Consider the following 72,089-nt stretch of genomic DNA (forward strand, 5'->3'; position numbering starts at 1 on the left):
TAGCAATTGGAAAGAGCAACATGATGGAAAAGGCATTACAAAAGAGGTGTAAGGATGGGCACGATAGAAAGGTGGTGTAAAGGAAGGGAAGAAGATCACTCACCTGTATCAGAAAATTCTGGGTTCACAGGGAAAAGCTCCACCAAGAACAGATCTCCAGAAAGAGATCCTTCCTCAGTGACAGTCAGCCCTTAAATGAGGCCTAAGAGAGGTGGAGCCTGGCTGCAACCCTTCTGGTTGCACAGGTGAATTGCCTTCACCTGTGCTTCTGGGGCTGACTGGGTCTTTCTCCAGGTGTTCAATCAGTGGTTCAGGCCATGACTCAACAGTTCCCATACAAGTGAAGTATCTTATTCTTACTTTGTTCCTATTAGAAAATTAAGACTATTTTTTTCTGACTAAAAGTTATTGATGAATATTATGGTATCTGTGAAAAAAACACTGACTTCCAGTATTGACTTTGATACTTGTCCAGATTGGAGCACCCAAGAAATAGCAAACTATTCGCTTATTACACTGATGTAGTTTATTTATATCAGCATTGTACTTCTTTGCAGACTGGTGACAATTGTAATATTACAGCTGAGAATATGATATCTGAATTTGGGCAGATGCTACAGAGTCCAAAAAGGCCTCACAATGAAGGCCACTGTCATCCTCTGTTGAATCTAGCAACAACCAGTCATACAGACTAAACGTTGAACAATGTTTTCCAGCTTACTCTTCCATCTCATATTAGAACTTTCAATTGCTTTTAGTTGCTTTCATTAGAAGCTTGTTTTTTTCTTTTCCGTCATTTTGTTTTGATGCAGATGATTTATCTGTTTGATCCAGTTCTGATATGTTTTATCAGTTTAATCATTCTTTTTCTTGAGGATTATAACCTTACTTTTAATCTGCTGTGACAAGGCTGTGACAATATTGACTAGCTCATTAGATGAACACAATAGGAACAAAAAGAGAATAAAATAGAAATTGGGATAGAGTGATGACGGCTTCTCAAGAGTCACTGACCCATTCTTACAATTTGACTCAGAATTTTTATGTTCTATAGTCTGCAATTCCACTGTGCAGGAACAAAAAGCTCATACCCATTGCCTGCTGCAGCTGATATTTGTCTGACATGGTGCTGAATGTATTGATCTACAGGTAACAGATTTCATAAGCAACCTCTGAAGTCTTTCATATAGCACTGTTGAATTTCTTTCAAACCAAAAATCTAGTGCAAGCAAATTTTAGTAAAGATTTCCATCATCAAAACAGACAGTCTGGATTGAAATACTTAATAAAGCCAGGAAACAATACTCCGTACAGAATCACAAAGTTGCAGAGTTTGGAAGGGACCTCAAGAGATCATAAAGTCCAACCTCCTGCTAAAGCAGGTTCCCTACAGTAGGTCACACAGGTAGGCAAGTGTCATGGTTTTGTGATTTTCGGTTATTGGTATTCCACATCATAACATCATGTAGTGGATATACCTGGTTCTCAGAAGAGGACTACTACAGTCCCCACGGTACTTTGCTCCTCTGTTACCATTTCCAGCCGGAGGGAAAAGATAGAAGCTCGCAGTATAAAAACTTGCAGATCACGAGACCTCGTCCCTTTTTCCGCCGTCTCTCGTCTTGGCAGCACCTCGCTCTCCAGCCGTCTTATCGTCGGTAGTAGAGTAAGGCCTACCTTGATTTTGGGACATTCTCTCTCTGTATCGGATTTATCAGCTTAAATTGTAATTATATTGTATTATAGTGTGTTGTATTGCATTCCAATATTTTATTTAGTAAATTAGTTTGTTTCTCCTCAGATTGTTGCCACTGTTCTTTGCTCTCAGGGCCATCTCCTTACCCTTTTTCCCTTTTCCCTTTTCCCGGGGCGTGGACCCGTGGATCCCCCTTCCCCTTTGTCACGGAACCGGGCCGAACGCCCGTAAACCGTTGACAGCAAGCACGTCACATATTAAAAGATCTACAAAAAAAAAAAGATCTAAAAAAACACAGAATTTTATTGATTGAAAAATATGTAGGAATTTGAATTTCCATAGCTTACATTTCTATGCTTTTCTTAATTATTTACACTCACTAGGTATTTTTGTTGTTGGGTTTTTTTTTTGTTTTTTTTTTGGTTTTTTTTTTTGGGGGGGGGGGGGTGTTTGTTTTTTGTTTTGTTTTGTTTTGTTTTTGGTGAGGATTTCACTCCTCTATACAGGTGCCAAAGTAACAATACAAGAGTGTCTGGAAATCCAACAGAGATTTCAGACGCACACTTTTTGCATGTTCTTTTCATTATCCAAAGTTTAACACTTCTGAAAACTTACCAGACAATATTTTTTATACAAAGAACTTTAAAATAAAATTTTAGATATTAAAAATGTGCAAAATTGAGGGAACATAGCTATAGCAATTCAGGCATTTTGTACAGTTTTGGAAACCTTAGGATATCTGAGGTATCTGCATGGGTCTGACAGATAAATAAAACATGAAAGAAATTTCTAAACTTCTGGGCAGGCAAGTGAAGGCCGGATAGGATAACACGGTGGCCTAAAATACCACTAGGCTTTTTTTCCACATCAGAGTGATATATGTCATTTTTGTGATACTTACTTTCCTAACTGAAAACTTTTCTGGGATGGAAAAAGATTTAAGATTTAAAATACAGTGTGAATGTATAAGTTGTCAGGTTGCATTTCTACATGACCTAGGGAGAGATATTCATATTATCAAGAGTTAATTAAAAAATAAGCTGCAAATCTTAGAACATCTCTCAGACTATTTACATCAAGTTAAGTATCCAAGATAATAAATTCAGCTCTTGATTTTATGTAGACTCAAGTATGTATACAGCCTTAAGTATCTTTGTGAGATGGTGCACAGGCTGTACGTGCAGGATGTATTGCCAGGACAAAGTTCAAGATCTTAGTATCACTGTCTTAAAGTGTCAGATTTATATTTTTAAATAATTTGAGATGCTCAGAAGAAGAAATTTACTTTGCTCAAATGCAAGTGCCCTGAGTCTGAGTCAAATATTTTTAACCTATATCTGAAAACAGTTGTTGCAATGAATGTCTCAAAATGATGAGCAATCTGTAACTGTCATGGCTAGGTTTACAATGTTATGCAGTAAACTAAAAGAAGCGGAGATACTTTATTTCCCCACTGCAGCTGTTTAGTTCTACATGGTGGGAATTGATCTGTTGCTGCGATCTTACACATGCTACACGTGCTAGAATGGCAGCAAGCTGCTTCCTCCTCTAGCAGTATTAGCGTGTCCAGGCAGCACTGTAGTCCTGGGACCAGTGCAAATCCACATGATATAAATGAAACTGTACAGTTTAATCAATGATGGATGCCATATTCAGAATGTAAAGGGTAATTTAAGGAGCTTTACACATCTGGATAGCAATTTTCTTAACACATAGTGTAGTGTTTGCTAAAATAATTTCAGACAGCAAGTGCCTCTTGTGTAACAGAATTACTGCCCTGAGACTACAGTAGCTTATTTTAACACCTTCCTTTAAATATACTACAAGTTCCATTTACCTTTCCACCATCCAACCCTTCCACCTATAGATTTTCATGATATTATTTGCTTTATCCTACACAGAAAATAAGATATCTTTTCAATGACACAAGCTGTAGGAATGTCCAGCCTCTTCTCTAACTTATCCCATGAGTGTTTCTTTTCTCAAGGAATTAAGCTTTTTTCACACATGAGAGAATATGTAAAGGGCCGTCACAATGTAGTTCAGTGCCAGTGGTTTACGGGCAGGTTTGGCCCAGTTCTGTGACTAATGAGGCAGGGGACCCATGGACCCACACCCCGGGAAAGAGAAAAGGGAAAAAGGGTAGGGAGATGAGCCTAAGAACAAAACAGCAGCAATGATCTGAGGAGAAACAAACTAATTTACTAAATAAGATATCGGAATGCAAAATAACACAATATAATACAGTATGATACAATTTAAGCTAATCCAATAAAATGAGAGAGAGTGTCCAAAAACGAAAAGAGGCCTTACTCTAATGCCAACAGTGAGACAGCTAGGGAGCAAGACACTGCCAGGACGAGCAGGAGCAAAAAGGGGAGGTCTTGTGATCTGCAAACAGTTTTTATCTTTCCCTCTGAGCAGAAAATGGTAACAGAACAGCAAAGTCCTCTGGGAAGTGTAGTTCTTCTTCTCTTCGGAGAACCAGGTACCCAGAACTATCCACGATCCACGGAATTGGAGCATTACCTGTTTAACTCCCATTGCACTACATGATGTTATGATGCGGAATACTGGTAACCAAAAATCATAAAACCATGACATTCCGTTTATGAGACAGTGGTTCTCACCATTCAGAAAAACCTGGCAAAGTATTTCAAAGCTCCTAAGTGGTGTGGAAAACTAAGAACAATGACTTTGAAAGAAATTTAGTCAAAGAATCATACAATTATAAAATCGTTAGAGTTGGAAGGGATCTATAGGCCATACAGTCCAACTTCCCTACAGTGAGCAGGAACACCGCAGCTAGATCAGGTTGCACAGGGCCTGATCCGGCCTCACCTTGAAAGTCTTCAGAGACGAGGCATCCACCACATCACTGGGCAACCTGTTCCAGTGCCTCACCACCCTCACTGTAAACAATTTTTTCCTTATATCCAACTTAAATCTACTCTTTTGGAGCTTGAAACCATTTCCCCTTGCTCTGTCACAACAGACCCTGCTAAGAGTCTGTCCCTTTCTTTCCTGTAGGTGCTTCCCTTTAAATACTGAAAAGCTGCTATCAGGTCACCATACAGCCTTCTCTTCTCCAGGCTGAAGAGCCCCAGCTCTCTCAGCCTGTTCTTGTAGGAGAGGTGTTCCATTCAATGGATCATTTCTGTGGCCCTACTCTGGATGCATTCCTACAGGTCTATGTTTCTCCTGTACTGAGGACTCCACATCTGGATGCAGTACTCCGGGTGATGCCTCACAAGCACAGAGTAGAGGGCAAGATCACCTTCCTCAACCTGCTGGCCATGCTTCTTTGGATGCAGCTCAAGATACAGATGGCTTTCTGAGCTGCGAGGGCACACTGCTGGCTCATGTCCAGCTTCCCATCCATCAGTACCCTCAGGTCTTTTTTGGCAGGGCTGTGCTCAGTCCTTTCATCCCCCAACTTGTATTGGTAATGGCAGTTGCCTCAACCCAGATGCAAAATCTTGCACTTGGACTTGTTGAACTTCATGAGGTTCACCTGGGCCCACTGCTCAATCCTGCCTAAGTCCTGCTGGATGGCATCCTGTCCCTCTGGTGTGCTGACCACATCCCACAGCTTGGTGTCATCCACAGACTTGCTGAGGGTGCACTCGACCCCACTGTCAATGTCACTGATAAGATATTAAAGAATATCTTCCCCAATACCAACCCCTGGGGTACGCCACTCATCACCAATCTCCATCCAGACACTGTGCCACTGACCATCACTCTCTGGACTCCATCCTGCAGCCAGTTCTTCATCCATCGAACAGTCCACCCATCAAATTCATTTATTTGGAGAGAAGGATGTTGTGGGGTACCATGTCAAAGGCCTTACTGAAGTTGAGATAGATTACATCAGTGGCTCTTCCCTTGTCCATTGATGCAGTGACACCATCATAGAAGGTCACTAGGTTGGTCAAGCAGGATTTGCCCTTGGTGAAGCCATGGTGGTTCTCCTCTATCACCTTTCTGCCTTCTGTGAGCCTTATCGTAGCTTCCAGGAGGATCTGCTTCACGATCTTCTCCGGTACAGAGGTGAGACTGACAGGTTGGTAGTTCCTGGGGTCATCCTTTTTACCCTTTTTAAAAATGGGTATGTTGTTACCTTTTTTCCAGTCACCAGGGGCTTCCCCTAATTGCCACAACTCTTGTGGTCAGGATGTATATATGTTTAAGACAGAAAAATACTGTTTTATATACGTGAATATATATGTGGGTACATAAACATATATGAATTTATATAACATATGCATGTTATATACATATAATGATCTTTTTGTGTAGTTAATACAAGAGTATAAATATGTACAAGCACCTTGCTTATTATTTCACAGTTATGTTTTAATTATATGATTAGACAATAGTGGTCATGTTTTCCTTTTATAATTACTTATAGGATAGTAAGTAAATATTTTTTCCTTGTTAACTTTCTAAACATTTTCTGAACTCAGTTAGCAATCTCTTTAGAAAAAAAAATCAGCTTCCTAAGCTACTAAAGATCTCCTCAAATTCATTAAGCAAAGACAGAAAAATCCAAGGGACCAATACGATCAGAGAAATGAGATCACTATTTTGATTTTCTTTTCAGACTAATCCTTCAGCACAGAGCATGTAACAAAACACCTTGTAATGTTGTCATGTTCCCACACTGGTAAACCTATAAGAGTAAGAATGTATTTCCCTGTAGTGTATTTTTATTTCAGAATTAGTAATTCTGCTGGAGGGAAGCTTCTTACAGACAAGCCTAGGATGAATGGTGACAGGGTGCTATTTAGTAGCTTAAGACAGAAATTCCTTCTTCTGGTTTGCTGCTCTAACATCATCCCTCCACCAGAAACGTTACAACTCTGCTCAGTTCTTTCCCCTATTCCTCCTTCTCTTATTGCCTCAGCTTATTCAATACTTGTGGGCCAGCCATAACCTTGTCAGGGGAAAAAAAAAGTTTAAAAGTTTAGCAGAGAGATACATAAATAAGATTAAGTGTTTTTATTCACAAAATAATTTTGTAGCCAGTAGTTACAGTGATATAAAAGGACCCTCTTCCCTATTCTTATTGTAACTGCTCCTGTTCAATGATCAAATTCTAATGGCTTAATGCCGTAATAGTGTGAGTAATGAACAGTCATTACAAGAATGGATTGCACTATAGAATGGCTCTCCTATTCGTAGGAATTGCATGCTTGCCCCTGATCCTTAGATGAATATATCTTCAGTGTAGCTCTATGGAATTTCAGCAGGTAGCAGCTATTATAACAAGAGAAAGAGTAACGCAGATGCTCTTCCACAAGCTTTTCTGACTTGCTTTGGTATGACTTCGATAACGATAACGAGACTGACATCAGACAGAGTAAAAATGCTTAGACCCACAGAATCAGAGGATCATATAATCATTAAGGTTGGAAAATACCACTGAGATAATCTGGTCCAACCATCAACCCATCACCACCACATCCACTAAACCATGACCCTCAGTGCCACATCTACAAGATTCTTGAAAACTTCCGGAGATGGTGACTCAGCCACCTCCATGGGAAGCCTGTTCCCACGCCACACCACTCTTTCTGAGAGAATTTTTTTCCTAATATCCAACTTGAACCTCCCCTGGTGATTCTTAAGGCCACTGTGTCTCATCGTATCACTAGGCACCTGTGAGAAGAGGCCCACTTCACTACAAACTCCTTTCAGGCTGTTGTAGATAGCAATAAGGTCTCCCCTGAGCCTCCTCTTCAGACTAAATAATCCTAGTTCCCTCAGCTGCTCCTCTTAAGACTTGTGCTCCAGACCCTTCACAGCTTTGCTGCCCTTCTCTGGATAAGCTCCAGGGCCTCAATGTCTTTCTTGTAGTGGGGGCCAAAAACTGAGCACAGTACTCAAGTCGCGGCCCCACCAGAACTGAGTACGGGGGGATGGTCAGCTCCCTGTTCCTGCTAGCAGCACTATTTCAGATACAAACCAGGATGCCATTGGCTTTCTTGGCCACTTGGGCACACTGCTGGTTCATGTTTAGCTGTCAACAGCCTGCAAGCTTTAGATTAGCACCCAGTCAAGTGCACAGAATCCTGTTTTTCCTCTGAATGCTTCCAGTGTAAAAAAAATGGTGTCATGGTCTCCAAATGATCACAAGTTTAGTATTAGAAATGAGAACCTTATACCTCTGGAAATGTATTTTATCACAATTAGGCAACTAAGAACAACAACCATTAATATTCCTTTCCTAAAAAGCTCATCTGCAGCAGTCACGCCTTCCCAGTGTGTCCAGGTCAGGAGCTCAATGAATTCCACCAGAGCACTCAGAATGAAAACCAAACATACATTCCTGGCTGCTGGAGGCTGTGGAGACACACTCAGACATGGTGAGAGAGGATACAAGCAAACTGAAGCAGCAGGAAGAAAGAACACATCCTTTGGCTGAAGTTATTGCAGAGGTTTTTTTAGAGTTTACAGTAGATCAAGGTAATAGACCAGTAATCATGCTGCTTCACTGAAAAGAATGGAAAATCACATGTTCAGGGGTCTTACCCATGCCTTCCAGTGCCATCTACATATCTGACTTTCCCTTCCACTGCCTCTGCTGAAGAGGATCTTTGTCAGTGTGAGTGCTCAGCTGAAGTGCACTGCCCAGCTGGCAGAATGGCTCTAGCTAGGAACATTATGGAAGCAACACATAAAAAATGCGCAACTCCCTTTGTGGTTCAGGTTTCTGTGGGTATAGAGCTGCTCTCTTCCCAGGACCTCTTTTGCCTTTGAGGAAATTCTATACATTCTTCCCATTCTCTTGATTTTGTCCATGGTAAGATAAAACCAATGATATCCTGGAGGTGCCTATTTCCCTCCTTCACTGGAAAATGACAGTAACTTAAGAATCAGATGTATAACTGACATATGTGTTAGGTGAGATGAACACCATAATTAACACCACCAAAATATTGAAGATCACAATCTAACAGTAAGGAGATAATGGCCTTTGCTACATGCATCAGCAGTATCAAAACCATTTTACTTTGTAAGTGTTAACGGCTGATGAAAAATTTGTGTGATTTATGTTCAGCAGCCTGCTCCTCACTTCAGATCTTACTTTACAGATCTCTTCATTTGATCTCAGTGAAGCTTTTAATTGTACCAAGCACAATTAAAAGCCTTTCAGTGAATGTTCACGTTCATTCTCCTCCTTTCAAATGCTCTGTCTACCTATCTCATTTTTTTTGTAGAGTTGTGGAACTCTGTAACTCTCTGCTCTGGAACTGATCAAACATGGGAGACTTCTCTGTAGTTATCAGAGCAGTGTTTTTCCCAACTCCTTTTTAATTAATGCTTCCAAGGTCTGAATCTCCAGTCACAGCTCTTTTTATTCTGTCACCTTTCTTGTATCAACCTCTATGCCTGGTAAACCACCATAATATAGCTTAAATTTAATCATATTTACATCTTTTTTTTAACTGCTATAATTATTTTCACTGGTCTTCCACCAAAAACGTAAGTGATACTACTATAGTAGTTTTGACTTCATTCACCAAATTCCTTATTGAGATTCCTTAGTCTTTCCTCATTACATAACAGAGGAAAAAGAAAAGCAAAAAAAAAAAACCCCAAAATAACAGAATGAAAAAAATAGAAACAGAAGACTAGCATTTTCTTTGTTTCAACAACAAAGAAATGAGTCATTAAAAATACAAAAGGAGATTATCAAGATAATATGTTCTATCTTAAATAAGATTAATATATTTTATATATATTTGTGTTCACATTTTGAAAGCACTATCTGGATGTCCACAAATCTCATCTGATACACTGCATATGCTGTTTATCTGATCTAGAAAATATAATATTGTGAGAGACAAGATTTGCACATAGTGAGAAAATACACCAAAACCAGAACTCAAATTGTCAGTATGTTTTCTGACTCCTTATGGAGTACTGTTTGATATCTTTTTCTGTTTTTTGATCCTCAGAAAACTTTCTGTAGAATCATAGAATCATTTGAATTGGAAGGGACTCTTAACAGCCATCTAGTCCAATTCCTCTGCAATGAAGAGAGACTTCGACACCTAGATCAGGTTGCTGAGAGCCCTGTCCAGCCTCACCTTGAACGTGTCCAGGGATGGGGCATTCACCAAGTCTTTGGGCAACCTGTTCCAGTGCTTCACTACCTTTACTGTAAAACACTTTTTCTTATATCCAATCTTCAATTCTCTTTGTCCTATCATGACAATAGATACTGAAAGGCCGCTATCAATTCTTCCCAGAGCCTTCTCTTCTTCAAGCTGAACAGCCCTGGCTCCCTCAGCCATGACCCAGGGGCAAGAGGTTGCACTTGTTGAATCTCATGAGGTTCTCCTTGGCCCACTTCTCAAGCCTGTCTAGGTCTCTCTGGATGACATCCCATCCCTCAGGCATTTCAAATGCACCACAGAGCTTGGTGTCATCTACAAACTTGCTGAGGGTGCACTTGATTCCACTGTCAATGTCATTGATGAAAATATTAAACAGCACCTGCCCCTGTACTGATCCCTGAGGGACACCACTCATCAAAGATCTCCATCCAGACATTGAACCCTTGACCAGCACTCTCTAGGTACAATCTTTCAACCAGTTCTTCATCCATTAAACAGTCCACCCATCAAATCCATATCATTCTAATTTGAAGATAAGTATGTTGTGGGGGACTGTGTCAAAGGCCTTACAGAAGTCCAAATAGATTATATCAGTGTCTCTTCTTTTATTCACTGATGCAGTTATGCCATCACAGAAAGACACTATCTGGGTCAGTCAGGACTTGCCCTTTTTAAAGCCATGCTGGATGCCTCGTATCATCTCCCTGTCTTCTATATGCCTTAGCATAGCTTCCAGGAAGATCTGCTCCTGGAACAGAAGTGAGGCTGACAGGTCAGTGTCTGAACCCTTCTTTTGTTTTTGGCTCAAAGCTTGCTTTGAGGTATCTTTTGTGATAAGACTCTAACTGACTTACCAAGGAGGCGAGTGGTAGGTGTCGCTCTGTGGCAATCAACATCTTGTGAACATTTGAAAGCATTTCCTTCAGAGCTGTTTGCCATAGGAAGAGAGTACTCAGCAGTGTTTACTGGCAGAAGATCTGGCCTGTGACCAAATAACTCCAGCTTGGTATGGGAGACTGGAGAATGATACCATCGTTCCCTGTGAAAAGCAGGATGCAGGTGGGCACATCCTAGCTCCCTCTTATCTGCTGGCAAGGCCTGGAAGATGGGAGCAAAGGAGTTTCTGCTGAGATCCCAAAGCCAGAAGCTTCCGCTCCAAAGAGAGCTGACTCAACCGCTCTGGACTTATTTATAAGTTCGTACTGCTGTTGGAAGTTGTCATGAACCAAAGCAGTCATCAACTGAACAACAATGCCTGATGACCCATCACTACTGAAGATCAACGTCTGCACTACAAACAACGCTGGACCCCTGGTGGTGAGCATCTCTCTTGCTTTCTACAAAGACTCCTTGCTTTCATCTCTTTTCTATCGCCCACCTTCCCTTCCCCATCTCCCTAAGCAACTAGGATTTGTAATAAACTGGTCAGGCTAACATTTGACCCGTTGTGTCTTAATCTCACCATCGGGTATACATATGTTGAAAGAACCTTCTCTCCCTCCTATAAATTGGAGTGAGACAGTCAGTAGTTCTGTGGGTCATCCTTTTTACCCTTCTTAAAAGTGGATGCTACATTGCATTTTTTCCAGTCACCGAAGACCTCGCCTGACTGCCATGGTGTCTGAGCCTTACAAGGAACTTGTTGACTCAGACAACTAGCCTTGATGACTGTCTGAGAGTGAAAGAACGGAGCCTTAATGACTCAAGTTGGAAAATCTAAGATCTATTGGACCTCACTCTGTGGAGGTAGAATGATTGACTGTTCATCTTCACTTCCTCTCATGGCTCCTCAGGGCTGACAAACATCAGAAAAGGGAGGAGGGAGTGAACAACAACCAAAGACCCTAGTCAAAAACTCCCAAATCTTTTAGACACAGGTGGAGTGTTGCCCTGAGGGCAATCCTGGACCAACTAGGCTATATAATGGTGGACACGCATGTTTACATTTGTTGACCCACAGATCAAAACCCCATACTCAAGACAATGCTGGATTTAGGAGTGGTGAAATATATCTACCCCTAAATCTCTCAGACTCTTATTCTTCTTCTCTTTCCCCTCAATCTTCTTTTACTTGCTTTTCTGCAGTAGCCTTTACCTAAATGTGCTGTAAAGTAATTGATATGGAAATAACACATATGCAAAGTACCCTTATCTTTGATGGTTACTAATTGTTGTTAGATAATTGCTTAATTTTGCCTCAAAGTAGTTGACTAGTTGATGTTAGAAAGCTCAATAAACTGTCTTGTAGTGTTCCTCTGAGTCATGGTCTGATTCCATTGCTCTGGCAAGCCCTGGAGAGCAGGGAGTGTCACATTCAGTGGAATTTCAAAGATTCACCTTCCTCAAAACAAATGGAGTGGGACAGGACACATGGCTTTTCAAATATTCTATCTAATTCTATACAGTATACAAAATTCTATACTTCTTACAAGAAATTTCTTTATTATTAGTTACCTGCACGCACATAAAGGAGCAATCCTTGAGCCACTGGACAAAATCTGTTCTAATACATGAAATGATTCCAGTCCTGCCTGTTGGTTTAAAGCCATCTGGCATCCAGAAGCATATTACTCCCACCTTACTCTCATTTAGAATGTCTCTATCCCAGCTGCCTGGCAAAGTGGAATGGTTGCTAATTCTCATATCATACCTATGGCTCTGCTTACAATTTAAGAGGAAGATCAAGGGTATACCAATGTTTAGATATGGGCCCTCGTGCTATTCAATTTAATAATATGCTATATCTTTAGGATTCAGAAATTACTGCTTGAAAAACATTGCTTTAGACAAGTGTGTTTCTAACAGCCCAAGACAGGGAAACCCTCCACTTGAAAAAGCACGTGTATGACCTGCATGATTCCATGGTTTTGGAATCAACATCCACTGTTCTCCTAAGTTTGAAAATTCAAACATCAGAAACTGTCTGACAGCCAGGGACAGTGCACCAGTGAGCTGCGTGCTTCCTCTCTGGAGGAAAGGAAGTGAAAGTCATCAAGTGTGTATGAAACATAAGACTAAGTCAAGAATTACTGTAGATACTTGTTTTATTCTGATTTTTCAGGCCTTCTCTCTCTCTTTTTTTAAATTAAATTCTATGATTCTGTGAAATTAGTTAATCTACTCTTGCAATCCTTTAAATGACTGAAAAGCCATATGTACCTTCGTGCTAGTCTAACAGGCTGGAATAGAACTCTATTTTAGGATGTAAGGAAACAAATTCAAGTTGTGCAATGAGAGGCTTTGATTAGATATCAGGAAGTATTTATTCATTGAAAGAGTGGTTTGGTATTGGAGCAGACTGCCCAAGCTGTTGGCGGAGTCAACACCCATGAAGATATTTAAAAGATGTGGCACTTAGGGACGTGGCTTAGTGGTTGACTTGGTGGTACTATGGTGATAGTTTGATTTGATAAAGAGTCTTTTCCAATCTAAATGATCGTATGATTTTTCCTTCCTCTGAGAAGCAAAAAAAACCTGCTTCCTAACAATCCAAGTATTTAAAAAAATATTTTTACATTCTGAATGTTTCTATAAAACACATTTGACAATCAATTTAAAGGATGTGAAAGCCACACGGGATGCTTCTGTAGGGTACATCATGAGCTTTGAAATATGCAGGTTCCTAGAATCAACAGGTTTCATACAATACAGATCTGTTGTGAGACAAATAGAGCAGCCTTTGGAGAAGGCCTTATAACCTCATCGCTGCTGCTGATGGCATTGAATATCCCACAGCAGTCCGTGTAAAATTTAGGACTACCCTTGTATGAGTAACCCCATTCTCTCTGCTACTTTGCGGCATGAAGTACCAAGTTATGACAGTGTTTCCTAAAGCTTTTAGTAATAACAATATGAATCTACAGTGCAGATATCCACTAAGCTAGTTTTTCCATACTGACGCAGCTTCTTAAAAAAAAAAAAAAAGTGATACATACAAGAGAGATTTTCTTCTGATTTTCTTTCTTCAGTGGAGCGCTAGTAACAAGCCAGCAGAGTTATATCAGTCTGTAAGCTAAGAGTGCAGCTCAGTCCAAGACACAGGTACTCCTCAACTATGATCAAATATGTTAGAAGACTTGAAACACTTCTCCTGTGTTTATCTATAATTTAAAGAAGTATACTTTTATCCTAATTCATGCATTTCTGATTTATCCATAATTCATGTTAGAATCTGCATTCCTCCCCATAAAAATAATTTTGGGAAGTAATAGCCTGAGGGAAGCAAAGTAAAGAATCGTAACAAGGCAAGAATTTTTCTGCTTTTTTTGTGTTTGTACTAGTGGGAACGAACTCAAGAGACATGTCTTTTCTTTGTGTATTAAAGAAAATTCGTTACACAACCTGTATTTTCTCCTGTGTTTTTGAGTGGTACCTCTGTGATTTGAGTGAAAGTATCTATGATATGTTTGCTGCTGTATGTAGGAACAACATTTACAATATCAAGAGAATTTATCAGAATTTCTCTTACTGATAATATAATACATAAATAATAAATATTAATCTACAATATCAAAGTAGTTTCAAGACATTTATAGATTTAAGGTAGTGCAGCTCAGAAGAAAGATACCTATCAGTACTGCCAAGGTAATAATAATAATAAAAAAATTTACCATAGCCCTAGGAAACTAAAAAACAGAAGTTGTGGTAATCTGCAGGCTATCACCATGGTGGATGACATTTTTCAAGAAATCCCCTACACTTTCTGCAATCTTTAGTCAAGAAATAGGGCATAATTGTTCTCAATCTTCTTTCTGTCTCCATCCCTCATAAAAATAAATGGTGACTCTCTGAAAATCTATGACGGTGATGTCTTGTCAACTTTCCTAAATTTAGAAATACCCTACAGAAAAAAAGTTGTTTTAATATTTCATGTACTTCCAGAAGTGAAAGATACAGTGTTCTTTTAAGCAAATCCTCATCTTTTATTTGGCTCACAACAAAAAGAGTTACTTAGTCAGTTATTTGACGTAATAGTAGTTGTTAATTTAGATTCATTTACATTTGGAAATTCCTAATACATTTGAATTTAAAATCTTAACTTCCCCAGGAAGATGTAATTTACTATTTACATTGAAAGTAAAATCCATTGAAAAAAAAAGCAGCAGCAACAACAAAAACAATTAGCAAAGGAAAGGAACCTCTTTGCAAAACATTTGCTGTCTCTGCATTCATAACACTAAAGCTAAATCAATTATTGTGTCCTCCCAGAAAATGCATTTGTAAAATTATCATTGGACTTTGCATTGTTTCAGTAACTGCTCTTTCAGTATGTGCTCATACAGCATACGTTTTCAGTAGAGTGCACAGGTCAGCTTGTCTACTGAACACAGTAGTGCTGAAAGGGCATTTTCTTGTAGCAGATTCAAACTGATGTTTAATCTGGATTTCTGCAAAGCATTATGAAGTATAAATACAAAGCAGTCACCTTTCCTGAATCATATTCAGTACAGATATGTAGGCTCTTCTAGCACAGCCAAAGATACTTGGGTTATTCCACAAGAACACGCTGTAGGCAGCCTAAATTGGTCTTGGTTCCCTGGCTGTGCCGATCAGGGGCCAACCAGTGCCCTGCAGCTTGCTGCTGGTCCTCATGCACAGAACTGTTTTACATTGGAAACCCAGCAACAGGACAGGAGATCTGGAGACTGATGGTGCATGCTTGGCTTTTACTCTGAGATGGAGGTGGGCTGCACCTGAAAATATTCCTAAGTCCCTAAGTTTAGATACAGCCTAAATATGTGTCAACAGTTTACGGGCGTTCAGCCCAGTTCCATGATGAAGGGGAAGGGGGACCAACAGACCCATGACCCGGGAAAAGGGAAAAGGGGAAAAGGGGAAGGAGATGGCCCTGAGAGCAAAGAACAGCGGCAACAATTGAGGAGAAACAAACTAATTTACTAAATAAGATATCAGAATGCCAAACAACACACTATAATACAATATAATTACAATTTAAGCTGATAAATCCAATAGAGAGAGAGAGAATGTCCCAAAATCAAGGTAGGCCTTACTCTACTATTGATGATAAGACGGCTGGAGAGTGAGGTTTTGCCAAGATGAGAGACAGTGGAAAAAAGGGACGAGGTCTCGTGATCTGCAAGCTTTTATCTTTTCCCTCTGTCCGGAAAATGGTAACAGAGGAGAAAAGTACCCTGGGAAATGTAGTAGTCCTTCTCTTCTGAGAACCAGGTACATTCACTACATGATGTTATGATGTGGAATACCGATAACCAAAAATCACAAAACCATGACAATATGTGTTGTCTCTAACGGTTTGCAACTCACAGGAAATCGAAGCCTAATGGGAAATATCTCATTGGGAAGATTTATGGGATATGCTGCTCTAAAAAGGGAACCTAGCTTTAGCAATGCTATAAAAAGATTATTCCAGAATTTGAACTTACAGCTTCCGACATATGGTTCAGATTCTCATTTACATGAATGCTTTTACACTCCTTTTCACTAGTGTAAGAAGTGACTTAAAATAGGAATTACCTCATACTAAGATTTTGCAAAGGGACATAAGTGTAAATAAGAATAAGGTTTTATTCTACGTTCAGACTAATGGGTAATTAATACGCTATTCTCAGCGTCAGCATTTGGTTATCGCCAGTGTATCTTACCAAGTTCCTTGAAAATAAATTCATTTATGCCCAGATTTGATGGTCCATCACTCTCACCTGCTGCTATCTTAATCCTGAATTCCACAAAATGGAATTGCACAAACTAATTTTCCTCTGCCTCACTCATCAGAAGGCTCTGCCATTTCTACATAAGACTTGATTATCACCGCAGTCTTGCTCACTTTTAGCTTAGTGACATCACCATTGTAGGAGAATGAGGATGTTTATTCTGAGAGTATTGAATCAAGACAAACCCAAGGGGTAAGCACCACAATCTTCCACATGCCATATGACAATTTTACAGGATATATTCTGAGTCTTAAAGACCATCTTCCTCACTGATGATGATCAATATTTTTCCCCTCTTGCTCATTTGACAGTGGAATTAGAGACTGTAGCATCAGTGAGGGGATGAATTCAACTCCAGAAGAAATCCAAAGACTCTGGTACACCAAGGAAGCTTGATTTGTAGCCAAGAAAGTCATGCTAATATGTAGTATGTGTAAGTTTCAGACTCCCATCTGGTTAAATACTACTTTTAAGAGACCTGGATGTTAATATATCTTTCATCTGAGTTACGCATCAAGTCTAGTATTTCTGACTCAGCTAGGTCTTATCTTTCAGATAGACATCTAATTTTTATTTAAACTCTTTTCAAACATCTACATATCTTGTCATGTTGCTTAGTAGGGACTCCCTGTAAGAAAAAAAAAACATGTTTTATTTCTAGTCTCAACTGATCTATTTTCCAAGTTCAGGCTTTAGATCTCTAATATCTCTGGTAGATTAAAATTCTCTCCAGTGTTGGAAGTATCTGCTCTGTAAGAATGTTTCTAGACTGTGATCAGGTCATTTCTTAACCTTCATCAAAAGCTAAATTGATTCAGTTGGTTTAGTATCTCTCTGTAAGGGTGTTTTTTTCTTCCAAAACTTCTGTCATTCCTGCCGCTATCTTTCAAGCCCTTCCCAGTATGTCAATATTGCTTTTAAACCAGTTCATAAAATTGAACACAGTACAGGTCTCACTAATATCACAGTGAATCAAAAATAGTTCCACACTTCCATTTCTCATTCCTCTATTTATCACACACATTTTCTTTCTTAGGCACTGCTTCACACTATATGCCTAGTAAAATCTAGTGCCCCGTATCAATTTCTGCTGCCTGAGATGCTTTGTACTAGAATCCATGTTGGATATAGCTACTTTTCACTACTGCAGAATACTTCAAAATCTTCTGCAGTCACCATAGGACATAACATTTTAAAAACCATGAGCCTTTGTTATCTATAACTTCCTTCACAAATAAGGAATGTTTACCATATGACTACAGCAGTAATAATTTAAAATGATAAATAGATTGAGTACATTTAAAACTTGTGTAGAAAGTTGATGAAATATTTATTTTGTTTTAAAAGATAAATAAGGATTTCTTTAATTATGAATACATTATATGACTTTTTTGCATGATATTTAGCCATATTAATCACAGGGCTGTTGAACACCCAGTTAACTGATCTGTGCATGACTTAATGGTCAGATTTATACCGCAGCAAAATTTAATTAAATGTGATTAATGACCACTGCCATGTTATCACACAGATAGAATCTCATACACACAGCTCTTTAGAACTTAAGAATTTTTTCTTTAATTTCTCACTGTATCGCATGGCTTTCTTGTAACTATTCATTGACAAGGCAAAACATGTCTTAATATCATGAAAAATTATGAATTGATGCCACTGGTGCTACCATTGCATTTGTAATCAGAAAATGATTCTCATTTTCCTTATTTCATTTGATGCTCAGGAAGAAGCAGTGGGTGTTGTATGCTGGTACAATTCAGCTACTTAAGTTTTCAAGCTAGAGTGCTGTTTGTCCTAGTAATTCGTCTGGCAAAATGCCGGATGGGGCACTGATGGCCTCTCCTCTGTGAGCAAGCAGACTGCTGCCTTCACAAGGCTGTTGCTAAGGAGTTGACACTTCAGGTAGGTACTGTTGTGCAGGGATACTCAGCTTCAAGTGAGATAGCTCAAGAACTAGAAATCAATGCAGGTGCTGCACAAATCTGGAAGGTGTAGTTTGCCACAGTGCTGCAGTGAGACTGCATCTACAATAACTTACTTAAAGCTAGAATAGGACTACTGATGGTAGTAGGCATTGTAGGCATACACCAGCAACTAATTTTAGGTTTTTTTCATCTGGGGAAAAAAAAAAAAAGATTCAGGCTTAGGTAGGAGCTGGAAGCTTCTAGCTTTGACATCTGAATAAATTGTAATGGAAGAGACATGCAAGAAGGATCAAGTTGCAGCATACTGCACTGTGATGACAGGATCCAAAAGTTACTTAAAAAATAGATATTTACAGTACCTTCTTGCTCATCAAGTCAATAGTACCCATGGTAAAAAAAAAACTATAAGCAAAAATATGTTTGCTTTTCCATCACTGACATCTTCTATTTGAAGAAAATTAAAGTTTCAGTTTTTTTCTGTTGATAGCTCCAATACCAGGGGAAAGTATTTTTTCCCCATATCGGTTCGTGGTTTATTAGGTTATTTCACTTGTCTCTTATTTTTTCAGTCTCTTACTCAAGGGATAATTTTTAGACTTCTCTATACTTCTTGTGAGAGACAGATTGATTTGTTTGTGTTCACAAGCAAAGGCATAATCAAACTGTGCTTCTGGATAAAGAAACATCAGCAATGCAAAAGACAATATTTTGACAGATTATTTAAAAGCCACTAAACATTAGGGCAACAAAAAGCATTGTTTAAGATTCTCAACCATGTGAGGTAACAATATATGTCTGAAAGGCAATAAAAATGTTTAGTGCAATATTTGTTTTCTTAGTACCCACAGCAAATTATAAGACACTGAGTTAACATCAGGGAGTGACAAGGAGCAGAAAGATTTCTCCTGTTGACATCGGCTGGAGGGGGGTACGTGCTCCTAGTCACCTCTAAGTGGGCAGCTCCACCACCAGTTTGATTGCATCTGTCCTTCATATGCACATAAATGCCATTTTGCTGCTTTCAAGGACAAAGCCACAAACTGTTGCCATGTATTTTTATCATGGATACTCCACACCTGCCTGAGGAGGAAAAGAATCTTAAAGGCAAATATCTGCTCCACATGATAGCCAGGAAAATCACTGTATTTTACAAATAAGATGGGACAGAGATTTAATGCAAATGCATTTGATGTTAGACCTGAACCCATGCATTCCCTTCTGTAACTTCATTGAGAACAGTGGCCTTATACAAAGAAAGCATGAAGAGGTATTTGGCATACAGAAAAGGATTGAAATGGTACTGCAAAACTATGGAGCTACTAATATTATATTCCTACCATATCACACTGCCATCTAGCATTACCTTTGAAAGATTTTTCTTTCGTGATATTTGCTATGGAAAGAACAGATCTGTAATTGTACTGATCATATATGAAGCTGATTGAAAAAAGGGCAATTTATTGTAGGCTATTTCAGATTGCTGCCCTTAGAATTTATTTTGTCAAGGGCACTTAAAGCTTCTTATGAGCTCAATTTTTAGCTTTCATATAAATCAAAATAAATCAGAGATATCCTGGAGACAGTACTAGATTTTCATGCCAAATCCTCATCACTTTGGATTACACAGCAACTCTATAAAAGGTGGCAAGGCTTCTCCAGGCCACAGGTGTTGCAGAATTCATCTAATTAAAAGTCCATTTGTCAGCAACTGTGAATGAAGACTGTTCAAGAGCTTATGTCTAAACTATATTGTGAAAATCTCTTTCCATTCAAGATGTCTCCTATGAACGGTATGTTTGAGTAGATATGAAAATATTCCAACAAGTGTTGCAATACTTATATACTACATATATTTATACATGTGTATTTGAAGTAACAATACACTTTGTGGGTACAATAATTATTTTTCTAGAACATTAAAACATTCAGTCCAGCTCCAGCAGATGCATCTTATTTAACTTCCAAAACTCAGAAGTAAAAATGTCAGTTTTGGAAATACTGTGTTATGAATTCAACCTGGAGATCCACCTTAGGAATAACAACCCCATCACACTCCATAAAGCTGCACTGAAACACGTGAGAAATGCTTGTGTCTAATAGCCCAGGCTCAGATGGAATTTGCTATGAATCACATTTTATGCTTTTACAAGAACAGGTGACCTACAGGGTAGGCACACCACACTGGAAAGAACCAGCTGTTTGTATTCCCCATTATCTGACAGCAAATGAGCCCTTTCCCCTTTCCCCACTGGTTAAGGTACTTGGGATTCACATTCTTCTCAGTTTGCTTATCATGCTCTCATCCCCTCTGCAGTAGGCACCCACTTGCTTTCCTTTGTTTATACATGCTTTGTAATCTGGATTCAGAGTTTGTTGTTTTGCTCAACTAGAGCTATCTTGGCATGCTGTTTGACAGTGTCCATCGCTCTTTGTTCTGTCAAGCAAACAAGATTTACAGGTGCTAAGCTAGCATCTCCTGCCATATACCAGCAAGATAAATTTCTTGAACCAGTTCTTCTTTCCAGATCTTATTTTGCAAAGGAATCTAATCCTTTCCCCCCTGCCCAATCTCTGTTCTCCCTTTTCCTTTTTACCATCTAATTGTCCTTGCAAACATTTTTAACACAACCCTTATTATTTCATACTAGCATTCTTCCTGTTATCTCAAGAATGCACATACTCTATTCTTTCGGCCTAACCGCAAGCAGAAACATAACTTGTATCATAAGCTCTGAGACACATCCCCTTACTCTCACAACATTCTGTTGTTATGCAAAAACAACATCTCCCCCCCCCCCACAAGCACAATAGCGTATCCATTACAATAGGGGCCAAAATGTTACTCTTAACACAGAAAATATATATATAAGCTGGTCTGTAGCATCACAGGCCCTCTACATCAGCCAGTGAGCCCCACAAGAAAGCAGTAGGTGACCTCTGGCTTCACATTACACACAGCAATATGATCCAGGGCCCCCTAATCAGATCTGTGACTAAACATGTAGCTATGATACAATAGTCCTATCCTTTTTATTAACATCCAAGTCCCAGGAAAGGAATGGCAGTGCTACACACGCAGGGGCTGCAGACATCCTCCATGAGACAAGGGTGGAGCTGCCCCATGCCAGCCACAGCCACACAACCAGTTCCAGTTGGCTCCGAAGGCCCCACCACAGGACACAGCTAGGCCCAACAGCCAAGGTGGCAGCACTTCTGGGAAATTTAAGAAAGAGGATAAAGTGCCAGAAAGGTAGAGAAGTAGAGGATAAAAGAGCAAATAAAGTAAAGAAAAAACGGAGGGGGAGGAGGTGCTTCAGGTGCTGGAGCAGAGATTTCCCTGCAATCCATGGAGAAGATTGTGATGGAGCAGGCTGTCCCTGTGCAGCACATAGAGAGGACTGCAAGGACCATGGTGGAGCAAATATCAACTCTCCAGCCAGTGGAGAAACCCAAACCAGGGCAGCTGAATATTTCATGAAGGAACTACATTGATGGGCAGTCCACACTGGAGCTGAAAGATACAATAGGGAAGACACAGCTGATAAGAACCACTGTATCCTGACCACATTGCCCCCAAGTTGCCCTGCATTGCTCAGGAGTCAGGACTGAAGTAGTGCAGTTGAGCCTAAAGAGGGCAGGGAGGAGGTGCTGTTTGGAATTTTTTTTTTTTAAATACACAAATCCGTTTTAGTTAGTAATAAATTAATTTTCCCCAGGTATGGTATGTTTTATCCATTACAGTAATTGGCAAGTTATCTCCCTGTCTCTACCCATGAACTTTTATGTATTTTCAGCACCAGGTAGCTGGCAAAGGCTAACCCATTACAGGGGAAAGTAAATTTTTTAGTGGTAATATAATTGCTAGAAAAAATCATAACACTGTCAGCAATTGCTGTAGTCTTGTTTTTGAATTTGCACATCACTAAATATGTACCCATCATTCGCACTCTGATCAAATCATAGAGTTACACAGCTTCCCTTCGATCCTATCACCTGTGCTGCTGTAAGTTCTTCCAATATACTTAAACTTACTGTATGATAGCCAAAATTTTGTCTAAAGTCAGGAGGTTTTTCCTCCTAGATTGTATGCCAAACAGATCTGTGATTCTTGGCCCGATATTGCTCTGGGACCTGCAAGTGAACAAAGTCTGTTGTGTCAAGTCTGTTGTGTGGGCTGTACAGGACAACTCAGGAGGCAGATATAAAAGTTTTCTCCAGCTGCCTCTCCTCCTCAGATTCCAGTGGCAGAAAGACATTCGTTAAGAATTTAAGCTGAACGATTTTACTTATTTTCACTGTTCTAGAAGTGTTCTCTGTTTTTTTCCCCCCTCATGTTATAACCCTTTTACAACTTCCTCAGCCTTTCTGATGCTTCCAACACCTGGATTTGTTGGATTTCTTCTGTTTTCATCTAGCTTCCATTGTACCTTTTGTATCTTGCTGGATTTAATACTTGAACATGCTTTGATGTTCACTGTCCTCTAGGGCGCAGTGGAGACAAAAGTCATCATGTATCCCTTTTCTGTTACGTATTGTTTATATAGTCAGGCTTTTATGCTTTGCTGCATTACAAAATGCTTTTAATGGTTTACTCCTAGCAGCATTACAGTGCTGAAAATGCTTGTGCTCTGCTTCTTGCTATGCTTTTTATGGTGATTATTTCTAGGTTCAAGGCATGTAGTGTCAGTTATATCTTACTTTGCATGCTTCTACTTCTCTGCCTGCAACACTCAGCTCATACAATAACTCCATATTTTGCATATCTACCTTTTCTGCACATATTTTTATTGATAGAGCACCTTTCAGATTTCATGCAGCATTTTTGGACAATCAATGGTTCTGAATTTAATGTGCATGACATTGTAGATAATTCCTTTCTTATCATTACATAAAGGTCCACTTTTCGGGCTTCCTAAAATATTACTTTTTTTGTTTGAAGAATACACAACACAGCAATCAAAAGTAAGCTGAAATAGAAGACCAAGAATGAATACTATTCACATATATACATATGTATGATAAGAAAAGTGCACTTGTAAAGCATTTTTAAATTTAGCATTATGTCAGTAATGAAAGATAGCATTATTTTGCTAATAAACAATCAGTAGATAACAGTATTATTGATCTAATTACACATGACAATATAATTACCAGTGAAAACAAACCAACAGTAACTTGAGTGGAGCAAAGTTCATGAATGAAAAATACGGTAATACAGTAAGTAGAGCTTCTGGGAAATGTTGATATTTCTTTATATGTTTGCTTGAATATTTCAGGAGCTATTTAGATTATCCTCATGGGACAGAAATGGAATAGAGATGAGATGAGTAGTAAGTAGTCTGGAAACTCAAGCTCCAGCATCAAAGGGAATTCACTTTGAACCAAAGGTCAGTGATAGCTTGAGGCCTTTGAGGTGTTCTGCAGTATGGGTGCACACCTGCTCTTTTTTGTGAAATGCACATTTCACTGTTTTCTGTAGTTACAATTTTATTTTTATTTCAAGTATGCAGTTCTGCAAGACGTTAAATTTGAGGCAACAAGTTAGCACTGTAGTTGGTCATTGCATTACACACTACTTAATGGGGTAATGAGTACAGTCATGGTACAAAATGGTTCTTGCACACTCCTTTCACTTCACATCATAGAACCATGAAGCTTACATAATTTATAGTCTTGTCACATTAAACACTTGCTCTATTGAAACTGTTTTCTAGCAACACATGCTTTGGAAAGGGTATGTATCATAAGCACAGCCGAGGAAAATGTTTCCTCAACCGTAAGACACTGATAAATACATTAAAAACAGTATTAAGATAGCTATAGCTGGGCTGCACTAAAAGAGGAATGGCCAGCAGGGAGAGGGAGGGGATTGTCCCACTCTGCTCGGCTCTTGTGAGGCCTCCTCTGGAGTACTGCGTCCAGGCCTGGGGCCCCCAGTACAAGGAAGACACAGAGCTCTTGGAACAGGTCCAGAGGAGGACCACCAAGATGATCAGAGGGCTGGAGCACCTCTCTTATGAAGAAAGGTTGAGGGAAGAGGCTCAGAAGATCTGTTACAGGAGCACAGAAAATATCAGGATGAGAAAAAGCCAGAGTAGAATTAGAACCTGTCAATTAATTTAGCTGCCTCTCACTATGGGCTAGCTTAGATTGTCACACCATGCTTAGATTTTCATCTCATAACGGGTCTGTTCTCAGTAATGCACAACTATGACTTCATTTTTTCTGAAAAACTGATTAAAAAAAAAAAACCTGCATCATCGGAAAGAACTAAGTAAGAGCACTTAAGATGTGTGAAAAAAAATCTTCTCTTAGTTCCTCCTTGCATGGAGGGAAAAAAAAGTAAAGAACTTCTCTCCTCTTCCCTGTTCTCCTTTTCTTTTTGCCACTTTATGTTAGACTTAAAGAGCATCATTTGTAGAAACTGAGGCAACAGAAGAGTTTGATATACTCTCTTTAAAATTGTGTAGTTGTACACATCTTTATAAATAGAGGAAGAGTATTCACTTCAAGAGACATGTATTTTAAATACAAGTCTCTTCATTTTAAAGGTAATCTCCCCAGAATGAGCTCTAACTATTTAACTGTTGTTAATTTCTATCTCTCCTGTTCAAATTGTACCACTAAGCAGCAGCACAGAAGAATAGATTCATGACAAAAAGGACTGAGAAATGTCCAGTGAGAAGAATTACCTCTATCCTTATTACTGGGGCAACTAGCCTGGAGATGGGGATTCTTCATTCCTATGTTTGTTCCAGGAATTATTTCCGTTTCTTATTTGATGATTAATATACAGAAACTTGAATAAAAATAGCTAGGTGATTTTCAATCTTTATTTCACAGGTGATATAAAATTTGCATTTTTCACAGCAGGCTCAGGACAATATTTGTTAGCCATTGCCCCTACTACCTGTGTAGTTATAAGAGTTGCTTGTGCAGCATTTTAAGGAGTCTTGATGTTCTCTATCATGGTTACTTGCACTTTGGGACTTAAGGGAAAGTATTGTTTTCCTGACTTAAAAACACAAGTTTAAGCAGAAAGTCAGTTTGGATGTTTGGCTGGGATAGTTACAGTAATCCAGTAATACTACAAGCAACTTCTGTGGCATATGTATTAGTTGGAAACTGAACAAAATTTTTTTCAGAATTAGATCCTTTTTTCTACCCTGGACTATTCCTAAACTGTAATCAGACATATGGCACTTTTTTATTGCATAATTATATCCAACTAAAATCATTCACAGTCCTGAGACAAAGACAGTGGCAGAATATGGTACCTCAATTCTCTATGAGATTTATCAGCTCCTTATTCATCCAAATCCCTTTGTAAATATATGTATGCCAAACAAAGGACAGGGCACAGAGAGCAGTGTTTCCAGTGGGAAGCCTCCAACAGTGCTGCAGTCATTTGTAGAATGTTTAGACAGGGAAGAGTATGGTAATCTGAGGACTGCTCATTGCTGATGACCTTTAAATGGATCAGACTTGACTGACACTTAACAACCACAAATGATAAATCCATGGATCAGTCAAACCTCACTACATGCTGCAGAGCCCTCCTTCCACTTATTGCTGCAATCACCTCTTCATGCATGCATAACAGTATTCTGGCACTGTAAAAAGAAAGTGTTGTTATGCTTCATATTCTTGTGCACATTATGATCTGGGACTCCTGGCTACCTCAGCAAGAAGACAGTTGTTCTCTCTCAATCATGATTTTGTACCTTTCCTTCTGTGGAGAAATACAAGTCTCACCATGATATTAAACACGATAAAACCACCTGTATGATCATAAGTTTATTTGCATAGCCTCCATGGATTCATGTCAATCATATGGAGACCCAGAAAGATTTATAGGTCATTGCACTTCACTCTTGCGCACTGAATTCAATCTAAACTTTTTTTTTCCTCCTGGAAAAGCAAATCTTTCATTTCAAGACAACAAGAGAAGGAGAATTCACTATTTAACCTGGCATTTTGTATGAGAAGCCTTACACCTTCATTATTCAAAGCCTGTTTCTCAATTTCAATTATCCACTTACTTATTTGTTTTTCTGTCGTCTGCTGGTAGAATTCAGTTGTTATGCTTTTCCCTCACAGGACAGTGTGATTGCAGAACCTGGCTTTTTCCTATATATAAAGATAATACACAGTGTAATCTGGTTATCTTCCGCAGTTCTTCTCAGACATAGACAAAATTAATTTTTAAAGTATCATGATTCAAAACCTTTTAGTCATTTCTAAACGATTGCTGTAAATTCCTCCCCCCTTTAAGTCTTGTAAATTTTAGCTTTTTTTTTTCCTTTTTCTTTTTAAAGCATGGACACCAGTCTGACAACATGTATGGGTTTATTGTTAACTGCAATGGTATCACATGTGGCAGTAGAGCTACATTTTATTTTCAGACCTAACTACTCTTTTTTTATTTAAAAGAATTTTAACTATACTTGTATTCTTGAAAAAGTTTTGCACTGAGAACATATGCAGAACTATTTGGTCACAGCCGCTATATTCCGTGAACTGTTGTACCTAGATGTGTTGCTACTAAACAATTCTATCACTCTGTGCATCAACTCTTCCACTCTCCCGCCATACCAGTTATAGTTACTCCAGTTTTTTTATTCCACACCTTTATCAGAAGTAATTTCATTTCCCCCCCTCCGCTATTTCAGATGACTGCTGGAATTATTGTGCAGCAGAGGGTCTTCTATCAATTCTAATAGAGCTTAAACATAAGCAGACTAATTTGAGGGAAAGTCTGTTAACAATCTCTCCCCTCCCCCCCCACCTGTCAGGTAAATATCAGCTCCAACAATATTGTCTTGATACTGCATGTCTCAGTTTTTTTTAAATCATGAGTTTATGCAGTACTAACGTGAACTGAAATATGAAGTGGAATACCGCCAGATCACATCAACTACATAGATGGTTTGACCAAAGTGGACCTATATTGCTACAAGTGAACAGAACAGCTATCAGTTTAACTGCAATTCAAAGGAAGAATTAGAGTGTGAGATCGTGTGGAGGTAATTATTCCTGGGCAAGCTTAAATGTTGTTGTCAAGTTCCATTAAACCGTGCAAAATAGATTTTCTGTGTCTGTCTATTATGAAAATAACATTCATGAGAAAGCGGTGAGCATACAGTAATAAACAGTAATAAATGTAGGCTCCCGGGATGTCTTGCAGTTACAAAGCATGGACCATGTCAATATAGTATTTGTGTTCCTTCTCAGAAGTGATCTTGGAAAGTCAAGAAAGTCATCCAAAATAAAGAAAAGCAAGAATGTAAAATGGAAATATTTATATACAAGTTGCTAGATTTTTCTGCAGAGAAAAGACATAGTGTGCCAGTAGTCTATATATAAATGATGTACCAAGTAAATCTACACCTCAATGACAGCTGAGCCAAAATTCTTTCAAGTTCATTTCATATGTTCCTTTTGGCATTACCATGGTTAACTCTAAGCACAGAGCTTATTAACTGTTTTACAGTCCAGGCTGCCAGACAAAATATAAACTCTCAGGAGATGTTTATATATTAAATCATTTAAAATTGCTCCCTGACAGTCACCATCACAGTACCATTTAGCGTTAAGAAATCACTTCAGACTAATAGCGTACAATCAAGGCATACTTAATGTTAAAAGAACTTATATCTTTTTCTGCAATATGTAGTTGAGATTTTAATGTTCTAGATGTTGCCTAGAGCTCTGAAGAGTGATTTCGCATACTGAGAATTTTAAATGGAATAGAAAGAGTGAGAAGAGGATAGAGTCTCTGTTTTGCTAGAAAAGTAGCTAGGAGCAAACTCAGTTCACTAGTTCTACTGACTAAATGCTCTCCATAAAAGTAGCTGTCAGCGGTTTACGGGCGTTCGGCCTGGTTCCGTGACGAATGGGATGGGGGACTGACGGACCCACGCCACAGGAAAGGGAAAAAGGGAAAAAAGGTAAGGAGATGGCCCTGAGAGCAAAGAACAGCAGCAACAATTGAGGAGAAACAAACTAATTTACTAAATAAGATATCGGAATGCAAAACAACACACTATAATACAATATAAATAAGATATCGGAATGCAAAACAACACACTATAATACAATATAATTACAATTTAAGCTGATAAATCCAATACAGAGAGAGAGAATATCCAAAATCAAGGTAGGCCTTACTCTACTACTGACGATAAGACGGCTGGAGAACGAGGTGCTGCCAGGACGAGAGACGGGTGGAAAGAGGGACGAGGTCTCGTGATCTGCAAGTTTTTATCTTTTCCCTCTGTCCAGAAATGGTAACAGAGGAGCAAAGTACCTTGGGGAACGTAGTAGTCCTTTTCTTCTGAGAACCAGGTACATTCACTACATGATGTTATGATGTGGAATACCAATAACTGAACATCATAAAACCATGACAGTAGGAAAGGATTTGGACACTGTGTCCCTTAACAACAGTAGGCAGTGTACAGTGATGAACTGGTCAAAGAGCATCTTAGTTTCCTGCTGGACCAAGGAGCTAATCTACAAACACTTGTCAATTATTTGTAGTGAACTGTGACCACTGCATTTCCAAGTAAAAAAAAAAAAAAAAATACTCATCTTCCACTCCTTTGAAGTATTGATAACAGCAGACAACATGCCTCAAGTTGTGCTCAAAAAGGAAAAGCACTTATATACCACAGCTTGCAATTCAGTGACTTTTCACATTTATCTCCTAGATATAGGAATGAAGTCAGAATAATATTCTTTTCTCAAATTTGCAAGATATTCACCTAAAATGCAACGCCTTGAAACATCTGGTCTATAAGTTAAAAGAAAACAATGTCAGATTCAGATCTCTTGATAGAAGTTTTCATCCCTTTTCTTTAAGAAATCAACTGAAACTTCCACTGCATTGGCAGTTCCAAGAAAATAAAGTGATAGGACAAGTGTTGGTTTGAAGAAAACACTGGAGATCATCTATTTCAGTTTCTCATTTAAGGAGTGGAACCATTTGCTGGGCCAAAGAGAGAGATGCTGGGCTGAGCAAGGGGTTGAACCTGTGACCCAACAGCACAAATGTGAATCACTGATATGACCAGGAGCAGAATATGCATGAATACTAATGCCCGTGAGAAACAAACAAAAAACAAGGGATACAAAATACCAGCACCTTCCATCATTCTTTACTCTATGAACTCCCTAGCAGACTATGAAGATCACATCTTCTTTGACATTAACTTAGTGCTCAAAAAAACCTCCAGAAGGACCAAGAAGCAACAAAGATCCTATGTAAAATGGATCCCAGCTTATCTCAAATCACAGAATCACCAAGGTTAGAAGACTTCCAAGATCATCTAGTCCAATCATCCACCAATATTTTCCACTAAACCATATCCCTTAGTACTGCATCTAAACATTCCTTGAGCACCTCTAGGGACAGTGACTCAACCACCTCCCTGGACAGCCCATTCCAGCATGTCACCACTCTGTGGATACACACATTTAGCCTCTATTAGTTTTGGTGCTTACTAGCACTGAAGAAATCTTAGAGTCAGAACAAACAAAACAACTCCTCTACTATTATCTAGCATACATTTTTACAGAAGGAATTATTTTGATATGATAGAGGAAAACCATGTTTTGATATTCAGCAGCTATATGCTAGAAAATAACTACGTTATTTTCCCTCGGAGATAGACATTTGATTACTGCACTACTTAACAGATTTACCATAAAAAAGGTTTAATTACGATTTCAAATTCTACAGTTACTAAATATAAATGTGCTCCAATCATGACACATTAGTTTTGGAGCCCCAGAGCATTAGACCCTGTGCTAACAATTAATACACTGAATAGAAAAGGTCCTGTTAAATAGTTCAGTCTAGTACATTAATACCAATGCCAGTAATAATTTTAAGACTCTGTCAAATAGAAATTTAAGCTATCCCCTGTATTATATCACTTATTTAAGAGATTATTGGACTAAATCTTCTCTTAGTTGTGCACATTTCATTCTTCTACAAACCCAAAGGACTCGAAGCAGGGAAAGATTCTAGCTTTATTCAGGTGCACAGAGAAAGCTTACTGTATAAATAATGTCACAGAATGAGCAAATCTAATAAGCCCTATCACACTATACTGTGAATTTAATTTGAGACTCTGTATTAGACATGTTTGTTTTTTTAATCTGTGACAGAAACTACTTATAAAATTTATAGGGAGAATTCAAAATCCATAGGTCCTAAAAAGAAAATCACAGCTCAGGCCAACCTGAATTTGAAATAAGAGCTATGAATAACATTTAATATTAAAATCATACCTAAACATCAAACTAAATTCTACTGCTGTTTTTATTTCTCATTAGGAAGAGTTAGTTGTACATAGATGAGCATTAAGTTCAGAAAATTACTGTTAAAAACAATTGTCAATACCCACGTTGTTATTTAGTTTAATAAGCTAGTGATTTCTGCAGCCGCTTCTGTTTATAAAATACACACTATAAGTCAACCTGCATACTGGAATGAAGGCATTCTAGTATCAGAATTCACAGTGGTAAAATATTGTCAGAATATTTGCTATAAGTGTCTCTGTAACATGATAGAAAGCACAAGACAGCAGAGCAGCAAGATTCCAGGCCACAGCAAGCAAGGATCCACTCACATGCAATAACAGTGTGTACAGAAAATAAGAGAAAGAAGCTGCTTACCTTCAGAAGGCCTAGAAGGTCCTCACGTAGGCAGGATACCAAATGAGATACCATCACCTCCTCTGCCAGCCCTTAATTGAGGTCTGGGACAGAGTGGATCCTGGCTTCACCCTTTCCAGTCAGTCAGGTGCATTGCATGCACCTGAATTCCCCTGGGTTGGCCCTACCTTCCTGCTGAGGGCTTAATCACTGGTTCAAGCTGTGACTTAGCATTTCTACTACAGTCTCTATAAATATAACAGCACAGGTAACAGTTTTTAGAAATAGGCTGTGTCTATAGATAGTGAAAAGATCTAATATGATGAGCTGTTTAAGAAAGCTCATTCATAACAGTATATAGAAACAAGGCAGAGTTTAAGTGTATTTTCCTCCTTTTTACATAATGTTTATGAGTGTAATTAATTTAAATAACTTATATTCTTGGTTTTCCAAAACATTGAACCAAAAAAAAAGCACCAGCAAAGTGATGAGGTTTGTACCACATTCTGCAAGGAATTCTGTAATGCTTTCCCAATCTTCCTAATATTTTCTGTTTGCCTTCTGTGTAAGAAATGATTATTGATTCTTTGCAAGACCTAAGCATTTGAAGGTCAGACAGCAAAATGTGCAGAGATGATGACAGGTAGATAGGAGCAAGGCATTTCCAACCATGCATCCATCCAGAATTCAGCAAAAGAAGCAAAATAAGTCAGAATATAAAGCTTTATGATTGAGAGGATTACAATCACAATTTCTACCCTTATGTGCAAAAAGATTCTGATAGCTCGTGGTTATACACCACAGCCAGGTGCAGAATTGCATCAGATCAGTAATTTAATAAAGCACTAAAAATTCAGTGATAGAGTAGTTACCTTCTGACTGTTACTCTCAATTACAGCTCAAACTATCAATTTAAATGACAGCTACTAATGTGTCATTTAAAACTAACAATTTAGCCAGTGTTTCTCAATTATTCTGGAGATTAATGTTCCCCAAAGGTTCTACTAATAAGGAGAAAAAAAATATCTTTGGGTACATTACCAGTACTGCTGAAAGCATAATCATATTGAAGAGGTCCATGAACAAAAATTTGGTGGATTTTATTATGCGGGAAGATGGTTAATATTTCTTATCTTAATGTACTTGTACACTTAAATCACCTACAGGGAAAGAAGGTACCCAAGATAACCATAAAAAAGCAATAAATCTCCTTGTGTCCAGAAGGAAATGTGTGCAAAGAGGCTCTGTATAAATTTAATTTTAGATTTAGTTTTTAATTTTAATTTTAGACTTTTTTTAGATTTTAATTTTAATTTTAGATTTTAATTTAAAATGTTGATCATCCTATCATTTCTTTGTAAGCTACAGCTTCTAAGACTGGATAGAAACAAAACAAACTAAAAGAAGTGACAAAAGAAAAATTTTACAAAGTTGAGCTTTTTTTTTTAGATCACTTCTGTAATATACATATAGTTAAAAATATTTCCAGAATATGCATTTTTGAAGTGATTAACTTAAAGTTATAATCATCTTTCATTTCACTATAGAACAGATTGGAAAGCAAGAGCTTAAATTGATAAAGCAAAATTCTTTTAGTTTAGACCAAAGTTTTTCAGCTGATAAGTTTAACTACATATTGACAATTACATGCACAAGTATAGCAAAAGGAATTTAAGAGATCTCAGTAAACTTTTTATCTATCCATTTTTAGAAAACAAAGAGTTCTTTAAGTTTTGGAAACAATGGATTATCTGGTAATCCAAAAACAACTGTTGTGGACAGCTATAGATTAGGAAAATATTACTTGCTTTTTTTTTTTTTTTTTCCTTTTCATAATAGATTTGTACCAATTTATCATGAGTTAAATTAAGGTACTTTATTTTTTCTCTCTGAGCCTTGAAGTGACACTAAGGTAGCTCTTGTCATGTACTGGCTTAGTTCTACAATGCCTTATTTCTTTCTGCTGAGACTCACACTTTCAAAAGCAGATAATTAACAGCAGCAGGATTTGACATTATGGTTCAAGCCAATTCTCATCAGTCATATTGCCTGTAAAGACACAGATTCACTTCTCTTCATACTCTGAACAAACAAAATTTTTGAAGATAAGAAGCATTTATCTCATGTTTTAATGTATTTAGGATTCACCCATGAAATATGAGGTCTAGGACACAATTTCTCTAGCAGTTGAACTAGGGTCTTCCTATATCTTGTAATCTTCATAGAAATATCAAACAGGACATAATTTACTATTAAACCTATGTCTTCTAACAGCTGTTTTTCTTGACCTTGCTAAAATTGATTTTCTTTGGTATATGTTAACAGGTGAGGATGCAGTAAGTAAAAGAAAGGACTGTTTATTGTCTACCAAGAGTTTCCTAAGGCACAGAGAGATACTGGAGAGAGTCCAGGGAAGGACCATGAGGATGATTAAGGAACTGAGGAACCTCACACACCAGGAAATGCTGAGAGACTTGCTCAAGGTGAATGTTACGACTCTATACAAATACCTGATGGAAAGATGCAAAGAAGGTGGAACCAGGATCTTTTCAGTGGTTCCCACTGGCAGCACAGGAGGCAGTGGACATAGGCTGGAGCACAGTAGGTGACATCTGAACATCAGTAAAAACTTCTTTATGGTGTAGGTAATTGAACAGTAGCACAGGTTGCCCAGAGAGACTGTGGAGTCTCTTCCGTGGAGATCTCTAAAAGCTGCCTGGGTGTGGTTCTGGACAACCTGTGCTGGGTGTTCCTACTGTAGGAATTGAATGTTGCTTCTGCATATAGAACTAACAAGATTCTTACTTTATTTTGTGGTCTCTTTATTGATACTAATAATTCTTTCTGGGGTTCTCTTTATTTCATTGAAAGGGGGGTCTCTGATTGTTTTCATCAACTATCCTTTAGATATTGATGCATGCTTAGTAAGTAGATGAAGTAATTAATAAGTACTAAGACCCCAGCTTCTGTATTTTAGACTAAAAGCATATTGTAAGGTTATTCTGTTTTGCTAAGAGGCCCTCAGCAAAAGAATAGCAGGTTTATCAAATATCAAAGAAGCCAGGGCCTCCACACAAGGCCAAATTGTCTCACTCTAGGATTGGGGGAGGGATACAACAGGCAGGCCTCAGGATGCTTCCCTCTATCCTCCTTCCACGCTTATCTTTATCCAAGAATCAACAGGTGTCCAGAAATAATGACTGGGTGCTGAGTAAGCAAGAGTTAGAAGTTAATTAATTAGCAATATACATGCTTAGCTAGCAACAATTTATGTTCAACCAGTATCTTTATGTTTAGTTGAGCGTCGGGAAGATTGTGAACCTGAAGTACTCAGCCAATGAGGAACCAGGGGAGGAAAAGATAAGCGTCGGGTAATAGGGCATAAAAGATGTAACACTGCTTTCTGTGGCGCGCCTGCTTGCAGGACGCCCGCCATTGCAATTGCGAATAAAATCTGCTTTTATCAGAGATACCGTCCTGATCAATTATTTGGATATTTCCAACACTACTTGAGCAGGAGTATTGGACCAAGTGACTTCCAGAAGATGCTACTAACCTCAGCCATGCTGTGATTTCTGTGATTCTATGTCAAAACTTTTTTTAACTTACAAAAGACATAAAAAATGAATGAAAAGAAACAATAGAAAGATTACAGTAATTCCTAAACTCCAGTAGCATACTTATGAGTGAAGTATAAATATTCTCTTTGAGAGAAAAAAAGAGTAGAATTCATATATTGTCCCTTACATATTCCACCTAATTGGACTGAGACTATAGGAATGCATGCTCTGCTAAGGCACTGGAAGGAGAAGAGTAACATATCTATAGGGACTAATGCCAAGGCTTTTAAAAACAAACCTATAAGTCCTGTAAGTAATGCTTATGTCTTGATCTAAAAATAGAATGGCATTTAAATGACTTTTTTTGTTCTGGTTAATGTCTGTCTTCAGTGAAGATATCTTTCACCTGCTCGCATGGGAGAAAATATGCTGAAACAGCTTATGGCTTTGAAGGGTATTCTTTGTCTGTTCTGCCAATCAGGATAAAAACTTCAGTGAGAGAAAGGGGTAAGAAGAGTAAGTTGAAGAGTAAATTGAGAGTTCCTCTCTATTTATCTTTCCTGCTTTTCATTCTTTTATTTTCTTTTTTTTAAAGGTGTTTTCTTTTTTTTAAAGGCGTTTTCTTTTTTTAAAGGCATTTTCTTTCTAGTGAGTACAAATTCACAAGGGACAGAGAGATCATTTTGACATTGCTCACCATAAAATTCAATATTTGCCACAAGGAGCAGATATATTTTATGATAGGCAGAAACACAACTTCTACTGTTGGTTCATTTGCATTTGTTCTTCTTCACCTGACAAAATGAAAGTCATATTTGTAGAGTGATTGCAGTTGCATAAGAATAGAAAGATACCAAATGCTGGTACGAAAATTTTCATGGTTCTGGGATTACTTTGATGATATAGTTTGCACAGGAAATTTGAACAGTTCCATTCTTGTGTCAAAAGAACCGTAGGCCTGAAAACTCAGGATTGGTAGCAAGTTAAAAAATTATATGCTTTATTAGAACACTTCCAAATAGTTGCATATAAGAGGATACTAGAGCGTTACCAACTAAGTCAAGAGGATTGGATCACTTCTGTTCTGTATCATTCTTGCATAGTAAGTGGCATCATGTAGGGATGACATTCTTTGAAGAACGGTATCAGAACATAAAGATTACATTACCACATTCTGTGGTCCTGGAAGTCATTAATTCCAGTAGATGACAGTGATCTTGGGTAGACTTCTTAAGTTTAGACAAATAACTTCCAGGTGTTCAGATGAATCCCACAGCAAATGTCCAATAGCATATGAAGAATATACCATTTAGCATGTAATGCTTCATTTGGTTTTTTGGTTGTGTTTTTTTTTTTTTTATTTTTTTAAAGCCCTGTATATTTGTCCAAATATTTCAACAGTAAGCATTTGCATGCCATTTGCATTTACTTAAGAAATTCCAAAGTGCTTTACTGAGAGCTCTGAGCTATAATTCTAATAACATTCACCATAAAAAATTAACTTTTAAATTACTTCATTGTGGGTTTATATTATTAATAAGGAAAGTATAAAGAGCTTACCTTCAATAAAAAATAACTGTATCATTAAAATTTCTGCATATAGATATGTATGTAATTGAGAATCCATGAAAATAGAAGCCACTAACATTTGTTGCTTTGATATTCTGTCACATAAAAATAACTATATATGGAATATACAAAAACGAATACAGAACGTCTTGGTCATTACTAATCAAACTGCTCATGAGAATGGCAAGTTCTATCTGCAGGGATCTCTGATTTTTTTTTTTTTTCTGAATGATGCCAACTATGCTGGAAAAACATTGATGTTTCCCAGCATTTTCTTCAGTATCTGACCAACATCCAGAACTCAATTTGCTTAGTTAATTCTGTGTTGCATGCAATTGACAAGGAAGACAGCCTTCCATTACACAAAATGAGATGAAGATACTCCTTTTATGGAGTTTTGGCAGAGCTATCTTACTTTACAGGAAGATAATTTTATCCAATGAAATGGAGCTTAACTGGAAACTATTAAATGAAGCAGAAAGTTAACCAAGGTTCCTGTCTGAGATTATTGGGAAGTTTGTTAGACACGAGTCATTAATGTAAACTACCTGAGAAACATTACAGGGACACTGCAGGGTTGACCCTTCTCCATCTCCAAATGCTATTTTAAGTTTTTATAACAGTCCTCGATAAAATAGAACATTTATTTTCAAGTTTGAGCTGTCAAAATATGAACTGCTTAAGCTTGATCATGTTCCTTTAAAGCTGCTTTCTGTCACTTTTTAAAATCTATATTTAGTGCATATGTGTGATTTAATAAAAATATTTATAACTTAGCTGATTCCTATTTAAGTGGTATCAGTGGTGGGATAGACTAAATAGTACTGAAGCAGGAATAATTTGGGGCTAGGAGGAAATTACATATAGTAGGAAAAACTGTCTAAAATTGAAATAAATTCCATAACTTTCCACTGAATAGTGCACAAAATTAAAATAAGAATTGTTTTTATAGATTTCAGCTTCTCAGAGAAGAGATTTGGGAGACATTTTTCAAACCTCATACACATCTGCCTTGGAGAACAACTTTAAAGTTATTCTGTGACTGTCTTCCTTTATAGAGCAAGAACCAAATTCAAAAAGTACATCAGACTTTATAGAAGCAGACAGTTTAGCAGCTGGTCAAATTTTAAATACAGATTTCATTCGCGAATATAAAACGTGTATCAGAGACATCTCTGTTCCAAAACCCAAGAAAGGCATAAACAACCTCCGTAAGCATTTGCTAATATAGAATAATGTAATCTGTACCTTTCCCATAAGAACATACTTAACACCAAAAAAAAGGAGTCTGTACTTTTCTTATGGGAACCTTTATGAAATGCTGTGTGCCTTCAGTGGGATTTTTTTCCCCACCATTCAAATTCTAAGTGATAATTACACACTTGGGACAATGAAGAAATGTTGCTGGATCTTCCAAGTAGGGTTCTGTGTGCTCCATTTAATAGATTACATATCTAAAGTCCCTTCGACATAAACTTGTATTATGTCCTTAAGTATTTACATCTCTGATTCAACTGAAAAGTAGAGCATTCAAAAACTCAGTCAGACAGCAGGCAAGACAGCCAAAAAGGCACTAGTTAGTGCTGGCAAGTGATTATAGCTTCAGATATCCTTGTTTCAGAAGCAAAACAAAGAAACTGTGAACTTTCACCTAGGTGTAGTTCAACAATAAAAACAACAGAAAAACAAACAAACAGAAAGTAAACGTATATTCATACTCCTTTTATAGTTTGCTGAAATCTGCCTGCTGATTCATTCAGATTTGTCAGACCTGGAAATCAGAACCCACATACTCCCTCTTTTCCCACAGAAAACCTCACAACTCAGATCCAGCTCCCTGTTACCACAAATGAAACAGAACTGTAAATTCAAGCATCTGCGTGATTCAGGCAATGACAAGATCAATGTTGTTCCCTTCAAGACATGTCCTATCCATCTGAAAAATAAATTGCTAATTCTGGATGTCTGTTTTGTTGTCTACAGGAAAAGCCAGCTTAGAAATAATTGTATCTCTGCATAAATCATCTCCATCCTCGGCATACACATTTTTGCATAAGAAAATGTCCTAATGAAAATCTTCAGTGAAGTGATCTATTTATATAGATATCATCAGCATAGATTTGGGCAAAAGCAGTTTCTGTGGTAACCTATACTCTACAAAGTCTCCTCTACATTAGTGGAGACATTTTCCATAGCCTAGCTTACCATTACATACAGAAGTGGTAACTACTGAAAAGGGCAACCTTATTGACATATTTACCTTCTCCATAATCGAATCACAAGCTTTAACAGGCCAAATAGAGTCAGTTCCAGCATCCTACCTTCTTGTCTCACAACCTCCCATTCTTATCACACACCAAACCCATAGCCAGCAACACAGTACCACAAAGGAACAGAAATGTCCATGCCCTACAGTGCAGTAGGTCAGAAGGAAAGAGGCTGTGCTGTGAGGAGGATGAATCGGCAATGTTTGCAGAGTTTGAGGGGAAATGGAAGGCCTGGACCCTTACGAAGGGATTAAAGGAGACAGATAATATACTGTTGTAATAGGCGGTTGCGAGGATACGAGATGTAATGAGAAAGGCCCCCTCCTCAAAGGAACATGGACTAGTTCACCAAAGAATGTACCCGTGACGCAGGGAAAATGGCAAACTAAGATGATCCGATAAGCTACCTTTTGATATGTCAATAGATGGAAAATACTGCTTCATGCTTCACTGCTACATGCCTCAGCAAAAATATCCAATCAGCATTAAGGGAGTAAGCTTTAGATGGCAATAGTGGATAACAAGTATTATAAAAGGAGTGCTACACCTTTGAATTAAAAAAGCTTTTCTTGCTGCTATTGTGTGTGTGTGTGTGTGAGTGTGTTTTCAAGTGGTGCTGAAACCCGGGAACGTGTGTGTGTGTTTTCAAGTGGTGCCGAAACCCGGGAACGAGTGAGTGTGTTTTCAATATACTGGTTGTAGAGCCAAGATACAAAATGCTTAGCTCAAGATCCACTTTTTCTTTTAATCAGATTGTAACCCATGAGTGTAGTTTTACATGTTTCTTTGGAAATGTTTCTCACAATTTTACCTTTCTTTCTTCCTTATATGTTTGCTTACCTAATTTACATTTCATAGACACAATAGTTCAACAGAGCCAAACAAAATCATCAGAGATGAGTCAATCACCTGACTGGAGGAAAGAACTAAAACAAACAAACAGCAAAAAAAAAATAAAATACAGCAAAAAAGACAAATTTTTTGGAGCAGGTTGCACCAAAAGTAATTACTTCTATTTGTTTCTACAAACTACAACAGCTGCAATGAGTACAATAATACTATTTGATAGAACAAATTCTCAGCTACAAAACACTATTTTTCAACACAGCCACCACCATTAGCTATGCATTTTTGCCAGAGATGAGTGCTCATAAAAATCTGCATTGCAATCCAGAATGTGGCTTATCTTTCACATCGCCGTCGCCAGTGCATCTCTCAATCCTTACTGTGCTCACATCCACTGTTTGGACACCATAAACATTCAGTAAGCATCAGTGAATGTCAGTGGGTGCGAATTTCTGCACAGAGGAATTCAGTGATGCACTTTTGCTGTATATGCACTTCCATGTCAGATGTTGTTTTGTCTGACTACCCCTCTGCTGTCTTCTGTCACATGGCAACAACATGTAATGGAATATTGACAGGAAGATTCAGTTTCTGTTGCCATACCAACCACCATCTGCCTCTGATGTTGTGGGCAAACATAATAAAATAGGAGGCATTGCTTTTGGAGTAGCCCTCATAGTAATAGCTGGACAAATGGCCAGCAGTGAAAGTCTCTTCATACGACAAATATCAGCTTTCATGGTAGTAGAGCAGGAGCTACCACAGAGGACACATGAGTATCAATGACTGTCTTTGCTGACACTGCAGTTAAAACTGTCTCTTCATATTGTTTTGAGAGAAAGTAGCAAATCTCAGTAGATTGCCTGCATTCTCTTGAGTAATACCAAATAAAATATTTAAATGCTTTTCTTAGAAAAAGCACCAGTGCAGCTAAAAAGACTTCCCAATGTTTACATATAATTTGCAAAGTAAAATCCTAGGCCAACACGTCACTGCAAACAGCACTTTATTTTTTGAATGGCATTTGGGAATGAGAATCAGACAACATATCAAAGAAAAAGATCTGAAATAAAAAATGAGTGACTATAAAACTGCTTCAAGAAAAATACTTAAAAGCTATTCAAATAATTTCTGCTTACTCTTCCCGATTCTCTTCTGGGGAGTTTAGCTGGTGTTTTCAAATACTATAGAGGAGGAAGTTTGTACATCATTTGGAAAATTATTATATTACTTTTGATGTTAAAAATATATATCCTTCATTTACTGTAAAATCTATGTGCTCTGAAAAGCACATAGCTTTTACAAGCTTAAACTTTACAAGTTTATCTATAAACTTGAAATAAATAAACTGAGTTATGTATCTATAGTAATGTTTGAATTACTATAGATCAAAGTTTGAATTATGTGCAAGAAAATACATATAGTGTATAATAGCAGCAGGTGTTGCACAGTAAGTTATTGTCCGTCTTTCAAAATTGCTTTTCAAGTTGATGGCATATCTTTAGAATGGATATTTTAGAAGTCTCTGCAATTTTTCCTATGAGTCAATCTAAAACAGACAAATATTTTTTAAAAATATATTGAGTGGCTTATTAATGTTATTTTTTCTTTGTTGAGGCAGCCTTTCTGCAGATTTTTGGTAGAAAGCAGTAATGAAGTCTGATGGGGTGACTGATCATATCTGATGCTTTTTATTTATCTCTCTGTTTACTTAAAGCAGATAAACTTCTCTGTCAAGACACTAATGGGCTTAAGTTTCTCTATGCATACTATGTAAATTATGTTAAATTTTTCCTCTTTGAGGTTTCAGATCTGAGGTGCCCAGACTAAATACAGCCATCTGTTCCAGTCTTTTCTTTAAATCTTGGTACAAAAGACAATCTACTTTAATTTCTTGGCAAATATCTCACAATTAGAATTTTAGGCTACAGAATTACTAGTGTAACTCAAGAAAAATTTTTAGGAATGGAAATATGATATTTGGATCAGGATGCATTCTATTAGCAGAAGACAAATAATAAAAAATCACCCTCCAAAATGGATATTTTAACAATATCAATAATAGATCCTTAACATATATAAAATATGTTCCGTATTACTTACTGCTTCTAATTTAAATGAATAGTGAAAATAACCATATTGCTCATTTAAATGTTCAAGTTAACACCTTTTCCAGAAGAAAATTATAAAAACAAAACAAACAAACAAAGAAACAATAAAAACAACCATAAGCTCTGATCTTAATCTGACATACTAACCCTAATTGGTTCTACAATTACTCTTAATGATGTCAATCTTCCTTGATGATCTGTTGCATGAGATTAAGAAAAACAGCTTGTTGAAAATGAGATTTCAGTATTTCAATTCAATTCAGATATTTCACATCTCAGTTATCCTTTGAAGTATGGTTTGCCAGTGCCTGCTCTTGCTCAATGTCTTCCCATTAAATGCAGTTCCACAACGTCATACTATGTGAATCAGTGAGTATCTTTCTATTTTATTCAGTTTCCTCACTGAATGCCCAAATAGTCCGTGGGAGTTCTTAATAGCCCACTTTCAAAGCATGAATGCTGCATGCTCTCCCACAGTTTACGTACATTGCTCCTTTCCTGCTTCTCCACAGTCCCTACCTATTTGCAGACTTCTTTTCATTCCTCGTATTCATTTCTAACTAGATGTGGGATCTTTATAATTTTCTACTGCACTTCTAGTGGTATTATTCTAAAATGATCAGGGTTAAGTCAAGTCTTAGCAAAGCATACAGATTTGTCAAGGGTACCCTGTTTTTCAGGGAAGGCTACCATTTCAAAAGTTATAATCTACCTCTCAGTTCCCTCTATGCCCAGGAACTGAAGTAAAGGCAGAAGTAAGTTTGTGCCAGATCTGTAGACAGAACAGTGTCCTTTTCCAATGGTTCTATGTCTTCCTAGTCCCCTGTGCAAAATAGAGAGCATTAAAAAGACAGTTCTCCTTCCCGTGCTGCTATCTGTTCCAGTTTTAGGTGGGTGGTCACCAGCTCTAGTCGGGATACAATTTGATGTACAGGCAGAAATGTACATACCAGAAATGCTAACAGTGTGAACTGGAAGTAATAAACCTGCAATTATGTCTGAGACTTCTGTCAGTTCTTTATCATTGCCTACCATTGTTGCTAAGTGAAAGATGGGGTATTAGTAGACCTGAAGTGTTAATTTAAATCTATCTGTTCCAACAGCTGCCAAAATTTCTGTTTAGGGGGATGTCCAGGAAGGAGAGGACAAGGATGAAGTATGAATGAATTAAGATTGTCAGTTAGAGACAGAATTTAGCTTGATGTTCTCTCTTCCTTTTTTCTATACTTTTATCTCAAAATGAATTTTTCTTCTTATTAAGGAAGGAGGTTGGAACTGGTTGATCTTTAAGGCCCCTTCAAACCTAAGCCATTCTCTGATTCGGCGATTCTACGTATAGGTTGCTGTGAAAATGCAGGGGCCGTGAGATGACAAATTAAAAACATCACCTGTTATTAACAAAAATATAGGTCTCTGTTTAAGGATGAGTAGTTTTCTATCAACAAACTTAGTTTAGGTATGGAGACCAGGCTGGCTGGAAGAGTTAACAGTCATTGGAAATACCAGATAGGGAAATTTCTAAAGTAATGCTGAACAGAGAGTAGCTTTATTTGCTTTTTGGAGGAGTGAGATATCTTACAGTAGCCTGCCTGATTCTCAGCCACAGCCCTCTCAGTGTTACATGTCTACCTCATGCTGTTTTGAAATGATTAATTAATGTCCATGAAAGACAGAAATTATGCTTCTTTTTATACGATAAAATCCTTTTTAGAGTACTAAGAACTAGGAGAGCTGTAAGACACATTTCATCTGGGCAGATTAAGACTTGCAGCCCTTGCTTTGCAAATTCCTGCTATTCCTGAAGACTGGACTAGCAGCTAAATTGTGACAAGGGCACTTTTTAGAGTTCCTGTTTAATTTGTGTTATGTCCAGCCAAAACTCAAGATTAGAGGGACAGAGAGAAAGCAGATATGCTCTTGGCTCTGTATCCTCCTCGTCAGCATGTGGACAGCAGAGAGGAAAGACCTGGAGTCCGCACCTCAGGCCAGGCTCTCTAGAAAAAGAAATGCAGAAAATTTTTCAAGGAGGAAAATATTCAAGCCGTTGAGAAAGGAAATGCAAAGACTTCTGCTTTTCTTGTGTAGTTCATTCCTATTGAGTATGCTATGCATAAACAAAGAAATTTCATCAGTCTGTAAGGCCTCAGTATAGTGAGATTGGTACAAAACCAGAGCTCACGCCAGGTAAGATTCCATGACTCCTGAGGTGCAGGACTTGTAAGTAAATTGAGCAAACACGACCAAGGCAATGCTGTTACTGACGTTGCTGATCTGCTGGCAGTGACCAGAATAAGCACCAGCAGCACCAGCAGTGTCTCCAAAGGTCTAGAGAAGATTAGAAAAAAGGATTGGGAAGAAGTGGTGCATGTAAAGATGCATGAGGTCTTAAGGCAGTTGTACAAGCAGTAGTTATTGCTTCCTTTAACAAAATGCTTTTTTATTTTTTTTTCTGCCCAGATCTCTGTTCGCAAATTTATGTGAGAGTATTGCCAATGTATGTTTATGTCTTCATACTCCTTAGAAGTACTTGTAAAAGCAGGATTTTATTTCTGCTTGATTATCACCAGCACAACTGGCTCTGCATGTGCATTAACTGCATATCAGTCTATCCAGAAGACTATAATATAATAAGATATAAGATACATGAAAGTATTGTGGGATAAAAAAAAAAAAAAACACAAGCCAGGGTTATTCTTTCCATTTTAAAGGCTAGAAGAACATTTCTAACGCATGGAGTAGAAATTAAAATACCTACTTCATGAAATAAACATGTCAGAGATGACTAGTCAAAAGAATATGAAGACAGTTTTGAGTTAGGACAATGATGTATACACATTTTGTTATCTTCTGATATCTTTTCTAGTTTACTTATCATTAAAATATTTGATGGTAAGACAAGTATTATATGAAAAATATAGCTAGACACTGACTATTCTTGCACATTGAAATACATAATAACTGCAGTCACATAAACTGTCTGATCTGAATAAAAATCATACCACTAAGTATTTGGCAAACGTTTCACTGTCATTAGTAGGCTTAACTTTAACTATGAATGGATCTAGCACTGGAGTTTGTGGGATAAATGTCGTGAGGTTTTCCATTTATTTGGCGATATTTCTGGTTGTTCTGTTTTGACACTTACTGGAAAATAATTATAAAAGGGATATAAAATGGAAGAGAATTGTGGATGTTTCTGTTCTTTTGTCTTCTGTAAGAAATCTTTTGTGTTTTCTTGCCATTTTTGGTTACAGTTATGACTTTTCCCCCTTTTGGTATATGTGATAGATTATGACCAGAGTGCATGTTGTAGTTCAGTTTGAAAATGATGAAGACAGATGTATTTAATGAAAATGCTGAAAACCTCTTAATTACATAGTAACTGCTATTGTAATTACAAATATATTTTTCTACCAAGCTACACTTATAATAAGATAAAACAAGTATAATGACTCTTTAGCGCTCCAGCCAGGTGTTTTAGCTCTGAGCAGGCCATTGCAAAACTTTGAAAACAGAAAGGCAAATAGACCATTCATCCTTTCTTTGGACAGTTTTTGGTTTTATTTGGTAGCTGTAACAGACTTGTTTCTAAGGAATACATGGAGATTGTTTCTGCTAGTTAAATGTGGGTACAATATTTTTCGTAAGTACCTATTCTAACTATTCCATTTAAGAGGAATGCTGCGAAGACTACCAGATAGTTCTATTTTATTGTTTACTGTCATAGCTCATGCATAAGATGTAACTTTCAGGCGCACTCAGAACAGAAAGTGGAAAATATTGCTGCTACTAATTAAAACAACAGTGAACAACTTTAATGAGAATTGCAACATTTGTCCAGGGAGTTATACTGTGTATTAAACTGAGATTAAACTGGAGTATACAATATTTTGGAGTACATTTTCATTTAAGTGGAAACTTCTTTCTCTAGATGTCTCATTGGTATGTATTTTTCCAAACACAAAATACTGTAGGAAGAACATGTATAAACAATTATCTATTTTGCTGTTGTTATTTAAAAGCTAGATCATACCTCTAGAGATCTTTCACTTGGAAAAAAAATAATATTAATTCACAGGCTAGATTATCTGAAATCCACATGCATTACATTTGCAAGAATCAATAGAATAAGAGATTAAGTAAGTATCTTTCAACTTATTTTCATTTGCAAAGAAAGAATACATTGCATGATATTCCAGGTTATCATTTCCCAGGGGCAAAGATGCCTTGGGACACAAATCCCTTAATTTCTGAGTGAAGCAACCAAGAAAAGATAAGAGATGCCACGCTTGAGATTCTGACCCCATAAATTATGAAAAATAAGATTTTACTTTGCTCTCTATTTTTCTTCTTATTTTTCTTTTGAATGAAATACTCATCTGTGTAATTTTTTTATAGTACCTTGCTTCTTCAACCATTACAATTTTTAAGAATGTATTTTTCAGCCTGTTAAGAGAAGGTAAGTATGTTCTTCATTTTTGTCAAAATTAGAATTTTATATGCACTCAGTGCCATTAAGTTATAACTTGTCATCTGGACTTCTGAGCCTCTTTACTGTAGTCCTAAACCACCAGAATAAGAATACAGTTAAGCCAAAGATACAGCCCTTGTGACACATTATTGCATGGAACATCAATGCTCACCAGTGTGACATGTGATGACAGAATTTCGAAACATAAATATAAATACACATTCATAGACCAAGCATAACAACACTAAAAATTGTCAGACTTCATGAACGGTTGCTTCATGAATGACGCTACTTCAGTGCTCCAAATAACAAATGGAGAGCGTTAAGTACCCAATGTTCATACAGCACTCAGGAAATTATGTAAGGGAAAGATGAATGACACTGAGCCTCATTAATGTGAGGCAGATCTTAAGTCGACAACTTCATCCATATTGTCTTGACTCCCAGGCTTGAGTGTACAGATTGAATGAGGTACAAACTTCCCTAGGTAAGCATACATCAGACAAAAATGGCCACATCCATACTGCTTGACTGGCGAAAGTGTCCTCCAGTAAACCTTTTGTCTGTGTAGCCTGGGGCCACTTTATCACACATCATATTCATTATTTGAACTTCAGCCCTGGGGTTCAGCTTTCCTTGATTCTTTACCTTAGTGCAGCCTGAATGTGGGACCTTAGCTTTTCTTTGCTAAAAAAGCTGGTTTGAAGGAATAAGAAAGTAGGTAAGCTAAAACCATATAAGATTAGAAAAGCAGAATATAAAGTGTAATTGTTAATGAAAGAGAAAAAGTACTAGTAAGATCAGTTACAACAGAAAAAAGCAAAAAACACAGAAGTCAGTAAGGTTCAAGGGAGGCCAATACTTCCCCTTCTTAGTTTCAGTTGCTTGACTTCCTTATTGAATTTCTTAATGAGAATTAGTCTTGATATCACCTGAGGTCCCTTATCGTGTTACTCTCATCTTTGAGATGAGTCAGATGAATCTAACAATCCTGGAGGAAGTTTAAATCTACAGGGTATGGGGGATGATGATATATATGAGGGTGACCAAAGCACCTAAAACTGCCAAAAAATGTGGTCATTACCCTCTTCAGCATTCTAACACGTTACTTGGACGCACCAGACAGTAATAGCAAATTTTTTTGACTGATAAAGTCAAGGCTTTCTTAAAGATCCTTGAATGGTGCTCAGCAGCAGTCAGACAGTATGAACAGTCAGTCCATTTTTATTTCTCCTTGAGAGGGGAGTATTAGTGATTGTACATATTGCATAACATGGTTTATTGACTCTTGTACCAGTTACAGCAAAAGCAAATGTTAAGAAAGCACAAGAAAATGAAAACTGTGAGTTTAGCAAATTATTTGTCTACATTTTGGGTATGTAGAAAGAAAGTAGTATCCAAACAATAATTATTAATGAAGCAAAGTAGGTGAACTAACTGCAGCTAACTGCAAAGTCAAGACTTATTCTGTTGAGATTTAGTAAAAATTCCTACTGTTCTCGAGAGCAAAATTCAGTCTTCAGCTTATGTGACATTCATTAAAATAAGTTGCAATACAAGGTTTAATAGAAAACTCTTTCATATTTCATTAATATGTTAAGGTGACAACTAATGTTCTACAGATTTGAGAAGTGTGAGAGCAGGTTTTTTGTTCTGCTTGACATTTCTCTCCTTGACCCTTTAAGCATTCTGGGCCATGTTGAACAATCACATTTCTTAATTTGCCCCCATCAGAAAACTTTGGAAATTCTACTGAATGGAATTTTTTCTGAGTCTCAGACAAGCAAATGTCACTGGTTTAGAAATCCTCCTTATGCAGGAGTCTGTGCCAGGAGCAAGAGTTTTACCATCCATAATGATTGCATCAAGTTGTACATAACCAGAAGCACTCAGTACAGCACTGTGACCTGCAGGAAACCATTCCATTTGTAAAAGGTCAAACATTCTTAGCCTTAAGCTTTTGAAATGAAGCAGAGAAAACAATTTCAGAGCTCTTTACTACCCAGTTCTCTGACAGCTTTTGTCCTAGCTTCCTATAAGGGATATTTGCTTTTATAGACACAATCCTTTAGGTAAATATGGTGCTTGTGGCTATAACAACAACAACAACAACAACAAACAAAGAAACCATTTCATTGTTTTCTTTTAGTGATAAAGCTTTTACCTTGTTTCTAAAATCATAAAGTCTGCCCGGCAATGCATTTTTTTCCAGAGATAATGACTGATGTCCTTTTATACATTGTAGGTAATCAGAGTACAGATGATCACAGAATAATGCTAGCAATGTGGAAAAACACTTGTAATGTTTTTGCTACTGATTTAGGCATGAACATTCTAGAAATCAAATAAAAAGTATATTTGCGAAGTTACAATTCTATGTTGCATTTCTAATCCTTTTCTATGTGGCTCACTTTGGGGGAATTGTTGAAAATGGGATATAATACCACTTCAGCATTGTTTATGTACAAAGTTACATACAAAATCAATATCATTTTAAAATAGGCAATAAGTCCATGAAGAATTGTAAGTCATCAGACAAAATAAGAATACAAAATCTACAAAGAAAACTCCAAGTTCCTAAATGAAAATATACAACACCTGATTCACTTTTCTGTAGATATTATAAGACAAAATGAGTTGGGAAGAATATTCTTTTCAAACCTTCCAGACACAATCAAGCCTTTTTAGTGTTTCAGCAAACCATAGTACAATTATTAGCTTTTGCCAATTGGAAGAAGAGGTGTGTTGTGGAGGTGGGAGTTTATATCACAGTAGTAGTGCATTAGCAAGAAGCACTGCAAAAGTCCAGGTTGAATAACTAAAATAGCTTCAGATAAATGATAGAAACACCATCCCACTTCCCCTTTAGGATTTTCTGCTAGTATCTTTTGGACATAAACACTTCAGTCAAATGAAAGGATTCCTATCCTTGATGGTAGTCTTTTTTATTAAAGAAATGAGAAGAAAAAGTAAAAACAATGAATCTGTCTGTCAGCGGTTTACGGGCATTCGGCCCGGTTCTGTGACGAAGGGGACGGGGGATCCACGGGTCCACACTCCGGGAAAAGGGAAAAGGGGAAAAGGGTAAGGAGATGGCCCTGAGAGCAAAGAACAGCGGCAACAATCTGAGGAGAAACAAACTAATTTACTAAATAAAATATTGGAATGCAATACAACACACTATAATACAATATAATTACAATTTAAGCTGATAAATCCAATACAGAGAGAGAATGTCCCAAAATCAAGGTAGGCCTTACTCTACTACCGACGATAAGACGGCTGGAGAGCGAGGTGCTGCCAAGATGAGAGACAGCAGAAAAAGGGACGAGGTCTCGTGATCTGCAAGTTCTTATACTGCGAGCTTTTATCTTTTCCCTCCGGCTGGAAAATGGCAACAGAGGAGCAAAGTACCATGGGGAATGTAGTAGTCCTTCTCTTCTGAGAATTAGGTACATCCACTACATGATGTTATGATGTGGAATACCAATAACCGAAAATCACAAAACCATGACACTGTCTCCTTAAGCATTTTCAAAAAATGAAAAAGAAGCTATCCAGGAATAAGTGATTGTTATTTAATTTACAAAACTAATGAACGATGTTTTTCAAGAGGCCGTATTCAGAATTTGTTTGACAACTGCAATGAAATGCATATCATTAGAGGCAGGACATTTTATTCTTGATCTGAATATAGTTCTTCCCACTAAGCTATTCTGATTCATCCCTTATTCTACATCTTTGTTTTCTCATGTTTTGCATATTGAATGTGTTTTCTTTGACCTCTTTTCTCTCCTCCTTCTTTATCTTTCCATAGGAGATAGAATATTTTGGAAAGATTATGTTCTTTCTTTGGAACAATCTTTTTGTGTTTAATTGATTCTCTGAATTTTTAAAGCACTATTTTTAAATATTTTTTTTTTCTTGCCTGACCCTTTCTTAAGCTTTCTTAGTAAATCAAAAGTTACTTTCTGAAATTCTGAATTCTCTTGTGTTCAAATCTTACTTTCAAAACCCGTCAACTTTTACTGCTGCCTTCAAAAATACATTGCATTTTTCTTTCATAAACCACATCCACTTATAAAGCGGTATGTTAGATCACTTTGTTGTACCAGCTAGAGATATCTTTTTTTCCTAATCAAAACTCATTCAATATTTCCAGTAAAAAAAATATGAAATATTAAATTTCTTTATATCACTTTGTAATGCAAATGAAGAGCACTAAATTCAAAATAGAAAACTGACATTTATCAAGATGACCTAGTAGAAGGAAGCATAATCTAGAATTATGTAGAATATTCCTTTCTAGAAAGAGACCTCCAGCAAACTTTCTTAATAGCCTTTTGCAGTGGAATTACCAGCTCACAGTCTGAAACAATGGTTGAGCACCAGGTGAGAAGGTGTGGCTAACCCAGGAAGCTCAGGTGCAAGCAATGCACCTGAGTGATGGAAGGGATGGAGCCAGGATCCACCCCTCCTCACCCCTCATTTAAGCGTTAGCAGCCAAGGGAGCAGTATTTTTCTAGGTAGAGTTTGTTGTCTTCTTGAGCTGGTGCTTGGTTGTTGGAAGGGGTGAAGCCATTTTCCTTCTTTATTACTTGCTATCGTTCTGTAGCACCTGTAATCTATTCAAAGGTATTGTCATATCCTTCTTTTGCCATACACCTTTATTAAATGATACTGACTCAAAGAAATAAGGAACTGACTCAAAGGAAGTAAGCGGAGCTACTGTTTCATTGTCTGAATTTTAGAGTATGACATTCTGTTGCTTCTTACACTCTGAGTAAATCATCCCATGTAGAAAAATCCATATCATTTCTTTAAATTGCAAAACTCTTCACATGGTCTGGCTAGAATGGAGTTAAATTTACCCACACCAGTCCTCTGTGCTTACAGCTAGAACAGCATTCAAGTTGAGTCCATACATTGGCTGCTACTGCGCAGTGCTGGTGAAACATCAATGCTGTTTATCTCCCCTGCCCCTAAAAAGGCCGGGAGGCTGGGGCTAGGCAAGCAGTGGGGATTAGACATCACCAGGGCAGCTGACTTAAATTTAGCAAAGGAACCACTTTAGTGCTTTTTGTACCACATAATCACAAAATCATAGGGGGTTGGAAGGGAGATCTACTAGTCCAGCCCCCCCTGCTAAAACAGGTTTCTGACAGTGGGTTGTACATGAAAGCATCCAGGCAGGTTTTGAATATCTCCAAAGGACAGGACACCACAACCTCTCAGGGCAGCCTGTTTCAATGCTCTGTCACCTTCAAAGTAAAGAAGTTCTTTTGCGTATTCAGATGGGGTTTCCTGTGTTCCTTTGTCCTGTTGCTGAGCACCACCAAAAAGAGCTGGGCCCCATCTATTTGATAACTGCTATTTGACACCTGCTCTTTAGATATTTATAAGCATTGATAAGATCCCCCTCAGTGTTCTCTGGGCTGACCAGTCCCAGGTTGTATGTCTCTCAGCCTTTCCTCATAAGAGAGAAGCTCCGAGCTCCTAATCATCTTTGTAACCCTGAACTGAGTTCTCTCCAGTAGTTCCCTGTCTTTCTTGAACTGGAGAGCCCAGGTCTGGATACAGTACTCCAGATACATCCTCAACAGGGCAGGGTAGAGAGGGAGGATAACTAATCTCAACCTGCTGTCCACACTCTTCTTGATGCAGCCCAGGATAAAATTGGGTGCCTTGGTCACAAGGGCAAACTGCTTGCTCATGGTCAGCCTGCTGTCCACAAGGACACCCAGATCCTTCTCTGCAGAGCTCCTTTCATGCAGGTGAGCCCCTAACCTGTTCTGATGAGTGTGGTTATTCCTCTCCAGGTGTAGAACTCTAAAATTGTTCTTGTTGAACCTCCCAAAGTTGCCCTCCACTAAAACCAAAACAGATCTGTGGCTTAAGGTGGGAAAAAAGTCCTAAAGACACAAATTTCAAATCCTGATATCAAATATCCCAAAATGCAGTGATATTTTAGTGCAGTTTTTTGTTACATGAGCATCTCAAATGATCTGCTAAAATACGAAATAAATATTCATAAATCAAGGAAGACTGGGTTATTAAATCTGAGGTAGTTATGTTGTCTGTAAGAAGTGGATGAATTAGTAATTTCTTAAAGAAAATAGTAGCAAAGCATTCTAAATCAAAAATATTTTTTCTTTATTTTTTTGAGTTTTTTTTCAAAGTTTTTGTCATCTGAAATGAATAACTGAGCAATGAGAAAACCTGGAAGAAAGAAGACAATTTCCCTCCCACTGTTTACAGGTAATTCTTTTCAAGATAACTGAAAACTGAAAAAAAAAAAAAAAAAAAAAAAAAAAAAACCAAAAAACAAAAACAAAAAACTTTTTGTCAGAAAAGATATAACCTAATTCCTTTTCCTTGTTGTAGGAGTATTCTTAACATTCCTGCAAATCTGTCTCATTATTCTGCTTCCCTGCTCAATGTGGCCTCAGATTAATCTATGAAGTGACAATAAATCATAAACTCTTATTCATGGTCAGAGTGCATTCAATCAATTTTATCCATTGCTGAGCTTCTGGTATTATCAAATGTCGAATCTATCTTGATGCATTTCCTAAATAATTAAGGAATATGATATTGACTGATTAGACATTATTTGAAGCACAAATAATCTATAGCTACATAAAAATTTCTCAAGCTGAAAAAAATTCTTCAATTTTTGGAAAAATATGATTAATATGGTACTTTGGGAGGCTATAAAAGGTAGGTAAAAATGTTCTACTATGCAGAAGTCTTTGTAAGCATGTTTGAGTGATATACCAAATCTCTAATCCACGTCTCATTTTCTGCTCCCTAACACTTCAGACTAGCCTGTGGTATTCAAATAAAAGAAGCAGAAAACCAACTGTAGTGTTTGTAGGATTCTTTCAATTAAGAAGTGGCACAGGAGTAAGTATGATATAGCTCTAGAGATTATTTCTTTTACAAGAAAGTTCTTATACCTCAAGACATAGAAAGAGTGTGACGATTGTAACACAGTTTAGAAAATTAAGACATTATCCTGTGATAGGAAAGATGATTGTAAATTCTGACTTGAACTGAGGCATTGTCGGTAAAATGAAATTAGATTTACAGTGCCTTAATTCTGCTTCCTCACTCACATGTATAACTGCTTGTCTCTACATTACTTTTGCATGCATTGATAGTAGAAAGAACTTCAGTGAAATGGGCAGAATCAGACAAATTCAAGGGAATCAGACATGAAGAAAGGGTAGAGGAAATGAATTTTAAAGTATTGTAAATTCATACTTATCACTTTGAGATAAAGAGATTTTGGTAGGCACAGCAGGAGGGGAAAAGTGTGAAATGAAGGTTTCTTTAGAGTATGGAAAATATAATACACTTAAAAAGTCAGAAAGAAATGCTGATAAAGAATGGAGATAGACACAACACATAGGAGAGATAGGAAATAGATTGTTCATAGGAACAGATATTTTTCCTTCCTCTATGCAGAATTAATAGTTGAATGCTTTAATGATGTTTTATTTTACAAAGCCTTTATTACTTTTTCAAGACATATTATAGAACATTTATTAGCACATTATGAAGTGGTATAAATAATTGAAACTGAACTATAGTTGTCAGGTTTTTACTGGTTTTGCCTGCTCAGTAGTTTGAAAGTTTCAGTAGATTTCATTAAATCTGCAGCTATTTAGAAGTGAGCATGCTGTCACTGAGCTTCTACACCCGGTTCTATCAAATTAGGGAAGTGACAGGTGGGGAACCAGGAGCACTCCTTCCTGGATGCACTATATCCTTGGAACCCCTCCTCTGTATTTATCTCCACAGTGACAGAGTAACTCAGAGAGAGGCTACCCGCTGTATGTTAGCATTTAAGTGATGTAATTCTGCTAGGTAATGTAGCAGGTATTTTGGAAATCCTAATTGTGAGGAGGAGAATTGAAGAGATGCACAGGAACATGTGAAGGACTAGTGTCCCGTAGTAAGTTCTTATCGCTGCCAGTGACAAAAAAAAAAAAAAAAAAAAAGCCCTGAGGACTATGAAAATAACAAAAATACCATCTGAACTGTTCTCACATTTTCCAGACTCACTAGTTATTAGAATGAGGAGGTTTCTTTTGTTGGTTTTAACATTCAGTCCACCCCTAATTTTGCTCTGAGAGTCAATCAATATTTTGTATATGTGGTGTTCTATATTTAGTTTTGGTAAGCAGAGAATTGACTTCTCAATCACTTCTTATGTACTGAATATAAAACTACCAGATCTTTCATAGTTTCAGTTTAATAAGCTTGTGCGCTTGAATTGGTCATTGATTAAGAACAGCTTTTGTCTCAGACTACAACAGAAACGTGATGGTTGCTTCTTTAAAACAGAAGCTGTAGCAATCTAATAAACTCTTTTATTTCTGTAAACTCCAATATAATTTGATAGATAAAACAAGCACAAAAATATTTTCTAATGTTTTAACAGGCACATTTCTGTTGCTGCTCATACTGTAGAAGTTCCTAATTCTGTGGTACTGCAGAGTAAATTCCCAGGTTAGATTTCTACTTTTTCAAGCATTACATTCGCAAGCAATCTGAAAATAAGAGTGACTGTAGAGAAAATGTACTTATGCCATCCTTTTAGAGTGTTCCATAGGCAATCACATCAAGGTTTTTCCCATATGTAAGAATATATGTTACTGTTGTAATAGGCAAGTATATTTTTAAGTATATTTACCGAAGGGTTTAATAAATATAATTAGAATGTATTAATTCTTATGAGAATTTAAGTTTCTACAAATACTTATTTACAAAGAAGAAAAACAATCATGGTCTGTAAAATCTCATTGATGCTGAAAGATAGTTTCGAACAGTAGGTCCTATTTTAGGTTAAGGTAGAAAATATGTTTTTAGTAGAGAGATGTTCAAGTGAAAACAGGCTCTGTCTTTTAATTTTTAGGAATTCAACTGTTTCTGGTATTTTTTTTCTAACCTAAACCATAGTCGGTCTCTAGCATCAAAAATGTTTCTATCTCTGGCTATGAAAATGATTATCATATCAAAAAGCAGGATTATGACCTCAGGTGAGGAATAATCAGGAGGAGCAGATGAACTCTTCTGTCCATGAAATATCTTCAGATGGGCACTAGAAGGTTTTGAAAACTGCCCTCATATATTATTAAGATTATAAGGTTTAACTGAGGCGGCACTGATCTGTTTGTGTTCTTCAAGAAAGGAGAATCTTCAGGTATTATATCTTCAGATATTCATTAATAAAGTGTAAATGTCCCCCTGAAGAATGGAAGCTTGACTAAAAACCTTTAAAAAGAGAAAGATACTTTCTGCCAAGAAGCACTGTATGAGGAAATTTGTAGACAGTGTAAATCAAATACGGTTCTTACTGCATCGGTCCATGTTCTTGATCTTCTGTGGCTGTTGGATTATCAGGATTCCTGCATACAAATTTTTACATTTTTGTAAGATACATACATCAGGCACCCAAAGGAAGTCTGTAGTGCTTGAGACTTTGGATGAATTCCTAATATTCACTGAAGGATCCTAGATCATTGCATGTTGTAAAGACACAGAAATACGTTCTGCGTTGCAAGGAATGCTGTATTTTTGTTATATTGCTTATTACATGGAAGAAATTCAAGTTCTTTGCTCCCTTTCTAGAATACTGAAAATTCATTGGTTAAGAAATACTTTTGTCTATCTGTGGCACAGATGACCTTAATGCATCTTAACTGCTTCTAATGTTTGTTTCTCTCAGTGGCTAATAGAAAGACTTTCCAACTGTGAACTAAAATATTTAAGTGAATGTGAACAGACTAAAATTATTGCAGCTATGAGTCTAGAATCTTAATGAGATAATTAAAATTTCTATGTTGTGCACAAGTGAAAAAGAACTGAATTTTTAATTGAACCAGGTGCAGGTGCCCCAGTGGGGTTGTGGTCTCCTCTGTGTGGCAAGGCCGGAGCTGCCTTGTGCTGCACACAGATGGTTCCATTGGGCTCCAACAGCCCCACAGGGCATGGCTGGGCCCCACACCCAAGATGGAGGGGCCTGTGGGGACTGTATTTGAGAAAGTGCCAAATGCCGTACAGCAGTTGTGAGAGAGGAGGGTGGAAAAAGCGTGAGAAACAGCCCTGTAGAAATCAAGATCAGAGGAGTTTTAAAGGAAGTGATGCTCTAGGCAGCAGAGGATACAGAGGTGGGGAGGAGACCAATGCAGAAGCAAAGGAAAAGTCTGAGAAGGAAGGAGCAGAAGAGAGAAGTTGTTACAGACTGATTATGCACCCATCCTTCTTGGGCTGCTCGGGGTGAGGAGGAGGTCAAAGAGTTGGGAATGTATGACTTAAGCCTTTGTTGTTCATAATGTTACTCTACATTTTAAAACTGGCAAGAAGGTAAGTTATTTTTCAACAAACTGAGTTTATTTTGCTCATGACAATAGCTGATAAGTGATCTACTGTCTTTATCATGATCTACGAACTTTTCCATCTTATTTTCTCCACCTGTCCTGTTGAGGAAGGTGAAGAACAGCAGGCAAAGGCCAATCCACCACATTCAGGTATTGGTCCTGTAAAACATAGATACAACCTGTATGTTTTGGATCACTAGGATATTGCATAACTCTTCCATGGGTCTTGCTGCTGTCTAATACAGTTGCTTAATTTTTGTCATCTCTGGCTATTTTAGAGAGCACAAATGAGGTTCAACAATAACTGCATACTGCCATAATCAGAACCATACAACTCCTCTGAGACATGGAAGGAGATAAGAAGAATGAGTGAAGAGAAAGGAGCTGGATCTGGCTCTCCTTGCTACATGGACTGTGGTTAGGATGCTTTTGCCTAAATCTTGGCATTTAGCATCATGATTCAGACAATCATTAGTCCTACATTACTGTACCTGGCCTCTGACCACTGCAAATGGATGCCTGTTTCATTTCTGCTTTGTTTGGCAATCTTGAATATTCAGTGTAACCTCAAATGGCATTGTGGTTATGCAACCTAATAATGACTCCATTTGTACTGACTCTAAAGAGAGTGTAGGTACCTAGTACGAACATTTTTCTTAAACTCCAACAGAATCCTAAACTTAAGTTTAGCTACATTAACCTCAGACTGAATTTTGCATTCATTAATGTACTTGTAGTGTTTTGAATACCAGTCAGATTAAGTCTAGAAAGTGCTGGCTGCATTACCAGTGTACTAAATTTCCTCAGTTCCAAGCCAGGGAAATATATTGTTTCCCTACTGCTGCTCTCATTCTTTTCTTACTTTTTAGCTTCATTTCAATTGCTGCAAATACTATCTTGGCCCAGGCTTAGGAAAACATAGCAAATTAGATCCACACATCCGGACGTCTCACTATGTTGGCAGAGTAGAAGTGTGACTCACTGCACTTACCTGTCTGTATATACGTGCTTTTTTTAAAAATCAATTGTTGAAGAGAAAATATCATGATTCTTATGCAAAGAAACAATAGAACAAAAAACTCACCAAAAAATCAGAGTTTAAGGATACTGTCTTTTGTGCTAAGATACTTGTTGCCAAAACAATTAAGAGCTGAGTAATGGAAATAATTGCTCAGAATTTCCAGTGAAATCTTGTTTTCCTTATTACAAACTTAGATATGGAACCATTTCTACCAAGACAGTTCAACAGAATTATCCATTAATTTTAAAGAATCAGATAAGATCCCTTACCTCATCTGAAAGATTAGATAATGTAACCTTTAAAGAAAGAGGAAACATAAATAAAAATATTAAGTCTATGATTGACAGAAAAAGAAAAATACGTTTCCCAAAGTATTGCTTTCAGATGCATTCAGTTAAATCTACATATGTGGACAGCAATTATATGGGAGGTGTCATTATTCTTTCTTAAACATCGATTCAACTTCTGATGTGTATCCAAAGTTGTGTGTGTGTTCCTTGCTGCAAATAATAAGAAAGATCTTTTTTGATGCTTTTTATTGCCGTTACCTCACATAAAGGAAGTATTTAGTTAAATCCTATTTCTTCCAATACTCATCAGTATAATCTGTACCGAAATTGTAATTACAATGGTATTTAATCAAACATCAAAACCAAGAGTGTAGTTTGGGATATGCTGAGGCAAGTCACAGAAGAAAACAGTGTTATCTAACATCAGCAGGTCAAATTTCTCTTTAGTTCTTTTAAGATGGCTCTGATCTGACATGGAGGAGCTGCTGTGCTCTGCTCACAGAGGTCATATTTGCAGCCCCTCTCTGCCAAAACACAGGGCTTTCCAGGTTTCCAAAACTCTAGGAATGTTAAGTATTTGAAGATTCACAAGACAAATAATATGCTCAATAATATGCTCTTGTTGCCCAGACAGCTTTTAGTATTAGCATTCTTACCTGTTTTCTAGCATGCTCCCTCTTTTCAGTGATTTTTTTCTCTGACTTGCAGTTGTTCTTGTTATGCTGTTGTTCTATGTAATTTGATATGCTGCTATTGTGTGGAAAGTAATGTAACTTCAGACCATTCACTATTTGTGAAGATATCCAGAAAAGTGATGACACACAATTTAATCAAAGGATATTTGTACCTGTTCTCCAATAATTTGTGTATTTCCATAAAAATAATAATAATAATAAAAAATAAAAAATAAAATCAACAAAATTTCTATGCTAGCATGAAAAAAAGCTAGCAACATAGGAACTATGTTTCAGTTTGGAAATTCCAATTTGAAAAAGCTACAGTATTAAAATTCTCACTCCTAAATATGGCCAATGATCTTAGTACTTTAAATTTAGGGATGACCTTGAATTCAAGTCCAAAGAATAGTATCAAATTTCTACATGTGTCTTTTAAACTTATTCCTTAATGCTGAAGCAATGCAGAGGAGAGGACCTATCCTTTTTTCCCCTTTTTCTTGCACACTTCACCATTTTTCTATGTTGTAATATGAGAAACAGCTTTCATAGAAACAAAGAAAGGGTTTTTTTATTTGTTCGCCTGTACAAAGTTTGTAGAACAAGGAGTAGTGGCTTTAAACTAAAAAAAAGGTAGGGTTAGAAGAGATATTAGGAAGAAATTCTTTATCAGAGACTTCTGAGGCACTGGAACAGGTTGCCCAGGACAGCTTTGTATTTCCATCTCTGGAGATGCTCAAGGCCAGGTTGCAAGGGGCTTTGTAAACCCTGATCTGGTGGAAAGTATCCCTGCCCACGAAGGGTGTTAGACGATCATACAACCCAAATCATTCTATGATTCTACATTTGAGTTGTGCATTTAAGCCTAAGAGTAGAATGTGGCCCTGATTATCAATTTCAGATTTCTATTTTTTTCTTGACATTTTATGTTACCTTAGAATCCATCACACCAAATCTAATACTTGAATAAAACTTATGCCAATATATTCATTTTGCTCTCATAACCATTGAGCCTTTGCTCTCAATGTTTTATGTTTCATTAAGTCTGTTATTAAATATGACCTTCTAGCTTTATTTAGTCTTTTCTTATTTTTAATAATGGCATTATATTTTTTCTTCCCCTAAGAAGCAGAACATTCTTATCACCATTCTTTTGCAAGCAGACAACTTAGAATATTTTAACAACTTATATAGCTATTCCTGATCTTTACAAAAGTGCATCATTTTCATCAAATAAATCATTATGACTGTCTCAGAATGTGCCGTTCTATAAAAAGAAAAGAGATTTTCCCAGAGCTTCCTAGTATTCTTCCTTTTCCCAGAGTTCACCTAAAACTATGGCTTAATATTTTGTGTTTTGTTTTTTTTTTTAAGTCACTGAATGGAAGAAAATTATTATTTAGAACCTAGAATTCATCTGCCTCTAATCTGGTATACTCTAATTACATATATAATTTAGGATTTCACCCACCCATTACAAACAAACTGAAATGTGCATAACAGAGAGTTAACACGAAATTATCAAACAAAAGATAGCTTGGAATTTCCCTTGGAAAACTACTGCACACTATAGCATAAATAATGATTATTTTGGAAGTAACAGTGCAGATATCACTATTACAGAATAAGCAAAAGCTGGTTATGCAATAAGTGTATGTAACACAATGAAGGATTATACAAATTAATAGTGTAAGAAGGAGGGGACAAAATCAAGACTGAAAACTGAGTTTCAATTAACAGGGCACATGAAAAATAATAAAAATGTAAGAATACTTTGGAAGTAAGAAAGGAGCAAAGAAAATGAAGCATGGTGAGAAAAATAATGAATGATACAATGGAGAACTTTATTTTTTATGTTCAGTCTTTCTAGAAAAAATGTGAACTGTGATCAGATTAATTGAATTAACCTAATAAAGGATTAGAAATTTAGGGCAAAGAACAGAAAGCAGAGTTTAAGGAATACTGAGATACATAGATCCATACAAGTTCAGAGATCCTGATGAATGTGTCTGATAAACTAACAAAAGCACACTTTGAACTATCTATTATAATATTTTAAATTTCTCTGTGAACAGATGAGGTATCCCAGGGTTGAAAAAGAAAGAATAGTTCTATAAAGGTAGAAAAGATATACCAAGGAATTCTAGGTAAATCAGTGTTTTCTATGTTCCTGATGATAATCTCAAACTAATGAACATTTACAGGAAATTGAATGTTAATGAAGTGTCAGGAAAGAAATCCAGGCTGTGTGACAAATGAGTCTAAATTAATTCTTTGACATGGAGGGAATAAGAATAGCCATTGTCAATTGTGTATTATTACAGTTAACTCAATATGGCTAACTATGAGTAGAAATGTTGTGATTGAAAATGCTTAAGAAGACAAACTATTTTATCCTCATATGATTTATTACTAGAGTTTATTAACATGAGACTTGTGCTAATACATCTTTATTGTTAGCAGTGTCAGCTGAACGTTTCTACAAGGCACAGCATAGCCAATTGTAGCAGTTCTCTCCATATAGTGTGCCAGACTTCACAGTGTGTATTTTTGTCCTCACGTATCTCAGGTAACCTAAGACACGCAAATCAAAACTTGGACTGGTGATGTCTATTTACTATATACCATACCACACATATTCTATGTTATACTCTATCATGGAGAGCATTGGTGTTTTAAAATAAATAAAAAAGTGCTTGCTCATGGATCAAGAAACTGCTGAAAATTAGGAAGGAATGTGCACCAGCACCTACAGCTAGTCAACAAAACTGAATATGCTGACTAGGGAACACTGGATATTCCTATACAGAGAGTTTAATATTTTCTCATGGGTTAGGCCTAAAGAAAACCTTATTCACTAACGTTAGTCTTCTATCAATAATGCCACTGCAATCTAGGGTTTCTAACAATCCTAACACGCAGATCCAAAAGACTATGATTGTCCCTTTTTGACTTGCAGATCAAAAAAGAATTGATTGCAACTGTAACCAATGGATCCAGTGGGAAATTACGTAGACAATTACAACGTTGTACCTACCCTTCTGAAGTATCAACTAAAGGTAACCAGCAATGCCTTTCTAAATTTCTTCTTAATATTCCTTACCACAGTAACACTCCTACACTGCTTTTAATTTTGCCCTGAAATGAACAATTTGAAAATATGCTCTGTGCCAGCACGAGATCAGATATGGTCTCCTCCATGGGCTGCACATGGAGATCTGCTCCGCACGGTGCCCATGGGCTGCAGGGGGTCATCCTGCTCCACCATGGGCCTCTCCTGGGCTGCAGGGAGCTTCTACTCTGACCCTAGAGTACATCTTGCCCTCCTGCTCTGACCTTTGTGGCTGCAGGGCTCTTTTCCTTTATTTCTCACTCCTCTCTCCCAGCTGCTGTTATGCACCCATTTTTCCCCCTCTTTAATTTGCATTCAGTGTTACTTATGGTTCATCTCTGACAGTGGTGGGTCTCTTTTGGTACAGCTGGAGCTGGCTTTGATCTAACGTGGGGCAGCTGCTGAGTTCTGCTCACAGAGGCCACTCCTGCAGCCCCCTCTCCACTACGAAAACCTTGTCACATAAACCCAATAAAATCAACTAATGATGTAGGGTTTTTTTGTTATTGCTTTAAAATGTTCTAAGCTTCTCAGGATTTCCAGGACACACTCCCAGTATTTCTAAATGTTTGTGAACCTGGGCAATCTGCTCTGGCTGCCCCTGCATGGGGATTGGACCAGAAAGACCTCCAGGAACCCCTTCCAATCTAAACCATTCTGTGATTCTCGTGATTCTGTGAATAATGTGCTTGTCTTATAAGGTGTAGGATATAGGAGAATTATCACCCCATTCTTGTTTCATGTTTCGTGTGAGATCCTGGTCCAGAACACATGAAACTGCAGTGTATTAATAGTCTATTCATACTTGACCATACACTCCAGTAAGACAAGAAACTGGGGAATGTGGAGGCACTGAAGAGAGAAGAGATTAAATGACTATGTAGGCAAATAGATCATCATGTCACAGTCTCTGCTCCAAAAATATGAAATAGTCATTGGCTAATAGACTGGGAACAGTTCTAAAAGAAACAACTTATCATTGAACATCTCCTAATATTCGACATCGAGAAATAAAACACTTATATATAAATAAATGTGGATGGCAGCTGAGCAAAGGTTTTGAGGTTTGCCTTCTTGGACTGCATTGCCTTCCTTCTTTACCTGTCCAGACTTGTTTTTGTGCCTGACTACTGTTTCCATTCATCTTCCTGTAGGGGCTCATGAAAAACCCTGGCTGGATTTAAGCAAATCACCGGAACAATATTTGTTAACTGACATACTATATGGAAGTTGCTTTTTCTGGAAGTATGTACTGACAAAAATGCACACATTTAGAAAATTGATATTTTAGTGCCAATGTTCATCTACTTATTTCTTCCACGTAGTCATTAGCAAGTTTCATTTATTTCCTGGCATGCTGTCAGACAATCTCCTCTTCCTATATCCTATACACATGAGCTACCTTTGGCTACCGCCAGCCAGGTAGTTCACTAAATGACTTAACAACTTATAAATTCTCTATGCATCATATTTTATGCGGAGCAGGCTTTCTCACTACCAACAGAATTTTCCTGGATAAAGTAATGGGGTTACCTCAGGGTTTAAACAAATGTGAAGTGTGTCCTTAATGCAACCAATTTAATCAAACACATCACTGATTCTTCTGGTTTATTATTTTCATTTAGCTCACATCACACCTCCATTATACATTTGATAAGTTTTAATTCTTCAGAAACTTTGATCCCTGGCACAGACTAAACCACCATATTCACAATGGGAGAACAGAACAATTCCTGTTTTCCTCTCTACGGAGAAAGGTGGACCTTCAGAATGGGAATGCTTTGTGCCTATACTTACTGTGTATCCATAGCATTTTTAAAATTTTTCCCTTACTTACAATGAAAAGCTTAGTTATCAAAGGCAATTGTTTATAGAAATCTTTTCAATTGGTAATGATCTGAATTTGTGGCAATTTTTCTGACTACTGAATACTTCAGTCACATCTATTATTCAAATGCTCAGGTACATTTCTGGTAGTACAAAGAATTTCACAGCAAGCTTAACTGACAGGCTCGCTATTTGCTTTCAAAATATTTGACAGCATTTCAAACTGAAGTTCTAAATTTCTACAATTTGTTCGTGAAGGCATAACACAGCTTATTATGATTAAAACTATGTAAAAATTGTGAAACTAAGCCAACAGGAAACAGACAACTTTGAGCTAATGTGTTGGTTTTATAAAGTGTGGTACTCCTATGCAGCCAGCTAATCAGCAGGTCAGAGCTTCATTACATGGGGCACAGAGAGACTGATTTATTTATAAACTAGTAAGAGCTGAGGCCAGATATTATAAAAGAAATTCAGTTGGGAAAATGTGTTTGTGTTTCACGATAGATCCAAGGTCACTAGATTGTTCATACTGAATGACAGACGTTTCATGTTTGGATAGTGAGAACCTTCTGAAAATTAATAAATGTAGATGCCTCTACAGATATTGACAGAGTATTTAGCTGACTGATTCCTTTAATTTGTTTTTAAATTTAATACATATCTTTAAATGTCTGGAGGTTTGATTCTGGCTTTCTGCTTATTTTTCACATTGTGAAAAACTCCTTCAAATCTATGTAATGGCTTTTAGATCACTCTTACTGGTCATGTGATCACTTCATAGCTCTTTTCATCTAAATTTCTGAAGGTCAAAGAATTTTTTCTCAGCCTATAGCTCAGATCAGTGTATCCTGCCTGGATCTACCTTTGTTATCTCTTCTGTATACATCATAATTTAAGGCATTCTGTATATGTGTCATGAATTATCTACTAAGTGAGTGAACATGGTCAAATTTAGAGGAAACTCATCGTCTTAGAAATTTGGTGTAATCTCTTTTCCACAAATTACATAAAGTTTGAAATCTGAAAACATAGTGGCAGCATTTTACATGACCATGTAACTAACTCATTCTTTTAAAAAGTAGACACACTAAGAAATATGGGCTAGATAAGTTGACAGTGAGGTGGACTGATAACTGGCTGAACTGCCAGGCCTAAAATGCTTGTGATCACAGTTAAAGACATAAAGTCCAGCTGGAGGCCGCTCACTAGTGGAATATGCCAGGGGTTGATGATGAGGTCAGTATTGCTTAATGCTCTCCTTAATGATCTGTATGATGAGAAGTAGGTGACACAGAACTAGGAGGAGTAGTTGATGCACTAGATGTATGTATGTTCTGCCATTTAGAGGGATCTTGTCAGATTGGAAAAATGGGACAGTAGAAATCTCATGAAGTTCGAGAAATGAAAACATCAAGTCATGTGCCTCTAGAGAAATAACCTCAAGAATAACCCCAGTACTTGCTGAAGATTAAAGCAGAAAGAAGAAAATAATTGTAGATTGGAAGAGTAAATCAATGAAGGGACAGAGTTGAAGAAATTATTCAACTGATGATTTCAAATACGAGCAATTATATTGACAGCCACTGATTCTTTTCATCAGAAGAGCATATTCCAGATTATATTTTATGTGATCTCAGTTGTTAATCCTCACCCCACTTTGCTACTGACAGCTTTCCTACCCACAAAGTTATCTAAGTGATAAAAAGAGTGCTTTGACAAAGCAATAAAATAAATAGTTTGGTGATTTTAAGGGATGGGTAAAGGCATCATAGTGGAGGAAATTCTGATTTTAGTTGATGTCAGTCCATTATTTGATATGATTTGGTGGAAATCATTTCTTCTGGTGGGATCAGTTCCTACTTTACATGTTTCTAACCAATGCATTCAATAGAGTACAAAGCGTTAATTCTATACAAATGTTTCTAAGACATTTGGGACACATGCTCTTAAAAAGTCATTGTGCATTTTAAACATTTCAATACATACTCATATATCGTTGCACTTCTGAGGCTCTGAACCATATTCCACTGGAAAACTCACTACCAAATCTTATTGTACTTCAATTAATGCCAATTTTCTACAAAATATACAAATAAGTTAAGGTTTCGCCTTAAATAAAGGCAGAAATGAGCTACTCCATTAAAATTAATGTTCTTATAACAGACGCATTTTCCCCATGATCTGAAATAAACAAATAAAATACTCTACAATATACCATACAAGCTTTTAGATCATTGAATTCACATTTTAGTGCTTTCAAGGCAGAAATGTCATTTTCCAATAAACAAACAAACAAACAAACAAACAAATAAATAAATAAATAAATTGGTAGCTTCCCAAAAAAGGAATATGATTGTGAAATAACACAGACAAATGGAAAGAAAGGGAGAGTAACTTCAGTAACAGAAGAAAAGAATGTTAGGAGAAAACGGAATACACAATGTTACTTTCAGAGATAGAATACTAGATGACAAAAGAAGAGCTGCCCTCAAAAAGGGTCTTTTTTTTTCCTTAGCTTTCATTCGATTACTATTCATATGGTCCAGTTTTAATCTCTTCAACTCCTTGAGGGTTTTCACATTTGCTGAATCTTCTCAAGAAAAGATTTCTGAAAGATCTATCCAGATGGAGGTATGAACACAAAGAAGATATAAAGCTGACTCAGGAAATCTGAAGAAAAGGAATAGTAGGTAAGAGGAGAAAGAGAATGAGGATTGTAGACAGTCTGTGGGCTAGGGACAGGTAATGGTAGAAAAGCAATATTTGCATTAATATTATTTATTTTGATATTAAAATGCAAGTCATTTTTTCCTTACTATTGCTATTTTACATTATCCTGGAATTTAATCTACTAAATGCTTTGGGGAAAAAAAATCACAATTCTGTTGTAGTGTCACAGCTGAAGTCAACTGTAAAAAAAAAAAAAGCAGATAAATTGCTTTTCTGTGGGAACTTTTTATTGCCTACATAGATGAACAGTGGTTCAGAATGTAAAACTAAGATCTTTGCTAATGCGTTACACTGAAACACGGGAGACAGATGAAAGTTGTAACAGGAATGGAGTTTTTTATACACAATTGCCTGTTACAGGACAGCAGTCCTGTCGTAAGTGAAGCTATTGTCATCTCAAGGAGTCTTAAAGAGAATAAAAGGGAATTTGCACATCTCCATTTTTTGTAGTTCAACCCATTTTTATCCTGGAAAAACTACACTTAAACCAAATGTTCTGAAAAAGATGGCATTTCCACATTTCAGGTCTATTAATGTTATACAAGCATAAGCTTAGCTGCACACTGCATGCATAACAGTGCTCTTTCTGAAACTGGCATTACACTTCTGGTGCTTTTAGAGGCACTTCTGAAGTTTTAAAGACAAAATGTCACACCCTGTAGCTATATGAAATCCAGGCCTGTTGCAGGATCTTATAAATATGCCATTCCTGCTCATTTTAGCTGGAATTTTCCTTTTTTCTTGTCCAATGATGCAGGAGAACCTAGCACGTAGCAGCAGCTCCAGGGGGTTTGTGAGGAAAATCCACAGAGCAAATTTTCTGCGTGTTCCCCAGTGGATCTCTGGTTTCTTCCAGTAATTACTTTGCCTGTCAGTCACAATTAGAATTACATGGCTGTGGCAGCTTGAACCTTTGAATCAGAAAAGAGGTGGCTGGGGAAGTTAGTATGAAAAATGGTTTAAAATAAGCAACTTCAAATGCCATATCAGTCATCATTGTCCTCTGTAGTCTTCATGAGAAAGACAGCAGTGACTCTAACATAAAGTTACACAGGTGATTTTTAATGATATTTAGTTTAAAGAATAATAAATGCAAATCATATTCTTTGGGAAGAAAAAGATACTGTAATTCAATAGACCTTGAGAGTAGGAAGATAAAAATAACATAAAAAATAAACATGTCAAAGAATCTTTAGATGTCAAATGACAAAGCATCCCTCAGAAGTTTAGAAAATACTTTATTTGTATTTTTCATGTAACCAAAGCCTCAAGAAAACAGAGATTAACCAACATTAATGCCTAAATCACAGCTGGGATTGAAACATACCTGATGTCAATCTCATTTGGATATAAAATTACATTTTCTTACTTTCATGGCTTTATTTTATAGCTGGCCTCTGATTTCCTTATGAGTTCGATCATTTGCTGTGTTAGAGTATGCTAAATCTCCTGGTGGATAATGTATGGTGAGCTCAGATGTATGAGGATTTAAGAAATCAGTTCTACTGCAGCTCCATATTAGTCTGAAACTACAATGTGGCTCCTCTTTCAAGGAGCAGCATGCACTTTCTCCTCTGCTTCCTGTTTTCCCCTGTAACATACTTATTAATGCTGTTAAAAACTGTCACTTGGAGGCTGCCTCAGTCTGTGTACACTCCCAGCACTGGTGACAAACTGAAGCTGGAGCTGATGTACCACAATGAGACAAAGTTCTATTGCCACATCCTAGAGGCACTCAACATTTTCCACTGTAGCATGTCAAGTAGCAACTCACCATGACCACACTAAGGTCCAAAATATGTCCTTCTGGGTCTACTTCTTTATTTGGTTAAGTATTATGATGATGTGACTATGTCTCATTTGTGGTTCAGCTTTATTTTTGTTGTGTGTTCTGGCATATAGATTTTACCTCAAATGGACATGTCTGATGGAAAAACCTTAAATAAATCTTGAATGACAGATCACAGAATTGTATGGGTTTGAAGGGACCTCTGGAGATCATCTAGTCCAACTACCTGCTAACACAGGTTCCCTAGAGTATAGAGGTGTGTACATGACATCCTTATTACCTCAGAAACTCCATAGAAATGACCAGAACCCACTTCAAATCTGAATGTGGGAACAAGGATGCATCCTTTTACTGGTTTTACATTATTTCACAAGATATTCAAACTGACACAGAAAAGCAGTATCTAAGTGCTGTAATAAAATAGATGTGAAAGGTCTTAGGCTCCCTAACAACCTGCATAGAAAATTCAGTACAGCCCAAGAGTAGCCAGCTGAAGAAGGGGGCAGGTCATGCAGGACTGGAGAACAGGACAGGGAGCAGGTTTGGTAGCCATCCTCTGGTTGATAACAAGAACTGCCCCTAGCCATGCAGGCTGGATAAGGCTGTAGCTATGCCTCTGTCACTCCACTTGCCTAATCTATGCCAAACAACATGCAGCCTAGTACTCATGTCAAGGGCCTGAGCTATGACTGGAAGTTGTAAAGGAAAAGCATCGCAAGATGAGCTGGAGGGGAAGGAGACTGGCGTGGATGAACAGGGAGCTTTCCCTGAGGCTCCAGGAGAAAAAGAGAATCTACCTCCTGTGGAAGAAGGGACAGGCAACTTGGAAAGAGTACAAAGAGGTTGTCAGGATGTGCAGGGAGAAAATTAGGAAGGCAAAGGCCCAGCTCGAATTAAGCTTGGCTGCTGAGATTAAAGGGAACAAGAAACTCTTCTACAAATATATTAACAGTAAGAGGAGGACCAACAAGAATCTCCATTCTTTACTGGACGTGGCTGGGAATGTGGCCACTGAGGACAATGAAAAGGCTGAGGTTCTCAATGCCTTTTTTACGTCTGTCTTTAAAAGCCAGACTGGTTGTCCTCAGAGCACTCTACTCTCTGACCTGGAAGTCTTGGATGGGGAGCGAAACACACCCCCAATGATTCAGGAGGAAATGGTCAGAGACCTACTACTCCACCTGGACTGCCACAAGTCCATGGGGCCGGATGAGATCCACCCGAGAGTACTGAGGGAGCTGGCGGAGGAGATAGCCAAGCCACTTTCCTTCATCTATCGGCGTTCCTGGTCAACTGGAGAGGTCCCAGAAGACTGGAGACTTGCCAGTGTGACTCCCATCTACAAGAAGGGTCGTAAGGAGGATCCGGGGAACTACAGGCCTGTCAGCCTGACCTCGGTGCCAGGGAAGGTTATGGAGCAGATTGTCCTGAGGGAGATCACACGGCATTTGCAGGACAACCGAGGGATCAGGCCCAGCCAGCATTGGTTTGTGAAGGGCAGGTCCTACTTGACCAACCTGGTCTCCTTCTATGATCGAGTGGCCCGTCTGGTGGATGAGGGAAAGGCTGTTGATGTGGTCTACCTAGACTTCAGCAAAGCCTTTGACACTGTCTCCCACAGTATTCTCCTGGAGAAACTGGCAGCCCATGGCTTGGACAGGTACACTCTTTGCTGGGTAAGGAGCTGGCTGGAGGGCCGGGCCCAGAGAGTGGTGGTGAATGGAGTGAAATCCAGCTGGCTACTGGTCACGAGTGGTGTTCCCCAGGGGTCAGTGCTGGGGCCTGTCCTCTTCAATATCTTTATTGATGACCTGGATGAGGGCACTGAGAGCACCCTCAGTAAGTTTGCAGATTACACCAAGCTGGCAGGAAGTGTCGATCTGCCTGGGAGTAGAGAGGCCCTACAGAGAGATCTGGACAGGCTGGATCTCTGGGCTGAAGCCAACGGGATGAGGTTCAACAAGACCAAGTGCCGGGTCCTGCACTTTGGCCACAACAACCCCAGGCAATGCTACAGTTTTGGGGCAGAGTGGCTGGAAAGTTGTATGGAGGAAACGGACCTAGGGGTATTAGTCGACGCTCGGCTGAGCATGAGCCAGCAGTGTGCCCAGGTGGCCAAGAAGGCCAATGGTATCCTGGCTTGTATCAGAAATAGTGTTGCCAGTAAGAGTAGGGAAGTCATTCTCCCTCTGTACTCAGCCCTAGTGAGGCCCCACCTCGAGTACTGTGTCCACTTTTGGGTCCCTCACTGCAAGAAAGACATTGAGGCCCTGGAGCATGTTCAGAGGAGGGCGACAAAGCTGGTGAGGGGTGTGGAGCACAGGCCTTATGAGTAGCGGCTGAGGGAGCTGGCGTTGTTCAGTCTGGAGAAGAGGAGGCTCAGGGGGGACCTTATTGCTCTCTATGACTACCTGAAGGGAGGTTGTAGTGAGCTGGGGGTCAGCTGTTGGGAAACTCCCCAAGTTTCCCACAGGGTTACCCTCCTTGGCGCGGGAAGCTCGACACTCAATGTGAGTGCACACGGCTTCGACTTTATTGTAGCAACAAGCCCTTATATAGCATACTTGTTTACAGGATCCAGGTTCCATGCAACCAAGCATTTCAGAGAACAATACCGTTACGCAGGCTAATTTCTTGTACAGTACATATTGTTGAGTACAGAAGTCTACTAGAAACATCACATTCCATGCAAGTATAATTTTTCTCTTTTATCTAAGATTACATAGTAAATCATTAGTAAATCATTAGCTACGTGCTCCTGAGCACACTGCGCCCCAACAGTCAGCCTCTTCTCTCTCATAACTAGTGGCAGGACAAGGGGGAATGGCCTCAAGTTGCGCCAGGGGAGATTTAGGCTGGACATTAGGAAACACTACTTTTCTGAAAGAGTGGTCAGGAGCAGGAATGGGCTGCCCAGGGAGGTAGTTGAGTCGCCGTCCCTGGAGGTGTTCAAGAAACATTTAGATGTGGTGTTGAGAGACATGGTTTATTGGGGTTATTGGTGGTAGGTGGATGGTTGGACTGGATGATCTTGTAGGTCTTTTCCAACCTGGCTCGTTCTATGATTCTATGAAAAGAGTAAGTGCCACCTTTGGCAGAAACATGGAGACTATAAAATCATGTGATGATTAACCTAGGAACAATCTCTCACACTTTGGGGAACTGAATAGGGGGTCTTAAGGAACCAATGGAAGTTTCTCTGCTTTTCTGCAAAGTTATGTGTTTTTCACACTCCTGCTTATATCTTAGTTTGCATATCTTGTAACAGTTCAACTTCACCTTGCTTATCATGGCAAATCACAGGTAAAAATGGTACAAAGTCAGAATACGGGAGTACAGCTTTGGGACCTCCCCTCAGCTGGCTTGAGACCCCCCAGCATGCGTGATTCCCCCTCTCCTTCGGACCCCATCCCACGACAGATATGTTGACAAGGCAAGTCGTATAACCTTTCGTACCCAAATTTACCTTCCTCAGAATTTGTATAAGCTTACCCAACATAATTTTCCCTTACCTACCCTAATTTACCACCCCACTCCCTGAAGTACTGATTAGTCATAGGCTAATGCATTGTTTCCATAGGATATATGTGATTATAGATCATATGTGCAACAGCTTGTTCCAAATTCATTTAATACATTGTTTTGGTGCACCTGATATGCATCAATGAAGTGTGCTGTAGTCACTGTCTACTCGCTGGGCGAAACAAACGAGGGAATGGGGTGGGACAGATATCTATCTGGGATATGATTCTGATACATTTCACAGTGCAATTTATTACCTTTAAAATAATTCTCAGTGCAGTGTGGTACTTGCTTAATACTTTGAGGACACTTTCTGATATCACCTTCATTACATAGATAAAATTAGGATCTGAGGTCACTAGTGGACACAGGCCGAAGTTAGTATTCTGTCATGTGTTCTGTCTATACAAGCAATACAGGTAAATATATTAGGTCTTTAAACATTCTGTAGCGTGAGTACTCCCTCCTTACCTTTACCTACTTTAAACTCGTTCTTAGTAGAGCTTTCTTTCTGCCTCAGGTTGGGATGCTCTGAAATGCGAGACACCTTAAAATACACACTAATTTCACTTGCAAAAGACTGAGTGAAAGAAAATCGTCGCTTCCATTCATTATATTTAAAAAGAATCTGTCTGCTGAAATACAGAGATATTTGGTGGTTCCAGAGTATCCCATTTAAACAAACTGCCACCAAGTAGTCAGGTAGACATTTTTATTGAAGGGACAAAAAAAATTGGCCATAGGCCTGAATTTCTATGATTTTGGTTCACCCTTATTCCTCCCCAAAAG

General features: G+C 37.8%; 2 long non-coding RNA genes across 2 annotated transcripts; one reads left to right on the forward strand and one right to left on the reverse strand.

Moving 5' to 3' along the window:
* LOC110396925 lies at positions 18,657-31,334 on the reverse strand. The gene is made up of 3 exons (XR_002437368.1): positions 31,142-31,334; positions 26,500-26,587; positions 18,657-21,968 (listed from the first exon to the last, which is right to left on the reverse strand). It is a non-coding gene; the product is annotated as an uncharacterized LOC110396925 (long non-coding RNA).
* Positions 51,605-58,483, forward strand: LOC110396755. The gene is made up of 3 exons (XR_002437226.1): positions 51,605-51,718; positions 52,111-52,202; positions 56,611-58,483. It is a non-coding gene; the product is annotated as an uncharacterized LOC110396755 (long non-coding RNA).

This window comes from Numida meleagris, chromosome 3, assembly GCF_002078875.1.
Source record: "Numida meleagris isolate 19003 breed g44 Domestic line chromosome 3, NumMel1.0, whole genome shotgun sequence".
NCBI lineage: Eukaryota > Metazoa > Chordata > Aves > Galliformes > Numididae > Numida > Numida meleagris.